The sequence below is a fragment of the Mobula hypostoma genome, unplaced genomic scaffold (assembly GCF_963921235.1).
Source record: "Mobula hypostoma unplaced genomic scaffold, sMobHyp1.1 scaffold_91, whole genome shotgun sequence".
Classification (NCBI taxonomy): domain Eukaryota; kingdom Metazoa; phylum Chordata; class Chondrichthyes; order Myliobatiformes; family Myliobatidae; genus Mobula; species Mobula hypostoma.
In genome coordinates this window covers 115,832-187,064 of record NW_026948190.1, presented here as the reverse complement: position 1 = coordinate 187,064, position 71,233 = coordinate 115,832, and the positions used below count along the sequence as shown (strand labels likewise).

Below are 71,233 nucleotides of genomic sequence, written 5' to 3'. Positions count from 1 at the left end.
CTGGCCACTGAGAGCAGCTCGCCTCGACACCGTGGGCTGAGGTGCCTGTCCCGGTGCCGACGAGCCACTCCACAGCACGACACTGCTAACCCCCTCTCCCCGCCCCACCTCGACAACCAAACCAGGAGGAAGAACCAGACTGTACTCACGGGAAGACGAAGAAGAGAGACGTGGAGCCCACGAGGAAGGTGGCGGCGGCTGACACCGGGATGTACTTGCTGGGTTTGAAGCTCCCCTCTGTTCCCGATGGCATATTGCTCTGGCTCCGGACTCCCTCAGCAGCATAGCAGGGTCACAGTGCAGGTGGGGAACGAGGGGGAAGGGAAGGGAGGGAGGGGAGAGAGTCGCTCCTGTGTGTGAGGGGAGGGGTGATGGGGCGGGGAGGGGGAGGGGAGTGGCGTCAAGGCCTCAAAAGACGAGGGCAGAGAGAGGAGGAGATGCAAGTCCCTGAGACGGATACCTGCCGCCTCCTCGCTGAACCCTTCCCGGTGCTGGGCAGGACTTGGCTGGGTTTGGGGCAGGAACCTGTTCCGTTTCGACAGGTGGGAGAGAGAACTGGGAGGGAGGGAGGGAGAAAGAGTGGTGTCGGGGGAGAACTTGTATAACAGACCTTGGCTCAGCTGTCCAGGATAGGGTGTAGTTAAAACCGTTAAACCTGAGGTGATTAACAGCAGTCTGCGTGGGGTCTGAGTGGGGCTCAACGATTTACTGGCCAGGAGGAATCGAAGTGCAAATTACTACACAGGCTATTTACAGTAGTGGCTCTCAGATCCAGACCGGGATCTGCAGAGGTGGCAGAGAGCTTTGGGCAGGAGGGTGGGGATGAGTTAACTCAAATGAGCAAAGGGAGGAATTTTTTTCTGGGAAAGGAACCGGAAGGGGGGAGGGGAACGTGGGATAAAGAAAGCAGGGATCTGGTGAGGAAGATTGCTGGATCCGGTGGAGAGGCAAGGGCTCTCGAGAGTAAAAGGGGTTTTAATGCCACTTGATGAATCCTGTCGGCGGTCCGCACGCGGAGATCCTGGTTCCGGGTGCGATGCCTCAGTGGAGTGGGGTAAAGACGCGTCACTCTGCTCCCCCGCGCCACCCCCCCACCTCTGTCCTCTTTGTCGATTAGCTTTGCCTGTGTTCCTCTGGAAAGCAGTAGGATCGAGACCAATCAGCCAACATCCATCAAGCAGGGGTGGGGGGGTGGGGAAGGGGATCCCCTCTCGGAGGGCGACGGGTGCAGGCTCCCGAGCTCAGTGCCAAACGAGTGCCTCCTACGGGACTCTGGGGGCCCCCGCCAGGCCCCTCACCCCCTTGCTGCCACGGGAAATAAAGGCAGTGTCCGAACCGCTTTGCCGATCCCCTCCGCAGGTCCGACTATCCTGGACGGACGGGGGTGAAGTCCGACAGGTGGGTGGGAATAATCCTTCCTTTCAACTCGATCTGTGTCTGTCCTTCGTCGTCTGTCCGTTTCCGGGCCGTCCCAGGGAGAGACTCCGCGTCTACATTGGGGAGACGGCCTCTCTCGGAGTGGCGGGTCCTCCGGCTGACTCTCTGCTCTGCTTTCTCTTCTTCCTGTTGGCCGGGAGGCGGGAGACAAAAGGAGAGAGCGGATTTTCAGTATCCCGGGAGTGAGAGGGAAGCCCCAAGGAGGGAACCACCCCACCACCCACCCTTATTTGCCCCCCTTCACAGTTTTCATGCACTTCTCAATGCAGACTTCAACAGGAGAAGGCAGAAGGGGTTCCGGGGAAGGAAGAGGCCAGCAGGCTCTCCATTGCGACTTCAGACCAGTTTTACCAGTTGCGCGGTTCAAATACCTTTTCCACATCTACGTGTGACAAATCAGATTATTAACTTCAGAGTCAGAATCAGGTTTACCATCACTGATGTACAGTACTTCGTGAAATTAGCTGTTTCGGCAGTCGGGCTGAACCAGGTGAGGGCATTCGGCGGGCCTCATACCTCACTGGGATAGGGGCATGCCTGCCCTAGCGTGTCCAGTCCTCACAGAGGGATCAGAGGGGGAGGGAGTGCGCAATTTCACCTTCCTGGGTGTCAACATCTCTGAGGATCTAACCTGGTCCCAACACATTGATGTGGTGTGACGAGAAAGTAAGTTATCAGAAGATTGATGCTGATGAGAGAGATAAGGGAGACAATGGAGAAACATTCAAAATGCTAATAAGAGAGGAGAGAGAGATTAACGAGAAAGAATCACATTTCAGATATTGACAGACTGGTTGCTTTGAACCTGAACTGTTTGAAGTTTGATGGACAGGTGATACTCCAGTAGGGGGATAAAAGGAACAGGTTCGCTCAGGCACGACACACACCACGAGATAACGAGACCCTGGAAGAGTGGTGTGCCCCCACAAGTTGGTGCGAGTTGGAGGTCTGGTTCGAGGGAACCGACCATAGACGCACAGGGTGAAAGGGTACGATCGGCGGGAACCTGGTGTGTGTGTCTGCCCTTGCCTGGGTGCTGGGTTCACCACGGAAGAACGGTCGTATCCGGAGCGGAGGGGTCACAGTCGGTGACCACATAAGACATTAAAAAGGCTCCACCCGAGAGCTAACTGTGAAGAACATCAAAGGTCTGCTGAATCAGATTTGAATATCTCTATATATCTCTCTCTCTCTCTCCAACGGCACAACAGCGATTACTGCGAACTGTACTAAGCTGAACTGAACTCAGCGTCACTTGAGACTGATCATTTTACCCCTAGACTGCGATAGGGCTTGGTTGATTCCTATTACCCTAGTTCTGTGTACATGTGTGTTTTATCATTGCTAACCTGTTGCATTTATATCCTTACGATGAGAGTACTGTGTTACTTATTTCTTTAATAAAACTTTATTAGCTTCTGTTAAACCAGACTGCAACCAAGTGGTCCATTTCTGCTGGTTTGGCAACTCAGTTACGGGGTACGTAACAGTGGCTATAAAGGAGGCAAGACAGCGGCTATACTTCATTAGGAGTTTGAGGAGATTCAGTTTGTCAATTAAAACACTCGGAAAACTTCTACTGATGTACCGTGGAGGGCATTCTGACAGGCTGCATCACCGTCTGGTATTGGGGGAGAGAGGGGTAATGCACAGGATCGAAATAAGTTGCAGAAAGTTGTAAAATTAGTCAGCTCCATCTTGGGTCCCGGCCTCCACGGGGTCCAGGACATCGTCAGGGAGCGGTGTTCGTTATTAAGGACCCCCACCACCCAGGACGTGCCTCTTCTCACTGTTACCGTCGGGAAGGAGGTACAGAACATGAATAGGAGTCGGCCATCCGGCCCATCGAGCCTGCTCTGCCATTCAGTAAGATCGTGGCTGATCTGGCCATGGACTCATCTCCACCTACCTGCCTTTTCCCCATAACCCTTAATTCCCCGACTAAACAGAAGCCTGAAGGCGCGCACACAGCAATTCGGGAACAGTTTCATCCCCTCTGCCATCCGATTTCTAAATGAACGTTGAACCCATGCACAACACCTCACTTTTTAAAAAGTACGTATTACTTCTGTTCTTCCACTGCCCATTTTACATTTACTATTGTACAGACATATATAATTAAAGTAACTCAAGCAGCACACACAAAATGCGACAGGAACTCAGCAAGACAGGCAGCGTTCGACTGTCGACTCCTTTCCATAGATGCTGTCTGGCCTGCTGAGTTCCTCCAGCTTTCTGAGTGTGTTGCTCGGATTTCCAGCACCCTGCAGATTTTCTCTGGTCTGTTAATGGAACCCAGTTCCTTTTCTCTATATTCATCCAATATTTCATTGTACTGCTGCCGTAAAGTTAGCAAGTTTCACGATATTAAAGCAGATCCTGACTCTGAAGTCAGCGGCAGTGGAGATCGGACGGCGAGGGAGGCGATTCTGCAGCGGTTTGTGGAGAGCGAAGGGCACAACGAGACAACAGACGTCACCGCCATCCACTGCCAGCAAGGATGAGCCCAGTTTGCAACGGCTACTCATGTCACTGGACCTGGGCTTACGAGGCCGAGAGAGTGGAACTTTAAAAAGTCCCCCCTGTCCTTGTTGGACACAGCAGACAACCAAGGACAGGATAATACTTTAGTTTAAAAGCTGCAGGCCCTCTCCCCATCCCGCCCCACCCAACAATTTTACTACCTTCTGCTTTAAAGTCGCCACAAATACCATTTCTAAGCACTATTTCTCCCACCGTCACGTAGCCCAGGCCTGTGGAATCCCTCGCCACTGTACGACGCCATGCCAGTGATTTACCAGGCTCGATCCTGGGAGTGGCACTGAGACCTCACCCCCTACCTGTCGGGGTGGGGTTGGGGTGAGGTGCAGAGGGTGATGGTCTCAGTGTTAATGGGTAACGCCCCAACCACAATTTTCTTCTGGTATAGGAGTGCAGCTACAGAGCATTCGAGCGTCTCAGGCACTGGGCTTGGTCCCCTCTGGGGAAGAAGTCAGAAAGGGAGGGGACGGATTAGAGAACAACAAGCAAGCGTCTCTGTAATGTGCGCCAACGAGGGTGGGGATCGGGTCGCCTCTCTGGCCTGCTAACCCGTGGCATCGACGCTGTTTTATTCCTGCCTCCTCGTAAGCTCACTGTGTGTGGGCAACCTACCCCCCCACCCCCAACCCTTACACACACTGGCCCACGCCTCCATCGCGTGATCCCTCAGCCTCCTTAGCTCCAGGGAACATCCCAGCCCAACCCCAGCCTCTCCTCGTGAGCCAAGCCCTCTAGTGGATTGACACACAGTCTTCTGGAGGGATGGAGGGTCGGCGGGTCGAGCAGCACCTGCAGGGGGCCGGAGGATTCGCTGAGTGCCCGGGGCAGACCGCGCGCTGCTGCATTCCAGCAGTTACAGCTTCCCTGTGTCAACATCCTTGCTGCTCGCTTTCCAGTTTAATCATATCCTTCCTGCCGCTGGGAGACCAGAACTGCACGCAGCACTCTCCGCGAGGCCTCGTACAGCCGTACCGTACTCGGCACCCTGAACACCAGACACCTTCACCGCCCCTGCCCACCTGTGCTGTCACTTTCGGGGCAGCGACCTACCTCTACCCCCTGGGTCTCCACGACGCTCCTTCCCGTGAGAGCGCGGGTTTCCTCTGGGTGCTCTGGTTTCCTCCCACACTCTAAAGAACGGCCTGGCTAGTAGGTTAGTTGGTCATTGCAAATTGCCCTGTGATGAAGGCCAGAAGACATAGAGCGGAATCAGGCCGTTCAGCCCATCGAGTCTGCTCTGCCATTTCAACACGGCTGATCCCAGATTTCACTCAACCCCATACACCTGCCGTCTCACCCTATTCCCCCTGACCGATCAGGAGATGATCAACTTCCACTTTAAATACATCCAGGGACTTGGCCTCCACCGCAGTCTGTGATAGAGCCTTCTTCAGACTCACTACTCTCTGGCTAAAAAAATTCCTCCTTACCTCTGTTCTAAAGGGTCACCCCTCAATTCTGAGGCTGTGCCCTCTATTTCTGGATACCCCCGCCACAGGAAACATCCTCTCCACACCCACCCTATCCGGTCCTTTCAACATTCGGTGGGTTTCAATCAGAAACCACCCTCGTATTCTTCTAAATTCCAACAAAGCCGCCAAATGCTCACCATGTGTTAACCCCTTCATTCCCAGAATCATCCCCATGAACCTCCTCCGGACTCTCTCCAATGACAACACATCCTTCATGAGATAAGGGGCCCAGAACTCGACAATACTCCAAGTGCAGCCTGACTAGTGTCTTATAAAGGTTCAGCATTGTTGTGATTAAGCTCGGGTTAAATAGGTGGGTTGCCGTGGTTTGTAGGGCTGGAAGGCTGTATCTCTAGCACAACACTCCCCACAGTGTAGAGCCCTGGCCTGGTTTAACTTCCCCAAACGCACCAGCATGCACTCTCCCGAGGCCACAACCTACGGACTCTTCATCTCATGCTCTTGATATTTATTTATTGCCCATTTTTTATTATTACTTCTTTCTTTTCTGTATTTGCCCAGCTTGTTGTCTTTTGCACTCCGGTTGAGTACCCAGCTCAGTGCGGCCTTTCAGTAATTCTGTTACGGCTATTAGTCTATTACAGATTTATTGAGTATGCCAGCAAGAAAAAGTATCTCAGGGTTGTAGAAGTACTCTGAACTTTAAATCCTATCAGCCGCCCCGCTGCCAATATCCCCCCCCCGCCCCGCACCTCAACATTGTGCTGCAGAAGGTGGTAAAAGTTCTCGACAGACCAGATTGCTCCAGACAAAAGGCATTTTCCGGGCCAGACACGGTACTGAACTTAAAAAACGCAAACATGAGGAAATCTGCAGATGCTGGAATTTCAAGCAACACACACATCAAAGTTGCTGGTGAACGCAGCAGGCCAGGCAGCATCTCTAGGAAGAGGTACAGTCGACGTTTCGGGCCGAGACCCTTCGTCAGGACTCGTCAGCCTGAGACCACTGAACTACTGTCTCAGACGGTGGCTACATTTCACCGCTCAACAGAAGCGACAGATGAGATTCGACGACATCCACCCAATGTACCACATTCAATCAGACTGCCAAATGAGATAAGACTCAAGCTCTGTGGTAGTTTTTTTAAAAATATCATTTCACAGCTATTCGACATTTTCAGGTGGTGATGTCAGGTTGCATTTTAATCTTTGATACAATATACCAGCAGTAACACTTTAATTGGCGGTGTAACATTAAACTGTGGTATATTTTGCCGGTGAGCAGAATAAGAAATTTAGGATTTTAATTTCTATTTATTATACAAAGCTGTAATACAAGTTCATTTTCCTAACGATTTAAGGTGTACACCATTACAAGGGGCTAGATATGGTCGACTGTGTAGGAGTAACACACAGACACAAAATGCTGGAGGAACTCAGCAGGCCAGGCAGTATCTATGGAAAAGAGTCAACAGTTGACGTTTTGGGCCAAGACCCTTCAGCAGGACTGCATTAGAGTAACTTTTTGGGTTTTTAATCACATGCAGCAATGAAGTTAACTGACTTTGGCCACCAGCGGTCAGATTGGGATATGCAATGAAGATTAAATTTAAAATGCAGACCAGACGGAGCAGGAAACAGGCACTTAACCGATAGTCTACACATGCACGTACCCAATCCACACCCTGCTACAAAACAGTAATTAACACATTTTAGGTGTGATGGTGGGAAGATCCAGACATTTTAAACTGTTACGTGTAGTTCAAGGCAACATCATAAATATGGATTTGTTGGAATCGTCATGCATTTTCTCTGATCTTTAGCGTATAAAAAGTTGTGTAGAGTTGGGCACGGGCAACTGAAAGGGTCTCCATACAACGTCTGCCGAGCCTTGTTTTGTTGACTACAGAGGCTGCTTCACACAGCTATCAGTACTTCTCTCTGGTGACTTCACTCACACAACGACAGGCTGCAACACAACTTCCCTCCGCATCACAGCACAGGAAGAGGACCTTCGGCCCTCGTCATCTGAGTTTGACACGACGCCAAATTAAACTCAACCCTGCTGCCAGCAAGTGATGGTCATCGCTCCACTTCCTGAATATTCACGTCTTTCCAAAAGCCTCTCAGACACCACTACCGTAACTGCCTCCACCGCCACTCTCTCTGTATAAAAACCTGCCTCTTAAGGTCTCTTCAAAGCTTCTTCCCTCTCCCTCAGGCACTGGGCAGGGGAGAAACATAGAAAATAGGTGCAGGAGTAGGCCATTCGGCCCTTCGAGCCTGCACCGCCATTTATTATGATCATGGCTGATCATCCAACTCAGAACCCTGCACCAGCCTTCCCTCCATACCCCCTGACCCCTGTAGCCACAAGGGCCATATCTAACTCCCTCTTAAATATAGCCAATGAACTGGCCTCAACTGTTTCCTGTGGCAGAGAATTCCACAGATTCACCACTCTCTGTGTGAAGAAGTTTTTCCTAATCTCGGTCCTAAAAGGCTCCCCCTTTATCCTCAAACTGTAACCCCTCGTTCTGGACTTCCCCAACATCGGGAACAATCTTCCTGCATCTAGCCTGTCCAATCCCTTTAGGATCTTATACGTTTCAATCAGATCCCCCCTCAATCTTCTAAATTCCAACGAGTACAAGCCCAGTTCATCCAGTCTTTCTTCATATGAAAGTCCTGCCATCCCAGGAATCAATCTGGTGAACCTTCTTTGTACTCCCTCTATGGCAAGGATGTCTTTCCTCAGATTAGGGGACCAAAACTGCACACAATACTCCAGGTGTGGTCTCACCAAGGCCTTGTACAACTGCAGTAGTACCTCCCTGCTCCTGTACTCGAATCCTCTCGCTATAAATGCCAGCATACCATTCGCCTTTTTCACCGCCTGCTGTACCTGCATGCCCACTTTCAATGACTGGTGTATAATGACACCCAGGTCTCGTTGCACCTCCCCTTCTCCCCTTTTGTGGCCTTTGTAATTACACACACCCCTGCAAGTTAAAAGAATGTTTTCGCAGCCTGAGCCTCTACTGGACTGCAAAAACATTGCTTTAATTTACACCAGACTACACTTTAGCACCTGACACGGCATTTTTACGTGAACTGCAACAGCTACACAGCGAAGTAACTCGCAAGAAAACAGAATTCAGTACTGGGTTGCTCACGTTGAATGCTTTGCTCTTGCCACCGGACTGGATCGTATCTGCCAGTAATTGAGATTGATTGGTGGCTCTACAAAAATTATACACTGTGCGCGGTCTCAGCCTGCAAATATTAACGTTTCTCTTTTGAGTGTTTCTTTAGAGCGTAGGACATGTCAGAATGCAATATGCCATTAATTAGATTTCAGCTTTGGAGGCAAGAGTTACGAAATGCCGCAAAATTGCATCACATTTGAACCAGGATGACACCACTCTCTCAGCCCTAACACCTGGGCGTTCACCAAGGTTCATCCCGTAGTGGGAACAGCACCGGGGGGGGGGGGGAGGGGAAGGCCCTTCGGTCCATCGTATCTGTGCTGGACACAATGCCGAATTGAGGGAAATGCCTTCTGCCTGCGTGTGCTCAGGTTAGACTCCACCTTCCATTTCTCTGGCCAAATCTCCAGATCTGGTGGCCACTTCATTAGGTATGTTCTGTACCTGATAAAGTGGCCACTGAGTGTACGTCAGTGGTCTTCTGCTGCTGTCGCCCATCCAGTTCAGTGTCCAATGCTCTTCCACACACCACCATTGTAATACGTGGCTATCTGAGTTACTGTCAGCTTGAAGCAGGCTGGCTGTTCTCCTCTAACCCCTCTCATCAACAAGGCATTTTCGCCCACAGGACTGCCGCTCACTCGAGGTTTTAGTTTATTTTTCGCACCTTTCTCTGCGAACTGTGGAGACAGCTGTACATGAAAATCCCAAGAGATCGGCTGTCCCTCAGATACTCAAACCACCCTGCCTGGCACCAACAATCAAATCATTCCCTGGTTAAAGTCACGTAAATCACATTTCTTCCCCCGTTCTGATGTTTTGTCATGTCTGCGTGTTTTTATGCATTGAGTTGCTGCTGCATGATTGGCTGATTCGATATTTGCATTGGTGTCAGGTGTACCTAATAAAGGGGCCACCGAGTGTAGATTCTACAACAATGTTCATTTTGTCTCCAAACTTGCCGATGAAAGCTACGTTTCAACCCAGATCGATAAAAAGAGGAGGTCCCAGCACTGATCTTTGCAAAGCACCACTGGTCGCAGAGCTCCTGTCAGAATAACACCCCTCCATCACCACTACCTTCTGTCTTCCAGGGCCAGTCCAACTTTGTTCCCAACTTTCATAAGGGTCTCGGCCCAAAACATCGCCTGTACCTCTTCCTGGAGATGCTGCCTGGCCTGCTGCGTTCACCAGCAACTTTGATGTGTGTTGCTTGAAATTCCAGCATCTGCAGATTTCCTCGTGTTTTGTTCCCAACTTATCAACTTTGTTGTGAGTCCCCAGGGAATTAATCTTTGGGACCAGAGTTAAATGTAGCCAATGAGTTGGATGCAAATGCTCAGGATGGGGTCAGTCTCTCTGCGAATGACACTGTTGATGACAGGGGGTTCTCGATCACCCGGGGAAGTGGAGCGAGAAGAGGTAAATGGATTTCAACGCAGGTAAGTGTGAGGTGATGTTCTTTATAAAATCCATAAGGTCAGAAAGCACTGGTTGAGTATCGTGAGCAGTTTTGGCCCCTTATCTTAGAAAGAATGTGCTGAAACTGGAGCGGCTTCAAAGGAAGCTGGCGAAAATGATTCCTGGATTGAATGCCTTGAAATATGATGGCTGTGTATTATGTATTCACTGGAATTCAGAGGAATGAGAGGTGACCCTTATTGAAACCCTATCGAATGGAGAAAGGCCGAGATAGAGTGGATGTGGAGAGGCTGTTTCCTATGGTGGTTGAGTCCGAGACCAGAGGGGCACCGTTTCAGAATGGAGATGAGGAGCGTCTTTATGAAGAGGGTGATGAATCTGTGGAATACTTTGCCACAGGCGGCTGTGGAGGCCAAGTCTTTATTTATATCTAAGGCAGAGGTCAATAGACTCTTGATTAGACAGGGATGCGGGGAGAAGGCAGGAGATTGGGGCTGAGAGGAAAATGGATCAGCCATGATAAAGTGGCAGAGCAGTCTCAACGGGATAAACGGCCAAATTCTGCTCCTATTTCTTATGGTTTTATAGGACATAGGAGCAGAATGAGGCCAATTGGGCCCATTGAGTCTGTGCCATTCCATCAGAGCTGACTTATTAACCCTCTCAACCCCATTCCACCCATAACCTTTGACATCCGGATTGATCAAGAACCCATCAACCTCCGCTTTAAATGCACCCAATGATCAGGCCTAAATAGCCACTTGGGGCAACAAATTCCAAAGATTCACTAGCTACTGGCTAAAGATTTTTTTTTCCCCCTCAGCCCCATTCTAAATGGGCATCCCTCTATTGTGAGGCTGTGTCCTCTGGTCTGCGTCTCCCACCATAGGAAACATCCTCTCCACATCCACTCTAAAGGCCTTTCAATATTCAATAGGTTTTAATGAGATCTTCCCCCGTCCCCCCCGCCTGATTCTTCTAACCTTCATTAAGTAAAGCCCCAGAGCCATCAAACACTCCTCATACATTAACACTTTAATTCCCAGAATCATTTTCTTCACCCTCCTCCGGAACCTCTCTGATGTCAGCACATCTGCTCTTACATAAGGGGCCCAAAGCTGCTCACAAATGCTCCAAGCGAGGCCTCACCAGTGTTTTATAAAGCCTCAGTATTACATCCTTGCTTTTATATTCTCGTCCTCTTGAAATGAATGCTGACGTTGCATTTGCCTTCCTCCCCACTCAACCCACCAGTTAACCTTTACAGAATCCTGCACAAGGACTCCCAAGTCCCTTTGCACCTCGGATTTTTGAAATTTCTCCCCATTTAGAAAATAGTCTAAGCCTTTACTCCTTCTGCCAAAGCACACAACCATGCACTTCCCAATACTGTATTCCAACTGCCACTTCTTTTGCCCAATCTCCCAGTCAGCCCAAGTCCTTCTGTAGCCTCCCTGCTTCCTCAGCACCAGCTGTCTTGTCCTCCACCTATCTCCGTACCAGCCACATCACTGACAGACAATGTAAAGAGAAGAGGGCCCATCACTGATCCCCGTGGAACACCGACAGTCACCGGCAGCCCAGTCCACAAAGCCGCCAAGTGTAGGACTTGTACTGTGGAGAGCAGGGCGCTTGGGTGGGGCGGGGGGGGGGGTTGTAAAGGAATAAAGGGACCTCGACCTCGGAGGACAAGTGAAGAGTCACGGGGAATGCAAGACAGGCCCGGCATTCTGGCCTTCGCCAGTCAGGGAATTGAATGTGAGTGCTGGGCAGTGACATTGCAGTTGTATGTGTCATTGGTGAGGCCTGCACAGTCTGCGTCACCCTGTTAAAGGAAAGATAGTGTTAAAGTGGAAAGAGCGTAGGGTAGATTAATAGCGAGAGGTTGGCCTGGCAAGGAGCACAGGAGAAATGGGGGGCTTGGGAGGTGACTTTGTAAAGAATCACTGACATACACTGCGAAATTTGTTGCTTTGCAGCAGCAAGCCATAAAAATTACCATCAGTTCCAAAGAGAACTAGCAGAGAAGATGAATAACAAGGCGGTGTTTGCAGACCGTACAGGAGATCTGATGGCAGAGAGGAAGAAGCTGTTCCTAAAACCTTGAGTGGTAGGTCTTCCAGGCTCCTGCGCAAAGGGTGGATGGGTACTGATCTGTACCCCGGTCCGGCAATGAGGAGGCAGAGGGAATTATCATTGACAGCCCTCACCACCCAGGACATGCCCTGCTCACACTGCTACCATCAATGGAGGGGGTACAGGAGCCTGGAGACCTACCACGCAAAGTTTTAGGAACAGCCTTCTTAACGTTTTCTTCCGCTCTACCAACAGCTTTGCGGACAGTCCGTGAACAATACTTCACTATTTCTCTTTTTAAAATATTGTAACCTAGGGTAATGTTTTATCAACACACACAAAATGCTACAGGAACTCAGCAGACCAGGCAGTGTCTCTGGAAAAGAGCAGACAGTCGACATTTCAGGCCGAGACCCTTTATCAGGACTGAGAAGGAAGATGGGAAGTCGGGTGAGAAGGTGGGGAAGATGTACAAGGTGGTAGGTGACAGGTGAAACCGGAAGAGGGGGGAGAGGTGAAGTGAAGAGCTGGGAAGCCGACTGGTGAACGAGATAAAGGGCTGGAGAAAGGGGAATCTGTTAGGAGAGAGTAGATGACCATGTAAGAAAAGGGAAGGGAGCAGCACCAGAGGGAGGCGATGGGCAGGCAAGGAGATGAAGTGAGAGGGGGAATGGCGAAGTTTGAGAAATCGATGTGCATGCCGTCAGGTTGGAGGCTAACCAGGTGGAATACAAGGTGTTGTTCCTCCAACCTGAGTGTGGCCACATCGCGGCAGCGGAGCATGTTGGAATGGGAACTGGGACTGGGACTGAAGTCGGAGCCTTTTCTGGCTGACACAGCCTCGTGTCTATGCAGGATTTCCAGCACCCGCAGGTTTTCTGGCGTTGGTGACATTTTGCCTCTTGCGCAAAACCACAAATGTCACGACATTGTCAGGGACAATAATCCCGATTCTGAGGCTGGAGGTGAGAGAGGAGAGATTTAATAGAAACTCGGCGGACAGCTTTCTCACTCAGAGGGCGGTGAGCACACGGAACGAGCTGCCAGTGGAAGTGGTCGAGGAAGGCTCATTGTTTACGAAGCACTCGGACAGGGACTAGCAGGGGGTCGAGTGGGTGAAAGGATTGAGGGTGGAATGCAGGAAATTGGGTCTAAATGGGAGGGCATTGTGGTTAGCAGGGACCTGTTGGGCCGATAGGCCTATATCTGTTCTGTTTTACTCTGTGACTATAATGCCCACTGACCTGCGTCAATCATCCCTGGCCTCTCAATCAAATTTGTAAGACGTTTAAAAAGTTCAAATTATCAAAGTACACGTGTCACCCTGTACAACCCTGAGATTCGTTTTCAAGGGGATTCTCAGCAAATACAAAGCAACACAATAGAATCAATGGAAAACTACACAAAGCAAGACTCACAGACAGCCGACCGTGCAAATATAAAAGAGAAAAAGCAAATAAAATACTAATAAATAAACAAGCAAGCAATAAATATCGAGGGCCTTGAAAGTGGGAACACTGAAGTGATGGGGCAAGTGAAGTTATCCCCACTGGTTGAGAAGCCCGATGCTTGAGGGGTAATAACTGTTCCTGAATCCAGTGGAGTGAGACTTGCGGCTCCTCTACCTCCTTTCTGAGGACAGCCCATGCTTTTCCAAATCCAAGAAAAGCCGCTCCTTTAAGGAATTTCTCCCCCAACCCCCGCCATTAATTTCCCTCTCAGTGAGGCAAGGTTCACTGACCTACAATTCCCTGAGACCCTTCTTAAACAAATGGACAACATTGCCAAAGTTGAGTCTTCTGAGACCTTGCCTGTAGCTAAAGGGGTTACAGAAATCTCAGCAGTCTCCTCCCTTGCTAGCCTCAGGGTCATTTCTCAATACACACACCTCACCCTCCTTAACCTCGACCTGCCCTGGAACATCAGCACACCTTCCCCTGATCTCACCACCGTCCACACTTTCCTCCTGGGTAAATACCGAGGCGGAGTACTCACTGGGGGCCCCGCCCACATCCTCTGGCTGCAGACACAAACTCCCTCCCTCGCCCTCAGCTACCCTCTTGCTCTAAAACACCTTGGCATTCTCAGTTTCATGGTGCCTCACACTTGTTCACGGTGGTCCTCAAGACCCCGACACCACTACGTATGATTTTATCCCACATTTAAAACCTCGACAGCCAGGTTTAAACACACATTTAGACCCGCATCTGACTTTAATGCAGACCATCTCAGATTTAATCTCCTCATTCCCAATATATGACTCTAATCCAGTTTTATCCCGTATCTAAGCCCCTGACACCCTGATGTACAACTTTAACCCACATTTAAATCCCTGGCCCCAATGTACACGATTTACCTCACATTTATGATTTTAACACAGGTTGAGATATTTTAGATCTTACTTTTTAAAAATCTAAAAACCCATGTCTACCCCACGTTAAACTCCTGACACCCCAATGTCTGATTTTAATCCCAACCCAAATTCATGGGGCATTTAAACCCTGAGATTTAGCCCATAATTGGGGGGCTACAGACCAGATACAGGTTGATGGGACCAGGTGGAACAGTATTTTGGCATGGAAAAGATGGGCTGAAGGACCTGTCTTTGTGCTGTAGTAACCCATGGCTCAATTTATCACATGATAGATGATTTTAATCTGCGGCTATCCCACCTCTAAACCCCAATAAGTGACTATCCCACACTCAGTTCTATATGTGATTTTAACCTGGTTTCACCCCCAAAATGTCAATCTGACATTTAAACCCCTGAATCCCCGATTAGCCCAGATTTACATACATTTGTGACTTCAACCTGGATTTTCCCACTCCTAAAACCCTGACACCCCAATGTGATTTTTATCTGGATCTATCCCAAATCAAAACTTCTGAATCCCTAATTAGTGCCGATTTACTGCACATTTACGATTCTAACTCAGGTTTATCCCTGTGTTTAAATTTCTGACACCACAATTAATTACTTTAACCTGGATCTACCCAACATTAATATCCTGACGCCCCAATATGCGACTTTAACTGGGGTTTAAACCCCTGGCACCCCAATGTGATTTTTACCTGGACCTTATCCCACATTTAAACTCCCAAATCCCCAGTTCCCAGATTTACCGCAGTTTATGACTAAACCCCTGACATCCGAATATGTGATTTTTAGCCACATAAAACCCTGACTGCACAAGATGTGACTACCATCACGATTTATCCCATATTTATGGCTTTGACCTGCATTTATTACCCACATAAAACCCTGACACCTCAATAAGTGACTTCAGCTCCTGCACACCGATACACTGACAATATTAATCTGAGCTCATAGTTCACTTAAGCTCCTGACACCTCAATGCGTGATTTCAGCCCAGATTTATCGCACGTTTTGCTTTAATCCAGATCTATCCCACCATTTAAACTACTGGCACCCCAACACAAGATCTCAGCCCAGGCTCGGATTTAACATCGCCAGCATATGTCCTGCAATTTGTTGTCCTTGCAGCAACAGTACACTACAACACATAATTTAAAAAACTAATTACAGCAAGAAATATAGTTTCAAATAAATTAAATATGTACTGCAAAAAGAAAGGAAATAAATACCCGACACCGCGAAAAATTACTTTAACCTGACCTGACACACCAATATACACACATTTGTGACCTTAACCCAGGTCAGTCCCACATTTCGTGCCTGACATCCCAATATGTACTTGTTTGTGACTTTAACACACGTTAATCCCCTGACACCCCAAATATATACATATTGGAGACTTTAACCTGGGTTAATTCCCCATTTCATGCCCTGACACCCCAATATACACACGTTGGAGACTTTAACCTGGGTTAATCCTACATTTCATCCCCTGACACCGTAAATATATACACATTTCACACTTTAACCCTGGTTAATCCCCCATTTCGTGCCTGACATCCCAATACGTACTTGTTTGTGACTTTAACCCAGTTTAATCTCCTGACACCCCAAATATATACATATTGGAGACTTTAACCTGACTTTAACAGAGGTTAATCCCCTGACACCCCAATATATACATATTGGAGATTTTAACCTGGGTTAGTCCCCCATATCATGCCCTGACACCCCAATATACACACGTTGGAGACTTTAACCTGGGTTAATCCTACATTTCATCCCCTGACACCGTAAATATATACACATTTCACACTTTAACCCGGGTTAGTCCCCCATTTCATGCCCTGACACCCCAAACATGTACACATTTCAGACTTTAACCCTGGTTAATCCCCTATTCCGTGCCTGACATCCCAATACGTACTTGTTTGTGACTTTAACCCAGTTTAATCTCCTGACACCCCAAATATATACATATTGGAGACTTTATCCTGGGTTAATCCCACATTTCATCCTCTGACACAACAGTACACCTTGTTTGTGGCTTTAGCCCGGGTTAGTCCCCCATTTCATGCCCTGCCCCCCAATATATACATATTGGAGATTTTAACCCTGGTTAATCCCCCATTTCGTGCCTGACATCCCAATATGTACTTGTGCATGACTTTAACCCAGGTTAATCCCCGACACCCCAATATACACACGTTGGAGATTTAACCCGGGTTAGTCCCCCATTTGATGCCCTGACACCCCAAATATATACACATTGGAGACTTTAACCCCGGTTAATCGCCCATTTCGTGCCCTGACACCCCAGTAACCTGCCCTTATCTCACACAGATGCCACTAACTCGAGTCACCCTCCTACATTTAAACCCCTGACACCGCCACAGGCGGTTTTAAACCCAGATTAGTCACGCATCTGCGACTCTTAATCCGGATCCCTCGCACCCCGGGGCACGACCTTTGCCGGTCCGATCTGTCACACGCTTTACGGCCTCGCAGCCCGACACCAACAACGGTGATATATAACCCCCCTCCCCTTCCTTCCTCCCTGCCCCCGGACGAGTAGGCCGCAACCGCAGCCCGGGCCTCGAGTAGGGAGGGTTCCCTCATCCACCACCATCAGACCGCCGGCCCCCACCCCCAAAAGCCCCACCGCCTCCGGGCCGGCCCGGCCGGAAACGGGGCCGTCCACTTTACCTCAGCGAATGGCGGCGGGACCGGGAAACGCCGAGGTCCCGACGCGAACCGGACATCTTTTGGGGGGGCTTTTTTTGGGCCGTTGCTGTGGCGTTTGGGCGGGCGGGGGGACGACCGTTTCGAAGGCTCACCTCGGCGGCATTCCGCCGCTGATTTTGAATAATAACCGCCGCCCGGGGCCCGCGATCCGCTCGGCTCCGCTCGCTCTCCTTCACCTCCCTCCCCTCAGTCCCGCCGTGACGGGCGGCCGCGGCGGCCAATCAGCGCGCCAGTCCTCCAGCCAATCCGGGGCGGCTCCCCGCCCCCCGCTCGCCCCAGCTAGGTGTCAATCGCCGCCTCGACCCAATCGGCGGAGCGGTCCGCCGGAGTGACGTCACAGAAGGGAGAGGGGGGGTCGTCGTTGGCGAGTGAGCGCCCGCCCCACGACGCTGTCAGTCGAGTGCCAATCGACGGCGTACGTACTGGTGCGCCGACGTCAGGGGAGGAGGCGGTGTCAAGGATCGAGGAACTGTCAATTACAACCTAAACCAATCCCCGAAGGCTGCGCTCTGCTGACGTGAAAAGGTGGTCGGAATCATTTTACCCGCCTACGCATTTGTCAATCTCCGCTTGAACCAACCCTCGGATGTGGCGGTGCAGTGACGTACGTGGTGGGCGGATCTTCTCGCCCAGCTGACCCCGCTCCTGTCAATCCCAGCTGTGGGCCAATCACCGGACTGGATTTTTTTTTCGCAGCGCAGTTGACCCTCGCATGCGAGGCGGGTCTTGGCTCCCGTCGTGCCTCCGGATTGTGTGCTCGCCCTGTCAATCGGAGATTTGACCCAATCATAGCATGCGGTGACGGTGGACGGTTAGTAATGACTCTCTCAGCAGTAGGTCCATCCATCTGTCAATCCACGTTCCAGCCAATCGCGTGGCGGGAAATGTCGATTGCCATCACTGCAACCACCTCCAATTGCTCAAGCGCTCTTCCCGCCCACATACAAACGTTCGGCGAATTACACCCAATCATCGTGCGGATTTAACCCGCGCGGACCAATCAGAGACCCCTATTACTCAGCGATGAGCCCCCCTCCCATGTAGCCCCGCCCACCAGGTTAATCCTCGCTTAGATTGGCTCCTTAACGTGTCATTTTATGTGATGTCATATGATTGGCAGCCAGGCAGTCCCGGAGAGACCCCGCCCCACTAATCGCCCGTCCAAGTCCTCCACAGCGCTGGAGGAAGCGAGAAGCGATTGCCCTTAAAGGGGATATATTAAAGGGGATTTTCCAGATGGGAGAGTCGGCTGAGGGAGTGGCAGCGCTACGAAAGGGACGGAAGTTTCCGGCAGACGGCGCCTGCATTTGGGCGAGTTGATCACAGGCACGTATCTCCCGTCTTGGCCGAACACTGATCAGGCGCACAAGAAAGGCGATGGCAAGTCTTCGAGAAGTACAGCACAGAAAACAGGCCCTTCAGCCCATCTAGTCCCATACCGAGAGCCCTTTAAACTGCCTACTCCCATCGCCCTGCACCGGAACCACGGCCCCCCACAGCCCTACCGTCCATGTACCTATCCAAACTTCGCTTAAACGTTGAAACCGAGCTCGTTCGCCACTCTCACGGCCCTCTGAGTGAAGAAGTTCTCCTCAGAGAAACATAGAAAATCTACAGCACATTACAGGCCCTTCGGCCCACAGTGTTGTGCCGACCACGCAGAGAAAGCAGGATCTCCCAGTGGCCACACATTTTAATTCCACATCCCATTCCCATTCTGACATGTCTATCCACGGCCTCCTCTACTGTAAAGATGAAGCCACACTCAGGTTGGAGGAACAACACCTTATATTCCGTCTGGGTAGCCTCCAACCTGATGGCATGAACATTGACTTCTCTAACCTCCGCTAAGGCCCCACCTCCCCCTCGTACCCCATCTGTTACTCATTTTTATGCACACATTCTTTCTCTCAGTTTCCTTTTTCTCCCTCTGAATATACCCTTTGCCCATCCTCTGGGTCCCCCCCCCCGTCTTTCTTCCCGGACCTCCTGTCCCATGATCCTCTCGTATCCCCTTTTGCCTATCACCTGTCCAGCTCTCAGCTCTATCCCTCCCCCTCCTGTCTTCTCCTATCATTTTGGATCTCCCCCTCCCCCTCCAACTTTCAAATCCCTTACTCACTCTTCCTTCAGTTAGTCCTGACGAAGGGTCTCGGCCTGAAACGTCGACTGCACCTCTTCCTATAGATGCTGCTTGGCCTGCTGCATTCACCAGCAACTTTGATGTATGTTACCTATTTTAGGAACTATTTTTCTAACCACCATGTACCCATCTAAGAGTCTCTTAAAAGACCCTATCGTATCCGTCACCACCACACCAGCGCCGGCAGCCCATTCCGTGCACTCACCACACTCTCTGGTAAGAACTTACCCCTGACATCTCCTCTGTACCTACTTCCAAGCACCTTGAAACTGTGCCCCCTTATGATAGCCATTTCATTCCTGGGAAAAAGCCTCTGACTATCCACACGATCAATGCCTCTCATCATCATATACACCTCCATCTCATCCTCTGTCGCTCCAAGGAGAAAAGGCCAAGTTCCCTCAACCTATTCTCATAAGGTCGCCCTCCAATTCAGGCAACATCCTTGTAAATCTTGCCTACACCCTCTCTATGGTATCCACGTCCTTCCTGTCATGAGGTGACCAGAACTGAACACAGTACTCCAACTGGGGTCTGACCAAGGTCTTATATAGTTGCAACATAACCTCATGGCTGTTGAACTCACTCCCACGGTTAATGAAGGCCAATGCACTGTATGCCATCTTAACCACAGAGTCAACCTGCGCAGCTGCTTTGAGTGTCCTATGGCCTTGGACCCCAAGATTACTCCGATCCTCTACACTGCCAAGAGTCTTACCATTAATACTATATTCTGCCATCATATTTGACCTACCAAAATGAACGCTTCACACTTATCTGGGTTGAACTCCATCTGCCACTTCTCAGCCCAGTTCTGCATCCTATCAATGTCCCGCTGTAACCTCTGACAGCCCTCGACACTATCCACAACACCTCCAACCTTTGTGTCATCAGCAAATGTATTAACCCACTCTTCTACTTCCTCATCCAGGTCGTTTATAAAAATCACAAAGAGGAGGGGTCCCAGAACAGATCCCTGCAGAACACCACTGGTCACCACCCTCCATGCAGAATAAGAACCATCTACAATTAAACCTTTGCCTTCTGTGGGCAAGCCGGTTCTGGATCCACAAAACATGGTCTCCTTGGATCCCATGCCTCTTTACTTTCTGAATGAGTCTTGCATGGGGAACCTTATCAAATGCCTTACTGAAATCCATATACACTACATCCACTGCACTACCTTCATCAATGTGTTTTGTTACATCCTCAAAGAATTCAGTCAGTTTCGTAAGGCATGACCTGCCCTTGACAAAGCTATGCTGACTATCCCTAATCAGATTATGTCTCTCCAAATGTTCATCAGTCCTGCCTCTCAGGATCTTCTCTGTCAACTTGCCCACCACTGAAGTCAGACTCACTGGTCTATAATTTCCTGGGTTGTCTCTACTCCCTTTCTTGAATAAGGGAACAACATCTACAACCCTCCAATCCTCTGGAACCACACCCATCCTCATTGATGCTGCAAAGATCATCGCCAGAGGCTCAGCAATCTCTTCCCTTGCTCGCACAGTAGCATGGGGTACATCTCGTCCAGTCATGGTGACTTACCTAACTTAATAACTTTCCAAAGCTCCATCACATCCTCTTTCTTAATGTCTATATGCTCAAGCACTTCAGTCCGCTGTAAGTCATCCCTACAATTGCCAAGGCCCTTTTCACTGGTGAATACTGAAGCAAAGTACTCATTAAGTACCTCTGCTATCTCCTCCGGTTCCAGACACACTTTTCCACTGTCACACTTGAGTGGTCCTATTCTCTCCCACCTTATCCTCTTGCTCTTCACATACTTGTAGAATGCCTTGGGGTTTTCCTTAATCCTGTCCACCAAGGCCTTCTCATGGCTCCTTTTGGCTCTCCTAATTTCTTTCTTGAGCTCCTTCCTGCTAGTCTTATAATTTTCTAACTCTCTATCAATTCCTAGATTTTTGAACCTTTTGTAAGCTCCTCTTTTCTTCTTGACTAGATTTACAACAGCGTTTGCACACCACGGTTCATGTACCCTAACATTTCATTGGAATGTACCTATGCAGAACTCCACGCAAATATCCCCTGAACATTTGCCACATTTCTTCTGTACATTTCCCTGAGAACATCTGTGTTTCCAACTTATGCTTCCAAGTTCCTGTCTGATAACCTCATATTTCCTCTTACCTCAATTAAACACTTTCCTAACTTGTCTGTTCCTATCCCTCTCCAATACTATGGTAAAGGAGATAGAATTGTGATCACTATCTCCAAAATGCTCTCTCACTGAGAGATCTGACACCTGACCAGATTCATTTCCCAATACCAGATCAAGTACAGCCCCTCTTCTTGTAGGCTTATCTACATATTGTGTCAAGAAACCTTCTTGAACACACCTAACAAACCCCACGCCATCTAAACCCCTCACTTTAGGGACATGCCAATTGATATTTGTGAAATTAAAATCTCCCACCACGACAACCCTGTTATTATTACACCTTTCCAGAATCTGTCTCCCTATCTGCTCCTCGATGTCCCTGTTACTATTGGATGGTCTATAAAAAACACCCAGTAGAGTAATTAACCCCTTCCTGTTCCTAACTTCTACCCACAGGGACTCAGTAGACAATCCCTCCATGTCTTCCTCCTTTTCTGCAGCCGTGACACTATCTCTGATCAGCAGTACCACACCCCCACCTCTTTTGCCTCCCTCCCTGTCCTTTCTGAAACATCTAAAGCCTGGCACTCTAAGTAGCCATTCCTGCCCCTGAACCACCCAAGCCTCTGTAATGGCCACAACATCATAGCTCCAAATACTGATCCATGTCCTAAGCTCATCCACTTTGTTCACCTTGCATTAAAATAGACACATCTCAAACCCTCACTCTGACCGCGTCCCTTCTCAATCACCTACCTGTCCTCCCTCTCGCACTGTCTACAGGCTTTCTCTATTTGTGAGCCAACCGCCTCTCCCTCTGTCTCTTCAGTTCGGTTCCCACCCCCCTATAATTCTCCTTTAAACCTCCCCGCCAGGATATTGGTCCCCCTGGGATTCAAGTACAACCCATCCTTTTTGTACAGGTCACACCTGCCCCAAAAGAGGTCCCAAACGGCGGGAGGAGAAGATGACAGCGCGCTTGCGCGTGCTCAGCTCTCCGGTGAAAAGTGATATCGTATCTGTTAAATAGGGGCCGTGGACAATTCTGATTTGATGGAGAATGGACATGAAAGCACAGAGGAACATCTGGAGAAATTGCTGAAACGCCCGTCCGCTGCTGTCGTTACTGTGTGGTCGGGAATCTTTCGGAGAGTAGGCCTCAAAGTCCCCGGCCTTGCCTGCTTTTGGCGACCGAGAAGGGGGTTGAATCGTTCGGACAGAGATGGTGCTCAGTTCTCGGTGTCGGAGAGCTGATCGGAGCTCAAAGTTTTCGGATGACTCAGATTCGGACCGTAGTCGGGTATGGCAGGGAGAGTTTTTCTTCCTTCTCCCGTCGGCGTGAGATGTGGGACATTTGAGAAACTTTGAACTTTACTGTGCTCATGGAACTTTCTTCATCAAGTTATGGTATTGTTGCACTGTTTGTAACTATATGTCATAATTATGTGGTTTTGTCAGTTTTTCAGTCTTGGTCTGTCCTGTGTTTTGTGATATCACACCGGAGGAAATATTGTATCATTTCTTAACGCATGTATTACTAAGCGACAATAAAAGAGGACTGCGTGTCTTCATAATCATCATCATCATTAATGATCCAGAAATCTGAATCGCTGCCCCCTGCTCCAATCCCTCAGCCACGCATTTGTCCTCCACCTCACTCTATTCCTGTACTCACTGTCACGTGGCACAGGCAGTAATCCAGAGATTACTACCTTTGAAGTCCTGCTTCTCAACTTCCTTCCCCACTCCCTGTAGTCTGCTTTCCTGTAGCCTCCTCCCTTTTCCTACCCAATACGTACCATGACCTCTGGCAGAGAGGAAGAAGCTGTTCCTAAAACCTTGAGTGGTAGGTCTTCCAGGCTCCTGCACAAAGGGTGGATGGGTACAGATCTGTTCCCCGGTCGGGCAATGAGGAGGCAGAGGGAATTATCATTGATGGCCCTCACCACCCAGGATATGCCCTGCTCACACTCCTACCATCAATGGATACCTCTGCTACCTCCTTCGGCTCCAAGTACACATGTTCCCTATCACGTCTGACTGGTCCTATTCTCACACGGCTCATCCTCGTACTCTTCACAGACTTGTAGAATGCTTTGTGGTTTTCCTTAATCCTGCTCACCAAGGCCTTCTCATGATCCCTTCTGGCTCTCCTAATTCCATCCTTAAACTCCTTCCTGGCATTCTTGTAATTTTCTAACGTTCTAACACTACCCAGCTTCTTGAACCTTTTGTAAGATTTTCTTTCCCTCTTAACTAGATTTCCTACATCCTTTGTACACCATGGTTCTTTTAACCCTACCATCCCTTCCCTACCTCAATGGAACATACCTATGCAGAAATCTATGCAAATATTTCCTGAACATTTGTTTGATTTCTGCCGTGCCTTTCCCTGAAAATTTATGCTCCCAAGTTCCTGCCAAGTACAATAATATTTCCCCCACTCCAATTAAGTGTTTTTCCCAAATTGTCTGCAACTATCCCTCTCCAGCACGATGGAAAAGGAGATAGAGTTGTGATCACTATCTCCAAAATGCTCTCCCACTGAGAGACCTGACACCTGACCAGGTTCATTTCCCAATACCAGATCAAGTACGGCCTCTCCTCCAGTTGGCTTATCTACATATTGCGTCAAGAAATATGTAGATAACACACCTGAACACACCTAACAAACTCCACCCCATGCAAATCCTTTGCTCTAAGGAGATGCTAGTCAATATCAGGAGAGTTAAAATCTCCCATCACAGCAACCCTATTATTATTGCGCTGTTCCAGACTCTGCCTCCTTATCTGCTCCTTGATGTCTCTGTTACTGTCGGGGGGAGAGGGGGGTCACTCAGTAGAGCTTTTGACCCCTTCCTGTTTCTGACTTCCACACACAATGACTCAGTAGACAATCCCTCCACAACTTCCTCCTCCTATTCTGCAGCCGTGACACTATCCCTGATTAGCAATGCCACTCCTCCTCCTCCTCTGCCTCCCTCCCCGTCCTTTTCAAAACGCCCAGTACACTCAGCATCCACTCCTGTCTGAGACGTCCTAGTCTCTGTAATGGCCACAACATCACAGTTCCATGTACTGATCCACGCTCTAAGTTCGTGCGCCTTGTTTATGACACTCCTTGCATTAAAATAGACCTATCTCAAACCATCAGGCTGAGTGCATCTTTGCTCCATCATCTGCCTGTCCTTCCTCACAGACTCCCTGCAAGCTGCCTCTACAACCTCCCCATCCTCTGCCTCTCCACTTCAGTTCCACTCCCCTGCAAACCGAGTCTAAAGCCTCCCAGGATATTGGCTCCCCTCCAGTTAAGGGGCAACCAGTCCCACTTGTACAGGTCACCCCTTCCAATTCACCGCCAAAACGCTAGTTGGCGGTGGGGTTTCTACGCCACTGTGTTGAGTTTCTTCGTGTTGAAACTCAACACGAAGAAAATCCAACTTCAAACAATGACGACTGAAACTGAAGGAGGGTGAATTTTCTGTGCTTGTCCAGCCACTGAGAGACACGAACGAGGAAATGCATTTCAAATACTTTCGGATGTCAGCAGGTAGGTATGACGATTTGGTTCATCATCTCCAACCATTTATTTCGCATCGGTGTATGCACAGTATACTCAGAGACTGGCGATCACCATTCGAGTTTCAGCTTCAGGTGGAACAGGCTGTAGCAGCTAGCTACAAACTGGCATCAAGCACAGGGTCCTCCATAATTTCGGAGGTCTGTGAAGCTTTATGGAAAGCATTGCAGCCAGAGTTCCTTCCCTGCCCTTCAGTCGCCCAACGGGAAGCTACTGCAGCGTAGGAGGGAATGCGATGCTACCACAGTCACAGTCAGAGTCATACTTTATTGATCCTGGGGAAAATTGGTTTTCATCACAGTTGCACCATAAATAATAAATAGTAATAAAACCATAAATAGTTAAATAGTAATATGTAAATTATGCCAAGAAATAAGTCCAGGACCAGCCTATTGGCTCAGGGAGTCTGACCCTCCAAGGGAGGAGTTGTAAAGTTTGATGGCCACAGGCAGGAATGACTTCCTATGACGCTCAGTGCTGCATCTCGGTGGAATGAGTCTCTGGCTGAATGTACTCCTGTGCCCACCCAGTACATTATGTAGTGGATGGGAGACATTGTCCAAGATGGCATGCAACTTGGACAGCATCCTCTTTTCAGACACCACCGTGAGAGAGTCCAGTTCCATCCCCACAACATCACTGGCCTTACTTTGTTGATTCTGTTGGTGTCTGCTACCCTCAGCCTGCTGCCCCAGCACACAACAGCAAACATGATCGCACTGGCCCCCCAGAGACGGGGAGCAGAGTGTCCGGTGACTGTCGTGTGTGTGTGTGTGTGAGAGAGAGAGAGAGAGGGAGAGGTGGGTGTGAGACACAGGGAGAGAGTCGTGACTCTGTGTCTGTGAGAGAGAGAGAGAGAGAGTCGAGAGAGCTGTGCGTGAGACACAGAGAGAATAGTGAGACAGGGGGGAGAGTAGAGAGAGATGTGTGTGTGTGAGAGAGAGACAGTCGAGAGAGAGGTGTGTGAGGCACAGTGATAGAATAGTGAGACTGAGAGAGAGATAGGGAGAGAGTAGAGAGAGATGTGTGTGTGTGTGAGAGAGAGAGAGAGTGAGTCGAAAGAGCTGTGTGTGAGACACAGTCAGAGTCATACTTTATTGATTCTGGGGGAAATTGGTTTTTGTTACAGTTGCACCATAAATAATAAATAGTAATAAAATCATAAATAGTTAAATAGTAGTATATAAATTACTCCAGGAAATAAGTCCAGGACCAGCCTATTGGCTCAGGGTGTCTGACCCTCCAAGGGAGGAGTTGTAAAGTTTGATGGCCACAGGCAGGAATGACTTCCTATGACGCTCTGTGCTGCATCTCGGTGGAATGAGTCTCTGGCTGAATGTACTCCTGTGCCCAACCAGTACATTATGTAGTGGATGGGAGACATTGTCCAAGATGGCATGCAACGTGGACAGCATCCTCTTTTCAGACACCACCGTGAGAGAGTCCAGTTCCATCCCCACAACATCACTGGCCTTACGGACAATCAAGCGGACCACAGTTGTTAAGATCTGCGACGCCGCGACGCGTAGTTACGTTTTGGGGAGGGGCGTACAGTGTAGAGTACAGCGTAGGGTACGCTGCTACGCCGTACCTATAGCGTACATTTGACGCACAAGTATAAATCAGCCTCAACTCCCTAAACCCACCTCACAGGACGTCTACCCCTGTCCCGCCCATGTCATTGGTACCGACATGTACCACGGTCTCCGGCTTCTCACCCTCCCCATCAAGAATATCCCGCACCCACTCAGAGACATCCTGGTCCCAAGCACCCGGGAGGCAACACGTGATCCTGGTGTCTCTTTTTCTGCCACAGAATCTCCTATCTGTCCCCACTGACTATCGAGTCCCCTGTGACCATGGCTCCGTCTGACTTCACCCTACCCTTCTGACGCTCAGAGTTCCCTTTAAACTGTTCCCCTTTCAGCTTTAACCCATGACCTCTGGTTGTTGTCCCACCCAACCAGAGCGGGAAAAAGCCTGCTGAGATTTACCCCTAACAATACCCCTCATAGTCTTGTATACCTCTATCAAATCTTCTCTCTCCTTCATTCCAAGGAATCAGGTCCTAACCTATTCAGTCTTTCCTCAAAACTCAGGCCCTCCGGTCCCGACAACGTCCTAGTAAGTTTTCTCTGTACTCTTTCAACCTTATTTGCATCCTTCCTGCAGGTAGGTAGCCAAAACTGCATGTAGAAGAAGAAAGCAGTGTGACAGAGCATATGGGTTCAACGTTGCCCAGTGTGGGCCTCATTTTGAATGTCGAAAGTTGCTTCCGTTGTGATGGGTTAGCTTAGAGGCTGCAGCTGCCTTTCCCCATTGGAGAGCTGCCTGGTGACCAGTTTCAAATATTGTGGGGACACAAAACAGTACCTGGAAGGAGACTGCGCTCTCATTCCCCTGATTAAGGCAAGGGTGCACATGACGATTGGGGAGGTATGCTCTGTGCACACGTTTAACTCAGTTCGTCTGTTGTGTATTCAGCTTTGTCGTGTCTGTAACTTGGGGAGCGGGTGTGTCTGGTCCAATTTCTACCGTCTGTAAGTCAATGATTGATTTGCCTATTCAAAGTCAGTGCACGTCCAGTCTCGCTAGACCCGCGAACACAATTCAACATGGCGGGGGGGAGAGAAGCCGTTCCCGATTCGTTCAGTGTGTGCCTTCCGGCTTCTGTACCTCCTGCCAGTGAGGAGAGGGCATGTCCAGGGAGATTGCCAGGAGGGGAAGTGGGGGAGAGCTCCACTAACAATAAGTGCTGCCTCTTTGAGGCGATTTTATCACTGCATGCACAGGTACCCATGGGTGCACTGAAAAGCATATCTGCAGTAGCATCAAAGGAACAGCATTCAGGAGAAAACAAACATTAATAAGAAGGAACACAAAATTCAAATTTAATCACATGCACATCAAAACAATAAGCACGGGGTGGAGGGGTAGAGATACGTCTCCACCAAAGGAGGTGTAAGGTGCTCCTTCCTTCTGCTAGCCTGCAGGTCACCCTCGGGCAAGGTGTAGCACTTGCTTAGCCCCCCGATCAGGGTCACGTGAAGCCCCGCGATCAGGTGGTGGATGGTTGTATGAGCAGCCGGTGCAGATCACAAGTCCTGGTTATACGACCACTGACGCCAGACAGACAATCGCTGGAGTATCGATAATGGCTGGGGGGTGGGGGTGGGGGGGGTGGTCACCTGTCTTGCACACTGCCCAGAAGAAGGCGACGGCAGACCACATCTTTAGCAAAATCATGGTCGCAGAAAGACCTTGATTGTGCACGTTATGCAACATGGCACATAACGAACAAACGAATGGACAGAGACTGTTTACATGGGAATCTTGAGCGGCTGGGGAAATGTGCCAAAGGATGGCAAATGCAGTTTAATTCTGATGGGGCCAAGGGGTAGCAAATGCAGTTTAATTTCAATGTGGGCCAAGAGATGGCAAATGCAGTTTAATTTTGATACGTGGGCCAAGGGAGGGCAAATGCCGTTTAATTTCAATAAGTGGGCCAAGAGATGGCAAATGCAGTTTAATTTTGATACATGGGCCAAGGGAGGACAAATGCCGTTTAATTTCAATAAGTGGGCCAAGAGATGGCAAATGCAGTTTAATTTTGATACATGGGTCAAGGGACAGAGAAGGCACAGATAGTACGCTTGTCAATGACGCTAAAATAGGTGGTGGCGTAGATGGTGTGGGTGGAGCTACACCTCTACCAAGGGTGTAAGGTACTCCTTCCCTCCGCTAGCCTGCAGGTCAGGGAAAGACGATGATCACCCACGTCCTACGAGACAGCGCAAAATGAACAAACATCAAAGCAAAGCGAAAAAAACAGACCCGTGTTGTGCAAAGAGGCCACCGTGTTACTGCACTGAGGTACTGGAGAAGATTCACACACGAAATGCTGGAGGAACTCAGCAGGCCAGGCAGCACCTGCGGAGAAGGGTGAACAGGCCACGCCTCGGCCTGAAACGCCGGCCGTTTACTCTTTTCCACGGATGCCGCCTGGCCCGTGCATCTGCCAGGCCCTGGGTTTCCAGCATCCGCAGACCTCCTCTTGTTCGTCATTAAGATCGGGTCGGCTGGCCCAGGGACCGAACGGCTGAAGGGAAGAAACCGTTCCCGAGCCGGGCAGCGCGGGGCTCTCGGCTTCTGCGGCTCCTGCCCGGTGGGAGGTGCGGGACGACGGCAGAGCCCGGCTGGTGGGGATGCTCGATGATGCGCATTGCCTTCCTGAGGCAGCGGCTCCCGCTAGATCGTACCCGTGAGGCACTGCGCTGCTCTTTCCACGCCCCTGTCTATTCCAGTGGCTGACCCAGGACATGGTGTGAACCGTTGACATGCTTCCCACTGCAGAAGGGAAGCAGGGGGTCATTTTAGGGCTCAAGTGCGCACGTGCAACACAACTCCGATATCTGTCTTCTCCAGATAGCCAAGAAAAAGAGGGAGACTGTGGGTGCCGCTGGGAAGAAAAGCCTTCACTCCCCCCCCCACCTCAACATGAAAAAGAAAAAGAAACCCCAAAAGCCTCCCCAACACCCCTCGCAAAAAAAAGTGACAATAACATTAAAAAAATCCCCAGCCGCTTCCTCACAGAAACCAGCGACGATCGCTTCAGATCTCCAGCTCCCTCCTCCGGAGAAAAGAAAAACAGCGACGATCACATCAGATCCCCAGCCCCCTCTCAGAGCGTCCAGTGACGATCTGAACCCCCGAGGAATGTGAAGACCCAGGAGCAGGTCGAAGCCAAGGGCCACTTGGCCGTCCTGCGCACAGGCTGAGGCTAAAGGACAAAACTCCAGAGATTAGGACAACAGAGAGGGGCGGTCGGGGGAGGCAGAGAAACGGCTCTGGGATTGCTTCGAGTCGGTGCTCTGGGCCGTCCTGAGGGACTGAAGGAGTGCCCCATGGTTGTCATGCAGTTTGTTAGAGTGAGTTTCCGGGTAGATGACTCTGGCCACCAGTTTTCTGTTTGACGAAGTACTGTGGATTGAGTTCACAACAATGCATTTCCTAAAAGCTGTGAATACCGGAACTCTAGCCCAGACGCTGCGGGTGGAAGTGTGAGGTTTACAGGTAGTTTCGAAGACAGCCTTATCTATACTTTATAAATATCAATTGTCCTCTGTGTTAGCAAGTAAAATACCAGATAAATGTATTGTGGTTAACTTGCATTCCTGAAGGCTGAGAGTACCAACCCAGACATGTTGGCGTCAGGAGGAAAGGATGAAGTCAGAAGGTGTGATGTTTTGTAGCAGCACATATCAAAGTTGCTGGTGAACGCAGCAGGCCAGGCAGCATCTCTAGGAGGTACAGTCGACGTTTCAGGCCGAGACCCTTCGTCAGGACTAACTGAAAGAAGAGCCAGCAAGAGATCTGAAAGTGGGAGGGGGAGGTGCAGATCCAAAATGATAGGAGAAGACAGGAGGGGGAGGGATAGAGCCGAGAGCTGGACAGGTGATAGGCAAAAGGGGATACGAGAGGATCATGGGACAGGAGGTCCGGGAAGAAAGACAAGGGTGGGGGGGAACCCAGAGGATGGGCAAGGGGTATAGTGAGAGGGACAGAGGGAGAAAAAGGAGAGAGAGCGAAAGAATGTGTGTATATAAATAAATAACAGATGGGGTACGAGGGGGAGGTGGGGCATTAGCAGAAGTTTGAGAAGTCAATGTTCATGCCATCAGGTTGGAGGCTACCCAGACGGAATATAAGGTGTTGTTCCTCCAACCTGAATGTGGCTTCATCTTTACAGTAGAGGAGGCTGTGGCTAGATATATCAGAATGGGAATGCGACGTGATATTAAACCTGATTCAGATTCTGATCCCATGCCTTTGAGCCTGCCACAAAGAACCTGGTCAAGCACCTTACAAAAACCCATCTACACATCCGTACACACCATACAAACACCCATATACACATCCCTACACACCATACAAACACCCATATACACACCCATCTACACATCCGTACACACCATACAAACACCCATATACACACCTCACAAAAACCCATATACACATCCCTACACACCATACAAACACCCATATACACACCCATCTACACATCCGTACACACCATACAAACACCCATATACACACCTCACAAAAACCCATATACACATCCCTACACACCATACAAACACCCATATACACACCCATCTACACATCCGTACACACCATACAAACACCCATATACACACCTCACAAAAACCCATCTACACATCCGTACACACCATACAAACACCCATATACACACCTCACAAAAACCCATCTACACATCCGTACACACCATACAAACACCCATCTACACATCTGTATACATCTTACAAAAACCCATATACACATCCGTATACACCTTACAAAAACCCATATACACATCCGTATACACCATACAAAAACCCATGTACACATCCCTACACACCATACAAACACCCATATACACACCTCACAAAAACCCATATACACATCCGTACACACCATACAAACACCCATCTACACATCTGTATACACCTTACAAACACCCATATACACATCCGTATACACCTTACAAAAACCCATATACACATCCGTATACACCATACAAAAACCCATATACACATCCCTACACACCATACAAACACCCATATACACATCCGTGCACACCATCCAAACACCCATATACACACCTCACAAAAACCCATCTACACATCCGTATACACCTTACAAAAACCCATATACACATCCCTACACACCATACAAACACCCATATACACACCTCACAAAAACCCATATACACATCCGTACACACCTTACAAAAACCCATATACACATCCGTACACACCTTACAAACACCCATATACACATCCGTACACACCATACACACACCCATATACACATCCCTACACACCATACAAACACCCATATACACACCTCACAAAAACCCATATACACATCCGTACACACCTTACAAACACCCATATACACATCCGTACACACCATACACACACCCATATACACACCTCACAAAAACCCATATACACATCCGTACACACCATACACACACCCATATACACACCATACAAACACCCATATACACACCTAACAAACACCCATCTACACATCCGTATACACCTTACAAAAACCCATATACACATCCGTATACACCTTACAAAAACCCATATACACATCCCTACACACCTCACAAAAACCCATCTACACATCCGTATACTACCTCAAAAAAGGTAGTAGGGATAGTCCGGGTAATTATAGACCAGTGGGCCTAACGTCTGTGGTGGGAAAGCTGTTGGAAAAGATTCTTAGAGATAGGATCTCTGGGCATTTAGAGAATCATGGTCTGATCAGGGACAGTCAGCATGGCTTTGTGAGGGGCAGATCGTGTCTAACAAGCCTGATAGAGTTCTTTGAGGAGGTGACCAGGCATATAGATGAGGGTAGTGCAGTGGGTGTGATCTATATGGATTTTAGTAAGGCATTTGACAAGGTTCCACATGGTAGGCTTATTCAGAAAGTTAGAAGACTGGGATCCAGGGAAGTTTGGCCAGGTGGATTCAGAATTGGCTTGGCTGCAGAAGGCAGAGGGTCGTGGTGGAGGGAGTACATTCGGATTGGAGGATTGTGACTAGTGGTGTCCCACAAGGATCTGTTCTGGGACCTCTACTTTTCGTGATTTTTATTAACGACCTGGATGTGGGGGTAGAAGGGTGGGTTGGCAAGTTTGCAGACGACACAAAGGTTGGTGGTGTTGTGGATAGTGTAGAGGATTGTCAAAGATTGCAGAGAGAAATTGATAGGATGCAGAAGTGGGCTGAGAAGTGGCAGATGGAGTTCAACCTGGAGAAGTGTGAGGTGGTACACTTTGGAAGGGCAAACTCCAAGGCAGAGCACAAGGTAAATGGCAGAATACTTGGTAGTGTGGAAGAGCAGAGGGATCTGGGGGTACATGACCACAGATCCCTGAAAGTTGCCTCACAGGTGGATAGGGTAGTTAAGAAAGCTTATGGGGTGTTAGCTTTCATAAGTCGAGGGATAGAGTTTAAGAGTCGCGAGGTAATGATGCAGCTCTATAAAACTCTGGTTAGGCCACATTTGGAGTACTGTATCCAGTTCTGGTCACCTCACTATAGGAAGGATGTGGAAGCATTGGAAAAGGTACAGAGGAGATTTACCAGGATGCTGCCTGGTTTAGAGGGTATGGATTATGATCAGAGATTAAGGGAGCTAGGGCTTTACTCTTTGGAGCGAAGGAGGATGAGAGGGGACATGATAGAGGTGTACAAGATAATAAGAGGAATAGATAGAGTGGATAGCCAGCAGCTCTTCCCCAGGGCACCACTGCTCAATACAAGAGGGCATAGCTTTAAGGTAAGGGGTGGGAAGTTCAAGGGGGATATTAGACAAAGGTTTTTTTCTCAGAGAGTGGTTGGTGCGTGGAATGCACTGCCTGAGTCAGTGGTGGAGGCAGATACACTAGTGAAGTTTAAGAGACTACTAGACAGGTATATGGAGTAATTTAAGGTGTGGGCTAAGCACACACCCCTGTTGATCGTCAGTGAGGAGGATCTGTTATCACCAATCCGCACAGACTGTGGTCTTCCGGTTGGGAATTCGAGGATCCGATTGCAGATGGAGGTACAGAGGCCCATGTTCTGCAATTTCTCCATCAGGACTGTGGGAATGATGGTGTTAAACGCTGAGCTGTAGTCGATGAACAGCATCCTGACGTAGGTGTTTGCACTGACCGGGTGATCCAAGGCTGCGTGAAGACCCTTTGAGATCACGTCTGCCCTCAACTTACTGAGCACCATCACCCTCTCCAAACCCCTCGTGGTTCTGTACACTTCCATAAAGCCGCTTTCTACTCTCCAAGGAAATAAAGTCCCAAGCTGCCCCACCTCTCTCCGCAACCCAGTCCCTTGAGTCCCGGCGGCATCCTCGTAAACCTCCCTCTGCGCTCCTTCCAGCCCGACGGCGTCTCTCCTGCAGCCGGGCGATCAGAGCCCAACTGCAGATCTCCGAGGTACGGCCTCTGTAGCCGCAGTACAACGTGCCCACCCCCTGCGCTCGGCGCCCTGACTGACGAAGGTCAAACATCTTCGCCTCCGCCTTGACTACCCGCGACCAGCTTTCAGGGAGCCACGGGCCTCACTTCCCGTTTTCCCTTTCTCTCCTTCCCTCCCTCCTGGACCCACTGCTCCCCTGCGCCCCCTCCCGGTCTCTGGAGGCGTTCCCCCCCCCGCCCCCGTTCCCCATCTCCGTCGCTGCCCTCCCCGTGCCCGACTCTGCAACCTCCTCCTCGTTCCTGCACCTCTCCCCGACCCTCCCCCTCCCCGCCCTCCCGGTGACCACACCCGACAGCCGCGGGGGGGGGGAGGCGGGGTTTGACGGAAGGATCTGAGGCACTGTCACGGAGGAACAGAAAGCGTTTTATTGCACACTGTAAACAAGACGAGGCGGGGCGGGACGGTGCCGCGCAGGAGAGGGGGCGATACCAGCGCCAGCCCGGGCCTTCCCTGCTGGAGAGCGGGTCCACACAGTGTCCCGGATCCACTGGCTCCGCTCCTGGGAGCCTCTGCCCACCGGTGTCCCCTGGGAGACTGTGGCAATGTTGTGGGGGGGGGGAGGAAGGTGAAGGGTCACTGGGTCAGGCTCACCCCCCCACTACCGCAGGCTGCTGCCAGTCTGTGCCGTGCTCAGTGCTGGGTGATCGGGGCTGTGACGGTTCTGTGGGCACAGGGAAGGGGGAAGGGGGTCAGGTCCCAGATACCATGTCCGTCCTCTTCTCCCCCCTCTCTTGCCTCCTTCCCCTCTCATCCTCCCCCTCCCGTTACCACTTACCCTGCCCTCTCACTCTCCCCCTCTTTAACCCCTCCATCTTGCCCCATCCCTTCCCCCGCCCATACCACCCTCTCCCCATCACCATCCACCCTCCCCCTAACCACTCCATCATGCCCCATCCCCCATCCTCACCCCTTTCACCTCTCCTCCCCATCACAATTTACCCCTCCCACTCTCCCCCTTTATCTTGCCCAAGCCCTTCCCTTCCTCCCCACATCCACCCCTTCTTTCCCTTCCCTCCACCCATTCCACCTTCCACCTCTCCCCCATTACTACCCTCCCACTCTGCCTCTTCCCTTTCTCTCTGTCCCCCTGCCCCATCTGACCCCATCACCCCCTCTCTATCCTCGTTACTCCCCCCCTTCCCTTCCCTCTGCCCAAGTCTTCACCTTCTTCTTCTTCTTCTCCTTCTTCTTCTTTTTCCGGTCGGGATCGTCGTCTTTCTTCTTTTTCTTCTTCTTGTGGTCCGAGTCCGACGGCGTCTCTGCAGGTGGGAGTGACATCAGTGACCTCCTCCTTCCCATCATCCCCCTCCTGGAGAGAGGGCACCACTGACCTTCCCCTTCCCATCATCCCCCTCCTGGAGAGAGGGCACTACTGACCTCCTCCTTCCCATCATCCCCCACCGGGGGGGGGGGAGGAGAGATGGGAGAGAAAGGGAGAGAAAGGGAGAGAGAGGGAACACCACTGACGTCCTTCCTATCATGGCCCACCACCCAGAGATATGGAGACCTTCCCCATCCTGCAATACCCTACGTCTGCACACTATGACCTTCCCCATCCCCCGCACAAAGATGCGGTGACCTTCCTTGCCACAAAATGCCCTACTTGGGACACAGTGACCTTCACTTTCCCATCAACCCACACTTGTGTCTATGATTACCACCCCCACTTCCCACAATCACCGAGGGTGACCTCCCCCTTTGCATCAGCCCTCACTCGGACACATGCTGACCTTCACCATCCTATCAGCTCTCAGCTGGGGACATGGTTACCTCCTCTTTCCCATCATCCCCAACAGGGACAGGGTGACATTCTCTTCCACGTCCCATCAGCCCTCACCCAGTGGACGACCAAGGGTGACCTTCCCCATCCACCAAACCCCACTCGAGTGACCTTCTCTGTCCCATCATGGCCCACCATGAGTACACGGTGACCTTCCCCATCCCAACAGCCCCCACAAGGGAACACAGTGACCTTCTCTGTCCCATCATGCGTACATACTGAACTTCCCTATCGCATCACCCACCACCCCCAAACAGGAGTACACGGTGACCTTCCCCGTCCCATCATCCCCCACCAGGAATACAAGGGACCTTCCCCGTCCCATCAGTCCCCACCAGGGGTACACAGTGACCTTCCCTGTCCCATCATCCCCCACCAGGAGTACACTGTGACCTTCCCCCATCCCATCACCCCACTCCCAAACAGAAGTACACGGTGACCTTCCCCGTCCCATCATCCCCGACCAGGAGTACACAGTGACCTTCCCTGTCCCATCACCCCACCCCCCAACAGGAGGACACCGTGTCCCATCATCCCCCACCAGTACACTGCGACCTTCCCCGTCCCATCATCCCCCAGCAGGAGTACACGGTGACCTTCCCCTATCCCATCACCGCACCCACCCCCCCCCCGCCCCAACACCAGGAGTGCACGGCGACCTCCCTGTCCCATCAGCACTCACCTGGGGGCACGGGGTCCTGGGCGCGGCTGTGCCTGTGGCGGTGACGGTTCTTCTTGCGGGGGGGCTGCAGGTGCATCAGCCGGTATTGCTCAGGTAGCTGTGGGGGAACAGAGGGAGGGTCAGAACGCGAGGGAGCCCTCCCCCCTCGGTCTCAGGGCGGAGAGGCGACCGAGAGACCAAACCCCATTCTCAGTTCGAGGGTGTTGTCGCTCCGGACCAGTGTTCAGAGATGTGGTAGAGGGATGAAGGAGGGGAGAGGAGAGGAAGGGGGAAGAGGTGAACCATGGTGACGATCTGCAGGCTACATACACTACTTATAAATATTCCTCTTCTGAATTACTCTCACTGTAATCTGTGACATGCAATTTCCCTTTAAGAGTGCATTGCTCAAATCGACTGAATGAACAACACATTTCACCGTTGTCTGAAGGACTCAGTGGACCCAACTCTCAAGCAAGCAGATACGGCACCTAGAACGAGGGGTCACAGTTTGAGGATAAAGGGGAAGCCTTTTAGGACTGAGATTAGGAAAAACTTCTTCACACAGAGAGTGGTGAATCTGTGGAATTCTCTGCCACAGGAAACTGTTGAGGCCAGTTCATTGGCTATGTTTAAGCGGGAGTTAGATATGGCCCTTGTGGCTACGGGGGTCAGGGGGTATGGAGGGAAGGCTGGGGCGGGGTTCTGAGTTGGATGATCAGCCATGATCATAATAAATGGCGGTGCAGGCTCGAAGGGCCGAATGGCCTACTCCTGCAACTATTTTCTATGTTTCTATGTTTAAGTGTAATGCCCCGATTAAAGTTTCTACTGCGAGGCATTTCATTTCAGCAGTTTTCTATAAAAAGTAGTGCGTCCCGCTGGTAGAACGTTTCGGTCTCGGCTAAAGATGGGGTGGGGGGGGGCCCCACGTTGCCACGATAATCAAGCACTTGATGCCGTCTCCAAACAACGAACACTTTATCGCGACGCATTTGAGATCACAGTCGGGGCTGTCAGCCAGGCTCGTTGGACAAAAACCCTGCCCAATCTCCATCAGCGTTACAGCCTGGAGCACCAGAGGTCCCCACGCTCTGGACCACTGTCACGCCAAGATAAGGAACGCCGACTGCTCCACGCCCAGACCATGTTTCGGAAAATCGGGCCACTTGGCCGTCCTGTGCGCAGGCTGAGGCTAAAGGACAAAACTCCAGAGATTAGGACAACAGAGAGGGGCGGTCGGGGGAGGCAGAGAAACGGCTCTGGGATTGCTTCGAGTCGGTGCTCTGGGCCGTCCTGAGGGACTGAAGGAATGCCCCATGGTTGTCATGCAGTTTGTTAGAGTGAGTTTCCGGGTAGATGACTCTGGCCACCAGTTTTCTGTTTGACGAAGTACTGTGGATTGAGTTCACAACAATGCATTTCCTAAAAGCTGTGAATACCGGAACTCTAGCCCAGACGCTGCGGGTGGAAGTGTGAGGTTTACAGGTAGTTTCGAAGACAGCCTTATCTATACTTTATAAATATCAATTGTCCTCTGTGTTAGCAAGTAAAATACCAGATAAATGTATTGTGGCTTTAACTTGCGTTCCTAAAGGCTGTGAGTACCAACACAGACATGTTGGCGTCAGGAGGAAAGGATGAAGTCAGAAGGTGTGATGTTTTGTATGTAGCTTCGAAGGAATTGTCCTTTGTGTTTAGCAAATAAATATCGAGCCCACATTGGGCGAGCAGACCTTTCCACCGAAAGGGTCTCCGTCGAATAAAGGAGCTGCTTTATATCTTACCAGTGACTCTCTCTCCCCAGTGATTTCATCCACGCTACGACAGACTTCACTGAGAATAGTTGTAGACGAGCGTATTCCCCACAAAATCATTCAGTCTCCCCGCAACCGGAAGCCGTGGATGAGCCGTGACATCCACTGACCTGCCGAGGGCCAGGTCAGACGCATTCAAGCCCGGAGACCAGGAAGGCTCCCGGGAGGTCCAGGTACGATCTCCGGAAATCCGTCTCACAGGCGAAGTGGAAATTCCCGACCGAACTTGTATCAACAAGGGACACGCACGACAGCAGTGAGGGCTTGGTGCACCAACACCTCTTATAGAGTAAAGATCAAGGGACGCTGGGGGGGACAGCAGGGCTTCGCCTCCAGGTGAGCTCAATGCCTTCTGTGCTCGCTTTGACCATCGAACTACCATGGGCTTCCACGGCCCGTCACGAGCTCCCGCAGTCCCCGATCGTCCTGCGATTTCAAGGTCTGAGGCTGACATGCAGGGCCCCCTTCAGGAGGGCAAACCCATCAAAAGCACCCGGACAGGCTGGACAGGTGCCTGGCCACCGGCTGAAGACCCGTGCTGATCAACTGGCTGGAATGTTCACTGAGATCTTTAACCTCTCGCTTCAGCAGACACTCCCTCTTCAGGAAGGGAGAGAGGCCGATGAAAGGAAACTAGAGGCCAGTGGGTCTGACCTCAGTGTCTGGGAAGATGTTGGGAGTCGATTATTGATGATGAGGTTTCAGGGTGCTTGGAGGCACAAGATAAAATAGGCAGCAGTCAGCTTGGTTTCCTCAAGGGAAAATCTTGCCTGACAAATCAGTCGAAATTCTTTGAAGAAGTAACAAGCAGGATAGCCGAAGGAGAATCGGTTGACGTTGCGTACTTGGATCTTCAGAAGGCCTTTGACAAGGTGCCCACACGTGAGGCCGTTTAACAAGCTATGAGCCCGTGGCTTTACAGGAAAGATTCCAGCATGGATAAACCAGTGGCTGATTGTCAGGAGGCAAAGAGTGGGAATAAAGGGGAACCTTTTCTGACTGGCTGCCGGTGACCAGCGGTGTCCCACAGGGGTCTGTGTTGGGACCGATTCTTTTTATGTTATATGTCAATGACTTTGATGCTGGAATTGATGGCGTTGTTGCAACGTTTGCAGGCGGTACAAAGATAGGTGGAGGGGCGGGTAGTTTTGAGGAAGTCGAGAGGCTACAGAAGGACGTAGACAGATTGGGAGCATGGGCGAAGAAGTGGCAGATGGAATACAGTGCTGGGAAATGCATGGTCACGCACTTTGGTAGAAGAAATTAAAGCACAGACTGTATTCTAAATGTGGAGAAAATTCTGAAATCCGAAGTGCAAAGGGACTTGGGAGTCCTCGCGCAGGATTCCCTGAAGGTTAACTTGCGGGCTGAGTCTGTGGTGAGGAAGGCAAATGCAATGTTAGCGTTCATTTCAAGAGGACTAGAATACAAAAGCAAGGATGTGATGTTGAAATTTTATAAAGCACTGGCGAGTCACGTAAAGTTTTGGGCGCCTTATCTTAGAAAGAATGTGTTGAATCTGGAGAGGGTTCAGAGGAGGCTCACGAAAATAATCCCAGGATTGAATGCCTTGTCATATGAAGAGCGTTTGATGGCCCTGGGCCTGTATTCACTGGAATTCAGAAGAATGAGGGGTGCCCTCATTGAAACCTATCGAATGGTGAAAGGCTGAGATAGAGTGGACGTGGAGAGGACGATCCCTCTGGTGGGAGAGTCCCAGACCAGAGGACACACCCTCAGAATCGAGGGGCGTCCTTTTAGAACAGAGATGAGGAGGAATTTCTTTAGCCAGAGAGTGGTGAAATCCTTCGCCACAGGCGGCTGTGGAGGCCAAGTCTTTATGACATTTAAGGCAGAGGATGATAGATTCTTGATTGGTCAGCACATGGAGGGATACAGGGAGAGGGCAGGAGACTGGGGCTGAGAGGAAACATTGGTCAGCCATGACGGAAATGGCAGAATAGCCTCGATGGGCCAAATGGCCTAATTCAGCCCCTGTATCTTATGCTCTGATGGTCGGAGGTCCTGCTTCAAGCGGGCTTCAGTCCTACCGGTGCCCAGGAAGATCATGGTAACCTGCCTCGGCGACTCTCGCCCAGTGGCACTTAGATCCACAGTGATGAAGAGTCCTGAGAGGGTGGCATTGAAGCGTATCAGCTCCTGTCCGAGTGGCGACTTGGATCCGCTCCGATTTGCCGACCGGAGCAACAGCTCTACGCCAGACGCCACCTTGACGGCTCTTCACTCAACCCCGGAATATCTGGACAGCAAAGATGCATCCATCAGGATGTTGTTTTGTCGATTACAGCTCGGTATTCGGTACCGTAATCCCCTGAAAACTAATCACTAAATTCCAAAACCTGGGCCGCGGTTCCTCCTTGTGCCATTGGAGTCTGGATTTCCTCACTTGTAGACCCCACTCGGCTTGGATTGGCAGTAAGATCTCCTCCACCATCTCATTAGCACGGGAACACCACAGGGACGTCTGCTTAACCCGCTAATCCACTCGCTTCACACCTATCACTGCGGACCAGCTCAGCTCCAACACCGTATACAAGTCTGCTGACGAACCCACTGCCGTGGGCTGAATGAAAGGTGGTGGTCAGTCAGCATACAGGAGGGGACAGTGGAAATCTGTCTGAGTGGTGCAGAGACGACAGCCTCCCGCTCAAGGGGCTGATTACTGTCCTCGGGAGGAGGAAAGCTGAGGAGCCAGGAGCCAGTCCTCATCGAAGGATCAGCAACCGCAGATCCCTCAGCGGCACCGTTGCAGACGATGTGTCCCGGGCCCAGCTCGTGAAGTGCAACTGCAAAGAAACCACAGCGCTGCCCTGACTTCCTGAGCAGCTTGCAAAGATTTGGCACGATCGAAAACTTTGATAAACTTCCACAGACGTGTGGCGCAGAGCGTACTGACTGGCTGCGTCACAGCCTGGTACCGGAGCACCAACGACCTTGAGTGGAAACCCCGATAAAAAGTCGTGGATTTGGCCCAGTCCATCGCAGGTAAACACCTCCCCACGACTGAGCAGATCTCCCCAAAACACTGTCGCAGGGAATCAGCATCCATCACCAGGGACCCCCACCCCCACCGCACAGGCCAGGCTCTCTTCTTGCTGCTGCCATCAGGAAGGAGATACAGCAGCCTCAGGACTCACACCACCAGGTTCAGGAACAGTTATTATCCCTCAGACATCAGGAAGGAGGTACAGGAGCCTCAGGACTCACACCACCAGGTTCAGGAACAGTTATTACCCCTCAAACATCAGGAAGGAGGTACAGGAGCCTCAGGACCCAAACCACCAGGTTCAGGGACAGTTATTACCCCTCAAACATCAGGAAGGAGATACAGGAGCCTCAGGACTCACACCACCAGGTTCAGGAACAGTTATTATCCCTCAGACATCAGGAAGGAGGTACAGGAGCCTCAGGACTCACACCACCAGGTTCAGGGACAGTTATTATCCTCAAACATCAGGAAGGAGGTAGAGGAGCCTCAGGACTCACACCACCAGGTTCATGAACAGTTATTAACCCTCAACATTCAGGAAGGAGGTACAGGAGCCTCAGGACTCCCACGACCAGGTTCAGGAACAGTTATTACCCCTCAAACATCAGGAAGGAGGTACAGGAGCCTCAGGACCCACACCACTAGGTTCAGGAACAGTTATTACCCCTCAACCATCAGGAAGGAGGTACAGGAGCCTCAGGACCCACACCACCAGGTTCAGGAACAGTTATTAACGCTCAATCATCAGGAAGGAGGTACAGAAGCCTCAGGACCCACACCACCAGGTTCAGGAACAGTTATTACCCCTCAAACATCAGGAAGGAGGTACAGGAGCCTCAGGACCTACACCACCAGATTCAGGGACAGTTATTACCTCTCAAACATCAGGAAGGAGATACAGGAGCCTCAGGACTCACACCACCAGGTTCAGGGACAGTTATTACCACTCAAACATCAGGAAGGAGATACAGGAGCCTCAGGACCCACACCACCAGGTTCAGGGACAGTAATTACCCCTCAAACATCAGGAAGGAGATACAGGAGCCTCAGGACCCACACCACCAGGTTCAGGGACAGTTATTATCCCTCAACATTCAGGAAGGAGGTACAGGAGCCTCAGGACTCACACCACCAGGTTCAGGAACAGTTATTATCCTCAAACATCAGGAAGGAGATACAGGAGCCTCAGGACTCACACCACCAGGTTCAGGGACAGTTATTATCCCTCAAACATCAGGAAGGAGGTACAGGAGCCTCAGGACCCACACCACCAGGTTCAGGAACAGTTATTAACGCTCAATCATCAGGAAGGAGGTACAGAAGCCTCAGGACCCACACCACCAGGTTCAGGAACAGTTATTACCCCTCAAACATCAGGAAGGAGGTACAGGAGCCTCAGGACCCACACCACCAGATTCAGGGACAGTTATTACCTCTCAAACATCAGGAAGGAGATACAGGAGCCTCAGGACTCACACCACCAGGTTCAGGGACAGTTATTACCCCTCAAACATCAGGAAGGAGATACAGGAGCCTCAGGACCCACACCACCAGGTTCAGGGACAGTAATTACCCCTCAAACATTGGTAAGGAGGTACAGGAGCCTCAGGACCCACACCACTAGGTTCAGGAACAGTTATTACCCCTCAACCATCAGGAAGGAGGTACAGGAGCCTCAGGACCCACACCACCAGGTTCAGGAACAGTTATTACCCTCAAACATCAGGAAGGAGGTACAGGAGCCTCAGGACTCACACCACCAGGTTCAGGAACAGTTATTACCCCTCAACCATCAGGAAGGAGGTACAGGAGCCTCAGGACTCCCACGACCAGGTTCAGGAACAGTTATTACCCCTCAAACATCAGGAAGGAGGTACAGGAGCCTCAGGACCCACACCACCAGGTTCAGGGACAGTTACTACCCCTCAAACATCAGGAAGGAGGTACAGGAGCCTCAGGACCCACACCACCAGGTTCAGGAGCAGTGATTAACCTCAAACATCAGAAAGATGCAGGGTGAGGGGGAGAGGGGAGAGGTTGTGGAGGTGAGGTGATCACTATTACAATACGGGACCAGTGTGCAGGGTGACAGGTGAGGGGGAGAGGGGAGAGGTTGTGGAGGTGAGGTGCTATGCTAACGTTAAGGATGCATACAGCTCCTCTCCCCTCCCCCCATTGGGAAGGTCAGATCACAACCTCTGGTGAAGAGTAAACCTGCAACCTCGAGGACAGTGAGGAAATGGTCGGAGGAGGCTTATGAGGCGCTCCAGGGTTGTTTTGAGGTGACAGACTGGCAGGCACTCTGTGAGCCACATGGAGAGGATATTGATGGGCTCACAGAGTGCATCACTGATTACATCAACTTCTGTGTGGACTGCAATGTTCCAACAAGAACTGTCCTTTGTTATTCAAATAACAAGCCATGGGTGACAGAGGGCATTAAGGTCATCCTGAACGCTAAAAAGAGGGCGTTTAGAGATGGAAATAGGGAGGAGCTGAGGGCAATACAGAGGGACCTGAAAGCCAGGATCAGGGAGGCTAAAGACAGGTACAGGAGGAAGCTTGAGTGGAAACTCCAGCAGAACAACATGAGAGAGGTCTGGAGGGGGATGAGGACCATCACTGGGTTTCGGCAAACTAGCAACAGAGGAGCGGAAGGCAGTGTGGACAGGGCCAACGAACTTAACCTCTTCTTTAACAGATTTGACATTGTGGCCCCTGCCCATACCCCACATGAGCCATCTGTTGTCGGCCCCCAACCAACACATATTCCACTCTCCCCTCCTACCCCTCCTCACAGTCCCCCACCCTGCTCTCATGAGTATACCCCTTCCCCACATGAAACCACCACGGTGGGCTTCACAGCTGAACAGGTGAGAAGACAACTGAAACGTCTCAACCCAAGCAAGGCTGCAGGACCGGATGGTGTCAGGACCAGGGTGCTCAAAGCTTGTGCCCCTCAGCTATGTGGAGTACTTCACCGTGTATTCAACCTGAGCCTGAGGCTCCGGAGGGATCCTGTGCTGTGGAAGACGTCCTGCCTCGTCCCTGTGCTGAAGACACCGCGCCCCAGCGGCCTCAGTGACTACAGACCGGTGGCATTGACCTCCCACATCATGAAGACCCTGGAGAGACTTGTTCTGGAGCTGCTCCGGCCTATAGTCAGGCCACACTTAGATCCCCTCCAGTTCACCTACCAGCCCCGACTAGGAGTTGAGGATGCCATCGTCTACCTGCTGAACCGTGTCTACGCCCATCTGGACAAGCCAGCGAGCACTGTGAGGGTCATGTTTTTTGACTTCTCCAGTGCGTTCAACACTATCCGGCCTGCTCTGCTGGGGGAGAAGCTGACAGAGATGCAGGTGGATGCTTTCCTGGTGTCATGGATTCTTGATTACCTGACTGGCAGACCACAGTACGTGTGCTTGCAACAGTGTGTGTCCGACAGAGTGATCAGCAGCACTGGGGCTCCACAGGGGACTGTCTTGTCTCCCTTTCTCTTCACCATTTACACCTCGGACTTCAACTACTGCACAGAGTCTTGTCATCTTCAGAAGTTTTCTGATGACTCTGCCATAGTTGGATGCATCAGCAAGGGAGATGAGGCTGAGTACAGGGCTACGGTAGGAAACTTTGTCACATGGTGTGAGCAGAATTATCTGCAGCTTAATGTGAAAAAGACTAAGGAGCTGGTGGTAGACCTGAGGAGAGCTAAGGTACTGGTGACCCCCGTTTCCATCCAGGGGGTCAGTGTGGACATGGTGGAGGATTACAAATGCCTGGGGATACGAATTGACAATAAACTGGACTGGTCAAGGAACACTGAGGCTGTCTACAAGAAGGGTCAGAGCCGTCTCTATTTTCTGAGGAGACTGAGGTCCTTTAACATCTGCCGGACGATGCTGAGGATGTTCTACGAGTCTGTGGTGGCCAGTGCGATCATGTTTGCTGTTGTGTGCTGGGGCAGCAGGCTGAGGGTAGCAGACACCAACAGAATCAACAAACTCATTTGTAAGGTCAGTGATGTTGTGGGGATGGAACTGGACTCTCTGACGGTGGTGTCTGAAAAGAGGATGCTGTCTAAGTTGCATGCCATCTTGGACAATGTCTCCCATCCACTACATAATGTACTGGGTGGGCACAGGAGTACATTCAGCCAGAGACTCATTCCACCGAGATGCAACACAGAGCGTCATAGGAAGTCATTCCTGCCTGTGGCCATCAAACTTTACAACTCCTCCCTTGGAGGGTCAGACACCCTGAGCCAATAGGCTGGTCCTGGACTTATTTCCTGTCATAATTTACATATTACTATTTGTCGGGTGATCAGTGTCATGTCACCGGACCGGTGTGCAGGGTGAGGGGTGAGGGGTGAGGGGTGAGGGGTGAGGGGAAGAGGGGAAGAGGGGAGAGGTTCTGGGGGGTCGGGTGATCGGTGTCACGTCACCGGACCGGTGTGAGGGGGAGAGGGGAAGAGGGGAAGAGGGGAAGAGGGGAAGAGGGGAAGAGGGGAAGAGGGGAAGAGGGGAAGAGGGGAAGAGGGGAGAGGTTGTGGGGGTCGGGTGATAGGTGTCACGTTACCGGACTGGTGTGCAGGGTGATGGGTGAGGGGGAGAGGGGGTGAGGGGGAGAGGGGAGAGGTCGTGGGGGTCGGGTGATCGGTGTCACGTTACCGGACCGGTGTGCAGGGTGAGGGGTGAGGGGTGAGGGGTGAGGGGTGAGGGGAGAGGTTGTGGGGGTCGGGTGATCGGTGTCACGTCACCGGACTGGTGTGCAGGGTGAGGGGTGAGGGGTGAGGGGTGAGGGGTGAGGGTGAGGGTGAGGGGTGAGGGGTGAGGGGAGAGGTCATGGGGGTCGGGTGATCGGTGTAACGTCACCGGACTGGTGTGCAGGGTGAGGGGTGAGGGGTGAGGGGGTGAGGCGGTGAGGGGGTGAGGTTGTGGGGGTCGGGTAATCGGTGTCACGTCACCGGACTGGTGTGCAGGGTGAGGGGGTGAGGGGGTGAGGGGAGGTGAGGGGAGGTGAGGGGCGGAGGAGCGGGGAGAGGGGGAGAGGGGGAGAGGGGGTGAGGGGGTGAGGGGGTGAGGGGGAAAGGGGGTGAGGGGGAAAGGGGGTGAGGGGGTGAGGGGGAAAGGGGGTGAGGGGGAAAGGGGGGAGATCATGGGGGTCGGGTGATCGGTGTCACGTTACCGGACTGGTGTGCAGGGTGAGGGGTGAGGGGGTGAGGGGGTGAGGCGGTGAGGGGGTGAGGTTGTGGGGGTCGGGTGATCGGTGCCACGTCACCGGACTGGTGTGCAGGGTGAGGGGTGAGGGGTGAGGGGTGAGGGGTTTGGGGGTGAGTGGGTTTGGGGGTGAGTGGGTGAGGGGGTGAGGGGGGGTGAGGAGGTGAGGGGGTGAGGCAGTGAGGGGGTGAGATTGTGGGGGTCAGGTGATCGGAGTCACGTCACCGGACTGGTGTGCAGGGTGAGGGGTGAGGGGTGAGGGGTTTGGGGGTGAGTGGGTTTGGGGGTGAGTGGGTGAGGGGGTGAGGGGGTGAGGGGGTGAGGGGGGATGAGGAGGTGAGGGGGTGAGGCGGTGAGGGGGTGAGATTGTGGGGGTCAGGTGATCGGAGTCACGTCACCGGACTGGTGTGCAGGGTGAGGGGTGAGGGGTGAGGGGTGAGGGGTGAGGGGTTTGGGGGTGAGTGGGTTTGGGGGTGAGTGGGTGAGGGGGTGAGTGGGTTTGGGGGTGAGTGGGTGAGGGGGTGAGGGGGTGAGGTTGTGGGGGTCGGGTGATCGGTGTCACGTTACCGGACTGGTGAGGCGGTGAGGGGGTGAGGGGGGGAGTGGGTTTGGGGGTGAGTGGGTGAGGGGGTGAGGGGTTGTGGGGGTGAGTGGGTGAGGGGGTGAGGTTGTGGGGGTCGGGTGATCGGTGTCACGTTACCGGACTGGTGTGCGGGGTGAGGGGGTGAGGGGGTGAGGGGGTGAGGGCAGAAGGGAGATGTCATGGGGGTCGGGTGATAGGTGTCACGTCACCGGACCGGTGTGCAGGGTGAGGGGTGAGGGGTGAGGGGGTGAGAGGGTGAGGCGGTGAGGCGGTGAGGGGGTGAGGGGGTGAGGGGGTGAGGGGGTGAGGGGGTGAGGGGGAGAGGTCATGGGGGTCGGTTGATCAGTGTCACGTCACCGGACCGGGGTGAGAAGTGAGGGGTGAGGGGGAGAGGGGAGGGGGGTGAGGGGGAGAGGGGAGGGGGGTGAGGGGGAGAGGGGAGGGGGGTGAGGGGGAGAGGGGAGGGGGGGAGGGGGGTGAGGGGTGAGGGGAGAGGGGGGTGAGGGGTGAGGGGAGAGGGGGGTGAGGGGAGAGGGGGGTGAGGGGAGAGGGGGGTGAGGGGAGGGGGATGAGGGGGAGAGGGGAGGGGGGTGAGGGGTGAGGGGGAGACGGGAGAGGGGAGAGGGGAGAGGGGAGAGGGGAGAGGTCGTGGGGGTCGGGTGATCGGTGTCACGTTACCGGACTGGTGTGCGGGGTGAGGGGGTGAGGGGGTGAGGGGGTGAGGGCAGAAGGGACAGGTCATGGGGGTCGGGTGATAGGTGTCACGTCACCGGACCGGTGTGCAGGGTGAGGGGTGAGGGGGTGAGGGGGGGTGAGGGGGAGAGGTCATGGGGGTCGGGTGATCGGTGTCACGTTACTGGACCGGTGTGCAGGGTGAGGGGTGAGGGGTGAGGGGGTGAGGGGGTGAGGGGGTGAGGGGAGAGGGGAGAGGGGAGAGGGGAGAGGGGTGAGGGGTGAGGGGAGAGGGGTGAGGGGTGAGGGGAGAGGGGTGAGGGGTGAGGGGTGAGGGGAGAGGGGTGAGGGGTGAGGGGTGAGGGGAGAGGGGTGAGGGGTGAGGGGTGAGAGGTGAGGGGTGAGGGGTGAGGGGTGAGGGGTGAGGTTGTGGGGGTCGGGTGATCGGTGTCACGTCACCGGACTGGTGTGCGGGGTGAGGGGTGAGGGGTGAGGGGGTGAGGGGGTGAGGGGGTGAGGCGGTGAGGTTGTGGGGGTCAGGTGATGGGTGTCACGTTAACGGACTGGTGTGCGGGGTGAGGGGTGAGGGGTGAGGGGTGAGGGGGTGAGGGGGTGAGGGGGTGAGGGGGTGAGGGGGTGAGGGGTTGAGGGGGTGAGGGGGTGAGGTTATGGGGGTCGGGTGATCGGTGTTGTCACCGGACTGGTGTGCAGGGTGAGTGGGTTTGGGGGTGAGGGGGTGAGGGGTGAGGGGTGAGGGGGTGAGGGGGTGAGGGGGTGAGGGGGTGAGGGGGTGAGGGGGTGAGGTTGTGGGGGTCAGGTGATCAGTCACGTCACCGGACTGGTGTGCAGGGTGAGGGGTGAGGGGGTGAGGGGTTTGGGGGTGAGGGGTGAGGGGTGAGGGGTTTGGGGGTGAGGGGTTTGGGGGTGAGGGGTTTGGGGGTGAGGGGTTTGAGGGGTGAGGGGGTGAGGGGTGAGGGGTTTGGGGGTGAGTGGGTTTGGGGGTGAGGGGTTGAGGGGGTGAGGCGGTGAGGTTGTATCAGGTGATGGGTGTCACGTTACCGGACTGGTGTGCGGGGTGAGGGGTGAGGGGGGAGGGGGAGGGGGGGTGAGGGGGTGAGGGGGTGAGGGGGGGTGAGGGGGTGAGGGGGGGTGAGGGGGTGAGGGGGTGAGGGGGGGTGAGGGGGTGAGGGGGGGTGAGGGGTGAGGGGTTTGGGGGTGAGGGGTGAGGGGTGAGGGGTTTGAGGGTGAGGGGTTAGGGGGGGTGAGGGGGTTGAGGGGGTGAGGGGGGTTGAGGGGGTGAGGGGGTGAGGGGGTGAGGTTGTGGGGGTCAGGTGATCGGAGTCACGTTACCGGACTGGTGTGCGGGGTGAGGGGGTGAGGGGGTGAGGGGGGGTGAGGGGGGTTGAGGGGGTGAGGGGGGTTGAGGGGGTGAGGGGGTGAGGTTGTGGGGATCAGGTGATGGGTGTCACGTTACCGGACTGGTGTGCGGGGTGAGGGGTGAGGGGTGAGGGGTGAGGGGGTGAGGGGTGAGGGGTGAGGGGGTGAGGGGGGTGAGGGGGAGGGGGGGGGGTGAGGGGGTGAGGGGTGAGGGGGTGAGGGGTGAGGGGGTGAGGGGTGAGGGGGTGAGGGGGTGAGGGGTGAGGGGGTGAGGGGGTGAGGGGGGGAGGGGTGAGGGGGTGAGGGGGTGAGGTGGTGAGGGGGTGAGGGGGAGAGGGGGTGAGGGGGTGAGGGGGTGAGGTGGTGAGGGGGTGAGGTGGTGAGGGGTTGAGGTGGTGAGGGGTGAGGGGGTGAGGGGTGAGGGGTGAGGGGGTGAGGGGTGAGGGGTGAGGGGGTGAGGTGGTGAGGGGTGAGGGGGTGAGGGGTGAGGGGTGAGGGGTGAGGGGGTGAGGGGGTGAGGGGGTGAGGTGGTGAGGGGGTGAGGGGTGAGGGGTTGAGGTGGTGAGGGGGTGAGGGGTGAGGGGTGAGGGGGTGAGGGGGTGAGGGGGTGAGGGGGTGAGGGGGTGAGGGGTGAGGGGGTGAGGTGGTGAGGGGGTGAGGGGGTGAGGGGGTGAGGGTTAGGTGATGGGTGTCACGTCACCGGACCGGTGTGCAGGCTGAGGGGGAGAGGGGAGAGGTTGTGGGGGTCGGGTGATCGGTGTTATGTCACCGGACTGGTGTGCAGGGTGAGTGGGTTTGGGGGTGAGTGGGTGATGGGGTGAGTGGGTGATGGGGTGATGGGGTGATGGGGTGAGGGGGTGAGGGGTTGAGGGGTTGAGGGGGTGAGGGGTTGAGGGGTTGAGGGGTTGAGGGGGTGAGGGGGTGAGGTGGTGAGGGGTGAGGGGGTGAGGGGTGAGGGGGTGAGGGGTGAGGGGTGAGGGGGTGAGGGGTGAGGGGTTGAGGGGTGAGGGTTGAGGGGTGAGGGGTGAGGGGGTGAGGGGGTGAGGGGGTGAGGGGTGAGGGGGTGAGGTGGTGAGGGGGTGAGGTGGTGAGGGGGTGAGGTGGTGAGGGGTGAGGGGGTGAGGGGTGAGGGGGTGAGGGGTGAGAGGGGGAGGGGTGAGGGGTGAGGGGTGAGGGGGTGAGGGGGTTGAGGTGGTGAGGGGTGAGGGGGTGAGGGGTGAGGGGTGAGGGGTGAGGGGGTGAGGGGTGAGGGGTGAGGGGGTGAGGGGGTGAGGGGTGAGGGGGTGAGGGGTGAGGGGGTGAGGGGTGAGGGGGTGAGGGGTGAGGGGGTGAGGGGTGAGGGGGTGAGGGGGTGAGGGGTGAGGGGGTGAGGGGTGAGGGGGTGAGGGGTGAGGGGGTGAGGGGTGAGGGGGTGAGGGGGTGAGGGGTGAGGGGGTGAGGGGGTGAGGGGTGAGGGGGTGAGGGGGTGAGGGGTGAGGGGGTGAGGGGGTGAGGTGGTGAGGGGTGAGGGGGTGAGGTGGTGAGGGGGTGAGGTGGTGAGGGGGTGAGGGGGTGAGGGGGTGAGGGTCACACGTCACCGGACCGGTGTGCAGGCTGAGGGGGAGAGGGGAGAGGTTGTGGGGGTCGGGTGATCGGTGTTACGTCACCGGACTGGTGTGCAGGGTGAGTGGGTTTGGGGGTGAGTGGGTGATGGGGTGATGGGGTGAGGGGGTGAGGGGGTGAGGGGGTGAGGGGGTGAGGTTGTGGGGATCAGGTGATGGGTGTCACGTTACCGGACTGGTGTGCGGGGTGAGGGGTGAGGGGTGAGGGGTGAGGGGTGAGGGGTGAGGGGGGTGAGGGGGTGAGGGGTGAGGGGTGAGGGGGTGAGGGGGGTGAGGGGTGGGGGTGAGGGGGTGAGGGGTGAGGGGGGTGAGGGGTGAGGGGTGAGGGGGGTGAGGGGGGTGAGGGGTGAGGGGGTGAGGGGTGAGGGGTGAGGGGGTGAGGGGGTGAGGGGGTGGGGGGTGAGGGGGTGAGGGGGTGAGGGGGTGAGGGGTGAGGGGGTGAGGGGGTGAGGGGGTGAGGGGGTGAGGGGTGAGGGGGTGAGGGGGTGAGGGGGTGAGGGGGTGAGGGGGTGAGGGGGTGAGGGGGTGAGGGGGTGAGGGGGTGAGGGGGGTGAGGGGGTGAGGGGGGTGAGGATGGGTGTCACGTACCGGACCGGTGTGAGGGGTGAGGGGGAGAGGGGAGAGGTTGTGGGGGTGGGTGAGGGGTGACGTCACCGGGGTGAGGGGTGAGGGGTTTGGGGGTGAGGGGGTGAGTGGGTGAGGGGTGATGGGGTGATGGGGTGAGGGGGTGAGGGGTTGAGGGGGTGAGGGGGTGAGGTTATGGGGGTCGGGTGATCGGTGTTGTCACCGGACTGGTGTGCAGGGTGAGTGGGTTTGGGGGTGAGGGGGTGAGGGGTGAGGGGGGTGAGGGGGGTGAGGGGGGTGAGGGGGGTGAGGGGGTGAGGGGTGAGGGGGTGAGGGGTGAGGGGGTGAGGGGGTGAGGGGTGAGGGGTGAGGGGTGAGGGGGTGAGGGGGTGAGGGGTGAGGGGGTGAGGGGGTGAGGGGTGAGGGGGTGAGGGGGTGAGGGGTGTGAGGGGGTGAGGGGTTGAGGGGGTGAGGTTATGGGGGTCGGGTGATCGGTGTTGTCACCGGACTGGTGTGCAGGGTGAGTGGGTTTGGGGGTGAGGGGGTGAGGGGGTGAGGGGGTGAGGGGGTGAGGTTGTGGGGGTCAGGTGATCGGTGTCACGTTACCGGACTGGTGTGCGGGGTGAGGGGGTGATGGGGTGAGGGCAGAAGGGAGAGGTCATGGGGGTCGGGTGATAGGTGTCACGTCACCAGACCGGTGTGCAGGGTGAGGGGTGAGGGGTGAGGGGTGAGGGGTGAGGGGTGAGGGGGTGAGGGGTGAGGGGGTGAGGGGTGAGGGGGTGAGGGGGGTGAGGGGTGAGGGGGTGAGGGGTGAGGGGTGAGGGGTGAGGGGGTGAGGGGTGAGGGGTGAGGGGGTGAGGGGTGAGGGGGTGAGGGGTGAGGGGTGAGGGGTGAGGGGGTGAGGGGTGAGGGGTGAGAGGGGTGAGGGGTGAGGGGGTGAGGGGTGAGGGGGTGAGAGGGGTGAGGGGGTGAGGGGTGTGAGGGGTGAGGGGGGTGAGGGGTGAGGGGGGTGAGGGGTGAGGGGGGTGAGGGGGGTGAGGGGTGAGGGGGGTGAGGGGGTGAGGGGGGTGAGGGGGGTGAGGGGGGTGAGGGGGGTGAGGGGGTGAGGGGTGAGGGGGTGAGGGGTGAGGGGGTGAGGGGGGTGAGGGGTGAGGGGGTGAGGGGGTGAGGGGGGTGAGGGGGGTGAGGGGGGTGAGGGGGGTGAGCGGTGAGGGGGTAGGGGGTGAGGGGTGAGGGGTGAGGGGTGAGGGGTGAGGGGTGAGGGGGTGAGGGGTGAGGGGTGAGGGGTGAGGGGGTGAGGGGTGAGGGGGTGAGGGGGTGAGGGGGTGAGGGGGTGAGGGGGTGAGGGGTGAGGGGGTGAGGGGGTGAGGGGGTGAGGGGGTGAGGGGTGAGGGGGTGAGGGGTGAGGGGGTGAGGGGTGAGGGGGTGAGGGGGTGAGGGGGTGAGGGGTGAGGGGGTGAGGGGGTGAGGGGGTGAGGGGTGAGGGGGCGAGGGGTGAGGGGTGAGGGGGCGAGGGGTGAGGGGTGAGGGGGCGAGGGGTGAGGGGTGAGGGGGTGAGGGGGCGAGGGGGCGGGGGGTGAGGGGTGAGGGGGCGAGGGGTGAGGGGGCGAGGGGTGAGGGGGCGAGGGGGCGAGGGGTGAGGGGGCGAGGGGGCGAGGGGTGAGGGGGTGAGGGGTGAGGGGGTGAGGGGGTGAGGGGCGAGGGGTGAGGGGGTGAGGGGTGAGGGGTGAGGGGGTGAGGGGTGAGGGGGTGAGGGGGTGAGGGGTGAGGGGGTGAGGGGGTGAGGGGGTGAGGGGGTGAGGGGGTGAGGGGGTGAGGGGGTGAGGGGGTGAGGTCATGGGGGTCGGGTGATCGGTGTTACCTTACCGGACCAGTGTGCAGACGGAAGCCGGTGAGCAGAGTTCCTGTCAGCAGCGTGAAGGAGTTGCCGCAGATCGGGGGCTTCTCGATGAGGGAGCGCAGGCTGCTGTTGTCCTGTGTACAGGGCAGGTCGATCATTCCTGGGGTGGGGGGGGCCGGGGTGTGCAGGGAGGGGAAAAAGAAAGGAGGAATCAGTGACACAGAACGAATTCCCTTCTTGGCTGAACAACACAACCTATTGTCATCACCCCTCCCCGTCTCCACCACCCCCTCCCTCCCCTACACCCCTCCCCGTCTCCACCACCCCCTCCCTCCCCTACACCCCTCCCCGTCTCCATCACCCCCTCCCTCCCCTACACCCCTCCCCGTCTCCACCACCCCCTCCCTCCCCTACACCCCTCCCCGTCTCCACCACCCCCTCCCTCCCCTACACCCCTCCCCGTCTCCGTCATCCCCTCCCTCCCCTACACCCTCCCAGTCTCCATCACCCCCTCCCTCCCCTACACCCCTCCCCGTCTCCACCACCCCCTCCCTCCCCTACACCCCTCCCCGACTCCACCACCCCCTCCCTCCCCTACACCCCTCCCCGTCTCCACCACCCCCTCCCTCCCCTACACCCCTCCCCGTCTCCGTCATCCCCTCCCTCCCCTACACCCTCCCCGTCTTCATCACCCCCTCCCTCCTCTACACCCCTCCCCGTCTCCATCACCCCCTCCCTCCCCTACACCCTCCCAGTCTCCATCACCCCCTCCCTCCCCTACACCCCTCCCCGTCTCCATCATCCCCTCCCTCCCCTACACCCTCCCCATCTCCATCACCCCCTCCCTCCCCTACACCCTCCCCGTCTCCGTCACCCCCTCCCTCTCCAACACCCCTCCCCGTCTCCATCACCCCCTCCCTCCCCTACACCCCTCCCCGTCTCCATCATCCCCTCCCTCCCCTACACCCTCCCCATCTCCATCACCCCCTCCCTCCCCTACACCCCTCCCCATCTCCGTCACCCCCTCCCTCCCCTACACCCTCCCCGTCTCCGTCACCCCCTCCCTCCCCTACACCCCTCCCCGTCTCCATCACCCCCTCCCTCCCCTACACCCTCCCCGTCTCCGTCACCCCCTCCCTCCCCTACACCCTCCCTGTCTCCATCACACCCTCCCTCCCCTACACCCTCCCCGTCTCCATCACCCCATCCCTCCCCTACACCCTCCCCGTCTCCATCACCCCCTCCCTCCCCTACACCCCTCCCCATCTCCATCACCCCCTCACTCCCCTACACCCCTCACAGTCTCCATCACCCCCTCCCTCCCCTGCACCCCTCCCCGTCTCCATCACCCCCTCACTCCCCTACACACCTCCCCATCTCCATCACCCCCTCCCTCCCCTACACCCCTCACCGTCTCCGTCACCCCATCCCTCCCCTACACCCTCCCCGTCTCCATCACCCCCTCCCTCCCCTACACCCCTCCCCGTCTCCGTCACCCCCTCCCTCCCCTACACCCCTCCCCGTCTCCATCACCCCCTCCCTCCCCTACACCCCTCCCCGTCTCCGTCACCCCCTCCCTCCCCTACACCCCTCACCATCTCCGTCACCCCCTCCCTCCCCTACACCCTCCCCGTCTCCATCACACCCTCCCTCCCCTACACCCTCCCCGTCTCCATCACCCCATCCCTCCCCTACACCCTCCCCGTCTCCATCACCCCCTCCCTCCCCTACACCCTCCCCGTCTCCGTCACCCCATCCCTCCCCTACACCCTCCCCGTCTCCGTCACCCCCTCCCTCCCCTACACCCCTCCCCGTCTCCGTCACCCCCTCCCTCCCCTACACCCCTCCCCGTCTCCATCACACCCTCCCTCCCCTACACCCCTCCCCGTCTCCGTCACACCCTCCCTCCCCTACACCCCTCCCCGTCTCCGTCACCCCCTCCCTCCCCTACACCCTCCCCGTCTCCGTCACCCCCTCCCTCCCCTACACCCCTCCCCGTCTCCGTCACCCACTCCCTCCCCTACACCCTCCCCGTCTCCATCACCCCCTCCCTCCCCTACACCCTCCCCGTCTCCATCACCCCCTCCCTCCCCTACACCCTCCCCGTCTCCATCACCCCCTCCCTCCCCTACACCCTCCCCGTCTCCATCACCCCCTCCCTCCCCTACACTCTCCCCGTCTCCATCACCCCCTCCCACCCCTACACCCCTCCCCGTCTCCATCACCCCCTCCCTCCCCTACACCCCTCCCCGTCTCCATCACCCCCTCCCACCCCTACACCCCTCCCCGTCTCCATCACCCCCTACCTCCCCTACACCCTCCCCGTCTCCATCACCCCCTCCCTCCACTACACCCTCCCCGTCTCCATCACCCCCTCCCTCCCCTACACCCTCCCCGTCTCCATCACCCCCTCCCTCCCCTACACCCCTCCCCGTCTCCATCACCCCCTCCCTCCCCCACACCCCTCCCCGTCTCCATCACCCCCTCCCTCCCCTACACCCCTCCCCGTCTCCATCACCCCCTCCCTCCACTACACCCCTCCCCGTCTCCATCACCCCCTCCCTCCCCTACACCCCTCCCCGTCTCCATCACCCCCTCCCTCCCCTACACCCCTCCCCGTCTCCATCACCCCCTCCCTCCCCTACACCCTCCCCGTCTCCATCACCCCCTCCCTCCCCTACACCTTCCCCGTCTCCATCACCCCCCCTCCCCTACACCCTCCCCGTCTCCGTCACCCACTCCCTCCCCTACACCCCTCCCCGTCTCTATCACCCCCTCCCTCCCCTGCACCCCTCCCCGTCTCCATCACCCCCTCCCTCCCCTAAACCCCTCCCCGTCTCGATCACACCCTCCCTCCCCTACACCCCTCCCCGTCTCCATCACCCCCTCCCTCCCCTACACCCCTCCCCGTCTCCATCACCCCATCCCTCCCCTACACCCCTCCCTGTCTCAATCACCCCCTCCCTCCCCTACACCCTCCCCGTCTCCATCACCCCCTCCCTCCCCTACACCCCTCCCCGTCTCCGTCACCCCCTCCCTCCCCTACACCCTCCCCGTCTCCGTCACCCCCTCCCTCCCCTACACCCTCCCCGTCTCCGTCACCCCCTCCCTCCCCTACACCCCTCCCCGTCTCCGTCACCCCCTCCCTCCCCTACACCCCTCCCCGTCTCCGTCACCCCCTCCCTCCCCTAGACCCCTCCCCGTCTCCGTCACCCCCTCCCTCCTCTACACCCTCCCCGTCTCCGTCACCCCCTCCCTCCCCTACACCCCTCCCCGTCTCCATCACCCCCTCCCTCCCCTACACCCCTCCCCGTCTCCATCACCCCCTCCCTCCCCTACACCCTCCCCGTCTCCATCACCCCATCCCTCCCCTACACCCCTCCCCGTCTCCATCACCCCCTCCCTCCCCTACACCCCTCCCCGTCTCCATCACCCCCTCCCTCCCCTACACCCCTCCCCGTCTCCATCACCCCCTCCCTCCCCTACACCCTCCCCGTCTCCGTCACCCCCTCCCTCCCCTACACCCCTCCCAGTCTCCGTCACCCCCTCCCTCCCCTACACCCCTCCCCGTCTCCGTCACCCCCTCCCTCCCCTACACCCCTCCCCGTCTCCGTCACCCCCTCCCTCCCCTACACCCCTCCCCGTCTCCGTCACCCCCTCCCTCCCCTACACCCTCCCCGTCTCCGTCACCCACTCCCTCCCCTACACCCCTCCCCGTCTCCAACACCCCCTACCTCCCCTACACCCTCCCCGTCTCCATCACCCCCTCCCTCCACTACACCCCTCCCCGTCTCCATCACCCCCTCCCTCCCCTACACCCTCCCCGTCTCCATCACCCCCTCCCTCCCCTACACCCCTCCCCGTCTCCATCACCCCCTCCCTCCCCCACACCCCTCCCCGTCTCCATCACCCCCTCCCTCCCCTACACCCCTCCCCGTCTCCATCACCCCCTCCCTCCACTACACCCCTCCCCGTCTCCATCACCCCCTCCCTCCCCTACACCCCTCCCCGTCTCCATCACCCCCTCCCTCCCCTACACCCCTCCCCGTCTCCATCACCCCCTCCCTCCCCTACACCCTCCCCGTCTCCATCACCCCCTCCCTCCCCTACACCTTCCCCGTCTCCATCACCCCCCCTCCCCTACACCCTCCCCGTCTCCGTCACCCACTCCCTCCCCTACACCCCTCCCCGTCTCTATCACCCCCTCCCTCCCCTGCACCCCTCCCCGTCTCCATCACCCCCTCCCTCCCCTAAACCCCTCCCCGTCTCGATCACACCCTCCCTCCCCTACACCCCTCCCCGTCTCCATCACCCCCTCCCTCCCCTACACCCTCCCGGTCTCCATCACCCCATCCCTCCCCTACACCCCTCCCCGTCTCCATCACCCCATCCCTCCCCTACACCCCTCCCTGTCTCAATCCCCTCCCTCCCCTACACCCCTCCCCGTCTCCATCACCCCCTCCCTCCCCTACACCCCTCCCCGTCTCCGTCACCCCCTCCCTCCCCTACACCCTCCCCGTCTCCGTCACCCCCTCCCTCCCCTACACCCTCCGCGTGTCACCCCCTCCCTCCCCTACACCCCTCCCCGTCTCCGTCACCCCCTCCCTCCCCTACACCCTCCCCGTCTCCGTCACCCACTCCCTCCCCTACACCCCTCCCCGTCTCCGTCACCCCCTCCCTCCCCTAGACCCCTCCCCGTCTCCGTGACCCCCTCCCTCCTCTACACCCTCCCCGTCTCCGTCACCCCCTCCCTCCCCTACACCCCTCCCCGTCTCCATCACCCCCTCCCTCCCCTACACCCCTCCCCGTCTCCATCACCCCCTCCCTCCCCTACACCCTCCCCGTCTCCATCACCCCATCCCTCCCCTACACCCCTCCCCGTCTCCATCACCCCCTCCCTCCCCTACACCCCTCCCCGTCTCCATCACCCCCTCCCTCCCCTACACCCTCCCCGTCTCCGTCACCCCCTCCCTCCCCTACACCCCTCCCAGTCTCCGTCACCCCCTCCCTCCCCTACAACCCTCACCGTCTCCGTCACCCCCTCCCTCCCCTACACCCCTCCCCGTCTCCGTCACCCCCTCCCTCCCCTACACCCCTCCCCGTCTCCGTCACCCCCTCCCTCCCCTACACCCTCCCCGTCTCCGTCACCCACTCCCTCCCCTACACCCCTCCCCGTCTCCATCACCCCCTCCCTCCCCTGCACCCCTCCCCGTCTCCATCACCACCTCCCTCCCCTAAACCCCTCCCCGTCTCGATCACACCCTCCCTCCCCTACACCCCTCCCCGTCTCCATCACCCCCTCCCTCCCCTACACCCTCCCTGTCTCCATCACCCCATCCCTCCACTACACCCCTCCCTGTCTCAATCACCCCCTCCCTCCCCTACACCCTCCCCGTCTCCATCACCCCATCCCTCCCCTACACCCCTCCCCGTCTCCGTCACCCCCTCCCTCCCCTACACCCTCCCCGTCTCCGTCACCCCCTCCCTCCCCTACACCCCTCCACGTCTCCGTCACCCCCTCCCTCCCCTACACCCTACCCGTCTCCGTCACCCACTCCCTCCCCTACACCCCTCCCCGTCTCCGTCACCCCCTCCCTCCCCTAGACCCCTCCCCGTCTCCGTCACCCCCTCCCTCCTCTACACCCTCCCCGTCTCCATCACCCCCTCCCTCCCCTACACCCCTCCCCGTCTCCATCACCCCCTCCCTCCCCTACACCCCTCCCCGTCTCCATCACCCCCTCCCTCCCCTACACCCTCCCCGTCTCCATCACCCCATCCCTCCCCTACACCCCTCCCCGTCTCCATCACCCCCTCCCTCCCCTACACCCTCCCCGTCTCCATCACCCCATCCCTCCCCTACACCCTCCCCGTCTCCGTCACCCCCTCCCTCCCCTACACCCCTCCCCGTCTCCGTCACCCCCTCCCTCCCCTACACCCCTCCCCGTCTCCGTCACCCCCTCCCTCCCCTACACCCCTCCCCGTCTCCGTCACCCCCTCCCTCCCCTACACCACTCCCCGTCTCCGTCATCCCCTCCCTCCCCTACACCCCTCCCCGTCTCCGTCACCCCCTCCCTCCCCTACACCCCTCCCCGTCTCCGTCACCCACTCCCTCCCCTACACCCCTCCCCGTCTCCGTCACCCCCTCCCTCCCCTACACCCCTCCCCGTCTCCGTCACCCCCTCCCTCCCCTACACCCCTCCCCGTCTCCGTCACCCCCTCCCTCCCCTACACCCCTCCCCGTCTCCGTCACCCACTCCCTCCCCTACACCCCTCCCCGTCTCCGTCACCCCCTCCCTCCCCTACATCCTCCCCGTCTCCGTCACCCCCTCCCTCCCCTACACCCCTCCCCGTCTCCATCACCCCCTCCCTCCCCTACACCCCTCCCCGTCTCCATCACCCCCTCCCTCTCCTACACCCCTCCACCTCTCCACACCCCCTCCCTCCCCTACACCCCTCACCTTCTCCGTCACCCCCTCCCTCCCCTACACCCCTCCCCGACTCCATCACCCCCTCCCTCCCCTGCACCCCTCCCCGTCTCCATCACCCCTCCATCCCCTACACCCCTCCCTCCCCTACACCCCTCCCCGTCTCCATCACCCACTCCCTCCCCTACACCCTCCCCGTCTCCATCAGCCCCTCCCTCCCCTACACCCCTCCCCGTCTCCATCAGCCCCTCCCTCCCCTACATCCTCCCCGTCTCCGTCACCCCCTCCCTCCCCTACACCCCTCCCCATCTCCGTCACCCCCTCCTTCCCCTACACCCCTCCCCGTCTCCGTCACCCACTCCCTCCCCTACACCCCTCCCCGTCTCCGTCACCCCCTCCCTCCCCTACACCCCTCCCCGTCTCCATCACACCCTCCCTCCCCTGCACCCCTCCCCCTCTGCATCACCCCCTCCCTCCCCTACACCCTCCCCGTCTCCATCACCCCCCCTCCCCTACACCCTCCCCGTCTCCATCACCCCCTCCCTCCCCTACACCCTCCCCGTCTCCATCACCCCCCCTCCCCTACACCCTCCCCGTCTCCATCACACCCTCCCTCCCCTACACCCCTCCCCGTCTCCATCACCCCCTCCCTCCCCTACACCCCTCCCCGTCTCCGTCACCCCCTCCCTCCCCTACACCCCTCCCCGTCTCCGTCACCCCCTCCCTCCCCTACACCCCTCCCCTTCTCCGTCACCCCCTCCCTCCCCTACACCCTCCCCGTCTCCGTCACCCCCTCCCTCCCCTACACCCTCCCCGTCTCCATCACCCCCTCCCTCCCCTCCACCCTCCCCGTCTCCATCACCCCCTCCCTCCCCTACACCCTCCCCGTCTCCATCACCCCCTCCCTCCCCTACACCCTCCCCGTCTCCGTCACTCCCTCCCTCCCTTACACCCTCCCCGTCTCCGTCACCCCCTCCCTCCCCTGCACCCCTCCCCGTCTCCGTCACCCCCTCCCTCCCCTACACCACTCCCCGTCTCCGTCACCCCCTCCCTCCCCTACACCCCTCCCCGTCTCCGTCACCCCCTCCCTCCCCTACGCCCCTCCCCGTCTCCATCACCCCCTCCCTCCCCTACACCCCTCCCCGTCTCCGTCACCCCCTCCCTCCCCTACATCCCTCCCCGTCTCCGTCACCCCCTCCCTCCCCTACACCCCTCCCCGTCTCCGTCACCCCCTCCCTCCCCTACACCCCTCCCCGTCTCCGTCACCCCGTCCCTCCCCTACACCCCTCCCCGTCTCCGTCACCCACTCCCTCCCCTACACCCCTCCCCGTCTCCATCACCCCCTCCCTCCCCTGCACCCCTCCCCGTCTCCATCACCCCCTCCCTCCCCTAAACCCCTCCCCGTCTCCATCACCCCCTCCCTCCCCTACACCCCTCCCCGTCTCCATCACCCCCTCCCTCCCCTACACCCTCCCGGTCTCCATCACCCCATCCCTCCCCGACACCCCTCCCCGTCTCCATCACCCCATCCCTCCCCGACACCCCTCCCCGTCTCAATCACCCCCTCCCGCCCCTACACCCTCCCCGTCTCCATCACCCCCTCCCACCCCTACACCCCTCCCCGTCTCCATCACCCCCTCCCTCCCCTACACCCTCCCCGTCTCCATCACCCCCTCCCTCCCCTACACCCCTCCCCGTCTCCATCATTCCCTCCCTCCCCTACACCCCTCCCCGTCTCCATCACCCCCTCCCTCCCCTACACCCCTCCCCGTCTCCGTCACCCCCTCCCTCCCCTACACCCCTCCCCGTCTCCGTCACCCCCTCCCTCCCCTACACCCCTCCCCGTCTCCATCACCCCCTCCCTCCCCTACACCCTCCCCGTCTCCGTCACCCCCTCCCTCCCCTACACCCTCCCCGTCTCCATCACACCCTCCCTCCCCTACACCCTCCCCGTCTCCATCACCCCATCCCTCCCCTACACCCCTCCCCGTCTCCATCACCCCCTCCCTCCCCTACACCCCTCCCCGTCTCCATCACCCCCTCCCTCCCCTACACCCCTCACAGTCTCCATCACCCCCTCCCTCCCCTGCACCCCTCCCCGTCTCCATCACCCCCTCACTCCCCTACACACCTCCCCATCTCCATCACCCCCTCCCTCCCCTACACCCCTCACCGTCTCCGTCACCCCATCCCTCCCCTACACCCTCCCCGTCTCCATCACCCCCTCCCTCCCCTACACCCCTCCCCGTCTCCGTCACCCCCTCCCTCCCCTACACCCCTCCCCGTCTCCATCACCCCCTCCCTCCCCTACACCCCTCCCCGTCTCCGTCACCCCCTCCCTCCCCTACACCCCTCACCATCTCCGTCACCCCCTCCCTCCCCTACACCCTCCCCGTCTCCATCACACCCTCCCTCCCCTACACCCCTCCCCGTCTCCATCACCCCATCCCTCCCCTACACCCCTCCCCGTCTCCATCACCCCCTCCCTCCCCTACACCCTCCCCGTCTCCGTCACCCCATCCCTCCCCTACACCCTCCCCGTCTCCGTCACCCCCTCCCTCCCCTACACCCCTCCCCGTCTCCGTCACCCCCTCCCTCCCCTACACCCCTCCCCGTCTCCATCACACCCTCCCTCCCCTACACCCCTCCCCGTCTCCGTCACCCCCTCCCTCCCCTACACCCCTCCCCGTCTCCGTCACCCCCTCCCTCCCCTACACCCCTCCCCGTCTCCGTCACACCCTCCCTCCCCTACACCCCTCCATGTCTCCATCACCCACTCCCTCCCCTACACCCTCCCCGTCTCCATCACCCCCTCCCTCCCCTACACCCTCCCCGTCTCCATCACCCCCTCCCTCCCCTACACCCTCCCCGTCTCCATCACCCCCTCCCTCCCCTACACCCTCCCCGTCTCCATCACCCCCTCCCTCCCCTACACTCTCCCCGTCTCCATCACCCCCTCCCACCCCTACACCCCTCCCCGTCTCCATCACCCCCTCCCTCCCCTACACCCCTCCCCGTCTCCATCACCCCTCCCACCCCTACACCCCTCCCCGTCTCCATCACCCCCTACCTCCCCTACACCCTCCCCATCTCCATCAACCCCTACCTCCACTACACCCTCCCCGTCTCCATCACCCCCTCCCTCCCCTACACCCTCCCCGTCTCCATCACCCCCTCCCTCCCCTACACCCCTCCCCGTCTCCATCACCCCCTCCCTCCCCCACACCCCTCCCCGTCTCCATCACCCCCTCCCTCCCCTACACCCCTCCCCGTCTCCATCACCCCCTCCCTCCACTACACCCCTCCCCGTCTCCATCACCCCCTCCCTCCCCTACACCCCTCCCCGTCTCCATCACCCCCTCCCTCCCCTACACCCCTCCCCGTCTCCATCACCCCCTCCCTCCCCTACACCCTCCCCGTCTCCATCACCCCCTCCCTCCCCTACACCTTCCCCGTCTCCATCACCCCCCCTCCCCTACACCCTCCCCGTCTCCGTCACCCACTCCCTCCCCTACACCCCTCCCCGTCTCTATCACCCCCTCCCTCCCCTGCACCCCTCCCCGTCTCCATCACCCCCTCCCTCCCCTAAACCCCTCCCCGTCTCGATCACACCCTCCCTCCCCTACACCCCTCCCCGTCTCCATCACCCCCTCCCTCCCCTACACCCTCCCGGTCTCCATCACCCCATCCCTCCCCTACACCCCTCCCCGTCTCCATCACCCCATCCCTCCCCTACACCCCTCCCCGTCTCAATCACCCCCTCCCTCCCCGTCTCCATCACCCCCTCCCTCCCCTACACCCCTCCCCGTCTCCGTCACCCCCTCCCTCCCCTACACCCTCCCCGTCTCCGTCACCCCCTCCCTCCCCTACACCCTCCCCGTCTCCGTCACCCCCTCCCTCCCCTACACCCCTCCCCGTCTCCGTCACCCCCTCCCTCCCCTACACCCTCCCCGTCTCCGTCACCCACTCCCTCCCCTACACCCCTCCCCGTCTCCGTCACCCCCTCCCTCCCCTAGACCCCTCCCCGTCTCCGTGACCCCCTCCCTCCTCTACACCCTCCCCGTCTCCGTCACCCCCTCCCTCCCCTACACCCCTCCCCGTCTCCGTCACCCCCTCCCTCCCCTACACCCCTCCCCGTCTCCATCACCCCCTCCCTCCCCTACACCCTCCCCGTCTCCATCACCCCATCCCTCCCCTACACCCCTCCCCGTCTCCATCACCCCCTCCCTCCCCTACACCCCTCCCCGTCTCCATCACCCCCTCCCTCCCCTACACCCTCCCCGTCTCCGTCACCCCCTCCCTCCCCTACACCCCTCCCAGTCTCCGTCACCCCCTCCCTCCCCTACAACCCTCACCGTCTCCGTCACCCCCTCCCTCCCCTACACCCCTCCCCGTCTCCGTCACCCCCTCCCTCCCCTACACCCCTCCCCGTCTCCGTCACCCCCTCCCTCCCCTACACCCTCCCCGTCTCCGTCACCCACTCCCTCCCCTACACCCCTCCCCGTCTCCATCACCCCCTCCCTCCCCTGCACCCCTCCCCGTCTCCATCACCCCCTCCCTCCCCTAAACCCCTCCCCGTCTCGATCACACCCTCCCTCCCCTACACCCCTCCCCGTCTCCATCACCCCCTCCCTCCCCTACACCCTCCCTGTCTCCATCACCCCATCCCTCCCCTACACCCCTCCCTGTCTCAATCACCCCCTCCCTCCCCTACACCCTCCCCGTCTCCATCACCCCATCCCTCCCCTACACCCCTCCCCGTCTCCGTCACCCCCTCCCTCCCCTACACCCTCCCCGTCTCCGTCACCCCCTCCCTCCCCTACACCCCTCCCCGTCTCCGTCACCCCCTCCCTCCCCTACACCCTCCCCGTCTCCGTCACCCACTCCCTCCCCTACACCCCTCCCCGTCTCCGTCACCCCCTCCCTCCCCTAGACCCCTCCCCGTCTCCGTCACCCCCTCCCTCCTCTACACCCTCCCCGTCTCCGTCACCCCCTCCCTCCCCTACACCCCTCCCCGTCTCCATCACCCCCTCCCTCCCCTACACCCCTCCCCGTCTCCATCACCCCCTCCCTCCCCTACACCCACCCCGTCTCCATCACCCCATCCCTCCCCTACACCCCTCCCCGTCTCCATCACCCCCTCCCTCCCCTACACCCCTCCCCGTCTCCATCACCCCCTCCCTCCCCTACACCCTCCCCGTCTCCGTCACCCCCTCCCTCCCCTACACCCCTCCCCGTCTCCGTCACCCCCTCCCTCCCCTACACCCCTCCCTGTCTCCGTCACCCCCTCCCTCCCCTACACCCCTCCCCGTCTCCGTCACCCCCTCCCTCCCCTACACCCCTCCCCGTCTCCGTCATCCCCTCCCTCCCCTACACCACTCCCCGTCTCCGTCACCCCCTCCCTCCCCTACACCCCTCCCCGTCTCCGTCCCCCCTCCCTCCCCTACACCCCTCCCCGTCTCCGTCACCCACTCCCTCCCCTACACCCCTCCCCGTCTCCGTCACCCCCTCCCTCCCCTACACCCCTCCCCGTCTCCGTCACCCCCTCACTCCCCTACACCCCTCCCCGTCTCCGTCACCCCCTCCCTCCCCTACACCCCTCCCCGTCTCCGTCACCCACTCCCTCCCCTACACCCCTCCCCGTCTCCGTCACCCCCTCCCTCCCCTACATCCTCCCCGTCTCCGTCACCCCCTCCCTCCCCTACACCCCTCCCCGTCTCCATCACCCCCTCCCTCCCCTACACCCTCCCTGTCTCCATCACCCCCTCCCTCTCCTACACCCCTCCACCTCTCCACACCCCCTCCCTCCCCTACACCCCTCACCTTCTCCGTCACCCCCTCCCTCCCCTACACCCCTCCCCGACTCCATCACCCCCTCCCTCCCCTGCACCCCTCCCCGTCTCCATCACCCCTCCATCCCCTACACCCCTCCCTCCCCTACACCCCTCCCCGTCTCCATCACCCACTCCCTCCCCTACACCCTCCCCGTCTCCATCAGCCCCTCCCTCCCCTACACCCCTCCCCGTCTCCATCAGCCCCTCCCTCCCCTACATCCTCCCCGTCTCCGTCACCCCCTCCCTCCCCTACACCCCTCCCCATCTCCGTCACCCCCTCCTTCCCCTACACCCCTCCCCGTCTCCGTCACCCACTCCCTCCCCTACACCCCTCCCCGTCTCCGTCACCCCCTCCCTCCCCTACACCCCTCCCCGTCTCCATCACACCCTCCCTCCCCTGCACCCCTCCCCCTCTGCATCACCCCCTCCCTCCCCTACACCCTCCCCGTCTCCATCACCCCCCCTCCCCTACACCCTCCCCGTCTCCATCACCCCCTCCCTCCCCTACACCCTCCCCGTCTCCATCACCCCCCCTCCCCTACACCCTCCCCGTCTCCATCACACCCTCCCTCCCCTACACCCTCCCCGTCTCCATCACCCCCTCCCTCCCCTACACCCTCCCCGTCTCCGTCACTCCCTCCCTCCCTACACCCTCCCCGTCTCCGTCACCCCCTCCCTCCCTCTCCTCACCCCTCCCTCCCCTGCACCCCTCCCCGTCTCCGTCACCCCCTCCCTCCCCTACACCACTCCCCGTCTCCGTCACCCCCTCCCTCCCCTACACCCCTCCCCGTCTCCGTCACCCCCTCCCTCCCCTACACCCCTCCCCGTCTCCATCACCCCCTCCCTCCCCTACACCCCTCCCCATCTCCGTCACCCCCTCCCTCCCCTACATCCCTCACCGTCTCCGTCACCGCCTCCCTCCCCTACACCCCTCCCCGTCTCCGTCACCCCCTCCCTCCCCTACACCCCTCCCCGTCTCCGTCACCCCGTCCCTCCCCTACACCCTCCCCGTCTCCGTCACCCACTCCCTCCCCTACACCCCTCCCCGTCTCCATCACCCCCTCCCACCCCTGCACCCCTCCCCGTCTCCATCACCCCTTCCCTCCCCTAAACCCCTCCCCGTCTCCATCACCCCCTCCCTCCCCTACACCCCTCCCCGTCTCCATCACCCCCTCCATCCCCTACACCCTCCCGGTCTCCATCACCCCATCCCTCCCCGACACCCCTCCCCGTCTCCATCACCCCATCCCTCCCCGACACCCCTCCCCGTCTCAATCCCCCCTCCCTCCCCTACACCCTCCCCGTCTCCATCACCCCCTCCCACCCCTACACCCCTCCCCGTCTCCATCACCCCCTCCCTCCCCTACACCCTCCCCGTCTCCGTCACCCCCTCCCTCCCCTACACCCTCCCCGTCTCCGTCACCCCATCCCTCCCCTACACCCCTCCCCGTCTCCGTCACCCCCTCCCTCCCCTACACCCTCCCCGTCTCCGTCACCCCCTCCCTCCCCTACACCCCTCCCCGTCTCCGTCACCCACTCCCTCCCCTACAGCCCTCCCCGTCTCCGTCACCCCCTCCCTTCCCTACACCCCTCCCCGTCTCCGTCACCCCCTCCCTCCCCTAGACCCCTCCCCGTCTCCGTCACCCCCTCCCTCCTCTACACCCTCCCCGTCTCCGTCACCCCCTCCCTCCCCTACACCCCTCCCCGTCTCCGTCACCCCCACCCACCCCCACACCCCTCCCCGTCTCCGTCACCCCCTCTCTCCCCTACACCCCTCCCCGTCTCCATCACCCCCTCCCTCCCCTACACCCCCCCACGTCTCCGTCACCCCCTCCCTCCCCTACACCCCTCCCCGTCTCCGTCACCCCCTCCCTCCCCTACACCCCTCCCCGTCTCCGTCACCCCCTCCCTCCCCTACACCCCTCCCCGTCTCCGTCACCCACTCCCTCCCCTACACCCCTCCCCGTCTCCGTCACCCCCTCCCTCCCCTACATCCTCCCCGTCTCCGTCACCCCCTCCCTCCCCTACACCCCTCCCCGTCTCCATCACCCCCTCCCTCCCCTACACCCTCCCCGTCTCCATCACCCCCTCCCTCCCCTACACCCCTCCACGTCTCCACACCCCCTCCCTCCCCTACACCCCTCACCTTCTCCGTCACCCCCTCCCTCCCCTACACCCCTCCCCGACTCCATCACCCCCTCCCTCCCCTACACCCCTCCCCGTCTCCATCACCCCTCCCTCCCCTACACCCCTCCCTCCCCTACACCCCTCCCCGTCTCCATCACCCCCTCCCTCCCCTACACCCTCCCCGTCTCCATCAGCCCCTCCCTCCCCTACACCCCTCCCCGTCTCCATCAGCCCCTCCCTCCCCTACATCCTCCCCGTCGCCGTCACCCCCTCCCTCCCCTACACCCCTCCCCGTCTCCATCACCCCCTCCCTCCCCTACACCCTCCCCGTCTCCATCACCCCCTCCCTCCCCTACACCCCTCCCCGTCTCCACACCCCCTCCCTCCCCGACACCCCTCCCCGTCTCCATCACACCCTCCCTCCCCTACACCCCTCCCCGTCTCCATCACACCCTCCCTCCCCTACACCCCTCCCCGTCTCCGTCACCCCCTCCCTCCCCTACACCCTCCCCGTCTCCGTCACCCCCTCCCTCCCCTACACCCTCCCCGTCTCCATCACCCCCTCCCTCCCCTACACCCTCCCCGTCTCCATCACCCCCTCCCTCCCCTACACCCTCCCCGTCTCCATCACCCCCTCCCTCCCCTACACTCTCCCCGTCTCCATCACCCCCTCCCACCCCTACACCCCTCCCTGTCTCCATCACCCCCTACCTCCCCTACACCCTCCCCGTCTCCATCACCCCCTCCCTCCACTACACCCTCCCCGTCTCCATCACCCCCTCCCTCCCCTACACCCTCCCCGTCTCCATCACCCCCTCCCTCCCCTACACCCCTCCCTGTCTCCATCACCCCTCCCTCCCCCACACCCCTCCCCGTCTCCATCACCCCCTCCCTCCCCTACACCCCTCCCCGTCTCCATCACCCCCTCCCTCCCCTACACCCCTCCCCGTCTCCATCACCCCCTCCCTCCCCTACACCCCTCCCCGTCTCCATCACCCCCTCCCTCCCCTACACCCCTCCCCGTCTCCATCACCCCCTCCCTCCCCTACACCCCTCCCCGTCTCCATCACCCCCTCCCTCCCCTACACCCCTCCCCGTCTCCATCACCCCCTCCCTCCCCTACACCCCTCCCCGTCTCCATCACCCCCTCCCTCCCCTACACCCCTCCCCGTCTCCATCACCCCCTCCCTCCCCTACACCCTCCCCGTCTCCATCACCCCCTCCCTCCCCTACACCCTCCCCGTCTCCATCACCCCCTCCCTCCCCTACACCCCTCCCCGTCTCCGTCACCCCCTCCCTCCCCTACACCCCTCGCCGTCTCCGTCACCCCCTCCCTCCCCTACACCCCTCCCCGTCTCCGTCACCCCCTCCCTCCCCTACACCCCTCCCCGTCTCCGTCACCCCCTCCCTCCCCTACACCCTCCCCGTCTCCGTCACCCCCTCCCTCCCCTACACCCTCCCCGTCTCCGTCACCCCCTCCCTCCCCTACACCCTCCCCGTCTCCGTCACCCCCTCCCTCCCCTACACCCCTCCCCGTCTCCGTCACCCCCTCCCTCCCCTACACCCTCCCCGTCTCCGTCACCCCCTCCCTCCCCTGCACCCCTCCCCGTCTCCGTCACCCACTCCCTCCCCTACACCCCTCCCCGTCTCCGTCACCCCATCCCTCCCCTACACCCCTCCCCGTCTCCATCACCCCCTCCCTCCCCTACACCCCTCCCCGTCTCCATCACCCCCTCCCTCCCCTACACCCCTCCCCGTCTCCGTCACCCCCTCCCTCCCCTACACCCTCCCCGTCTCCGTCACCCCCTCCCTCCCCTACACCCCTCCCCGTCTCCGTCACCCCCTCCCTCCCCTTCACCCCTCCCCGTCTCCGTCACCCCCTCCCTCCCCTACACCCCTCCCCGTCTCCGTCACCCCCTCCCTCCCCTACAACCCTCACCGTCTCCGTCACCGCCTCCCTCCCCTACACCCCTCCCCGTCTCCGTCACCCCCTCCCTCCCCTACACCCCTCCCCGTCTCCGTCACCCCGTCCCTCCCCTACACCCTCCCCGTCTCCGTCACCCACTCCCTCCCCTACACCCCTCCCCGTCTCCATCACCCCCTCCCTCCCCTGCACCCCTCCCCGTCTCCATCACCCCCTCCCTCCCCTAAACCCCTCCCCGTCTCCATCACCCCCTCCCTCCCCTACACCCCTCCCCGTCTCCATCACCCCCTCCCTCCCCTACACCCTCCCGGTCTCCATCACCCCATCCCTCCCCGACACCCCTCCCCGTCTCCATCACCCCATCCCTCCCCGACACCCCTCCCCGTCTCAATCACCCCCTCCCTCCCCTACACCCTCCCCGTCTCCATCACCCCCTCCCACCCCTACACCCCTCCCCGTCTCCATCACCCCCTCCCTCCCCTACACCCTCCCCGTCTCCATCACCCCCTCCCTCCCCTACACCCTCCCCGTCTCCGTCACCCCATCCCTCCCCTACACCCCTCCCCGTCTCCGTCACCCCCTCCCTCCCCTACACCCTCCCCGTCTCCGTCACCCCCTCCCTCCCCTACACCCCTCCCCGTCTCCGTCACCCACTCCCTCCCCTACAGCCCTCCCCGTCTCCGTCACCCCCTCCCTTCCCTACACACCTCCCCGTCTCCGTCACCTCCTCCCTCCCCTAGACCCCTCCCAGTCTCCGTCACCCCCTCCCTCCTCTACACCCTCCCCGTCTCCGTCACCCCCTCCCTCCCCTACACCCCTCCCCGTCTCCGTCACCCCCACCCTCCCCTACACCACTCCCCGTCTCCGTCACCCCCTCTCTCCCCTACACCCCTCCCCGTCTCCATCACCCCCTCCCTCCCCTACACCCCCCCACGTCTCCGTCACCCCCTCCCTCCCCTACACCCCCCCACGTCTCCGTCACCCCCTCCCTCCCCTACACCCCTCCCCGTCTCCGTCACCCCCTCCCTCCCCTACACCCCTCCCCGTCTCCGTCACCCCCTCCCTCCCCTACACCCCTCCCCGTCTCCGTCACCCCCTCCCTCCCCTACACCCCTCCCCGTCTCCGTCACCCCCTCCCTCCCCTACACCCTCCCCGTCTCCGTCACCCCCTCCCTCCCCTACACCCCTCCCCGTCTCCATCACCCCCTCCCTCCCCTACACCCTCCCCGTCTCCATCACCCCCTCCCTCCCCTACACCCCTCCCCGTCTCCATCACCCCCTCCCTCCCCTACACCCCTCCCCGTCTCCGTCACCCCCTCCCTCCCCTACACCCCTCCCCGTCTCCATCACCCCCTCCCTCCCCTACACCCCTCCCCGTCTCCATCACCCCTCCCTCCCCTACACCCCTCCCTCCCCTACACCCCTCCCCGTCTCCGTCACCCCCTCCCTCCCCTACACCCCTCCCCGTCTCCATCAGCCCCTCCCTCCCCTACACCCCTCCCCGTCTCCGTCACCCCCTCCCTCCCCTACAACCCTCACCGTCTCCGTCACCCCCTCCCTCCCCTACACCCCTCACCGTCTCCGTCACCCCCTCCCTCCCCTACCCCCCTCCCCGTCTCCGTCACCCCCTCCCTCCCCTACACCCTCCCC

At 57.5% G+C, this 71,233-nt stretch overlaps 2 protein-coding genes across 2 annotated transcripts in view; both read right to left on the bottom strand.

Annotated features, from left to right (window-relative positions):
• zdhhc5a (zinc finger DHHC-type palmitoyltransferase 5a) overlaps positions 1 to 17,469 on the bottom strand; it is a 53,735-nt gene extending 36,266 nt beyond the window's left edge. Inside the window, exons 1-2 of the mRNA XM_063039642.1 lie at positions 17,335 to 17,469; positions 150 to 1,563 (exon numbers count right to left, since the gene is read on the bottom strand). Coding sequence (XP_062895712.1) covers positions 150 to 253 — 104 coding nt within the window. The 5' untranslated portion in view covers positions 254 to 1,563; positions 17,335 to 17,469. The remainder of the gene's footprint in view (positions 1 to 149; positions 1,564 to 17,334) is intronic.
• Positions 17,470 to 34,488: 17,019 nt separating this feature from the next.
• On the bottom strand, positions 34,489 to 53,431 carry med19b (mediator complex subunit 19b). The gene is made up of 4 exons (XM_063039639.1): positions 53,300 to 53,431; positions 36,609 to 36,705; positions 35,311 to 35,405; positions 34,489 to 34,807 (listed from the first exon to the last, which is right to left on the bottom strand). Exons 1-4 carry the CDS (start codon positions 53,429 to 53,431, stop codon positions 34,745 to 34,747), a joined length of 387 nt encoding a protein of 128 aa, XP_062895709.1. The 3' UTR covers positions 34,489 to 34,744.
• Positions 53,432 to 71,233: the final 17,802 nt, after the last annotated feature.

Bases quoted from the DNA above. Each gene is read 5' to 3' on its own strand.
- med19b (XM_063039639.1), bottom strand. From the start codon at position 53,431: ATGATCGACCTGCCCTGTACACAGGACAACAGCAGCCTGCGCTCCCTC. The intron at 36,706-53,299 runs GTAAGGTAACAC...GTTCCCCCACAG, and splicing joins TCCGTCTGCACACTGGTCCG to CTACCTGAGCAATACCGGCT. The intron at 34,808-35,310 runs GTGAAGACTTGG...CTGTGCCCACAG, and splicing joins AGGAGAAGAAGAAGAAGAAG to AACCGTCACAGCCCCGATCA.